This window comes from Tinamus guttatus, unplaced genomic scaffold, assembly GCF_059628265.1.
Source record: "Tinamus guttatus ecotype Peru unplaced genomic scaffold, ASM5962826v1 Tinamus_guttatus_pri_ptg000459l, whole genome shotgun sequence".
Classification (NCBI taxonomy): Eukaryota; Metazoa; Chordata; class Aves; order Tinamiformes; family Tinamidae; genus Tinamus; species Tinamus guttatus.
The window spans coordinates 2,164,520-2,236,150 of record NW_028288993.1 but is presented as its reverse complement, the minus strand read 5'-3'; the positions used below and the strand labels follow the sequence as shown (position 1 = coordinate 2,236,150).

At 46.6% G+C, this 71,631-nt stretch overlaps 1 protein-coding gene across 1 annotated transcript; it reads right to left on the bottom strand.

Moving 5' to 3' along the window:
* Positions 1-28,366: 28,366 nt before the first annotated feature.
* Positions 28,367-63,110, bottom strand: TBX5 (T-box transcription factor 5). Its single transcript, XM_010218070.2, has 8 exons — positions 62,943-63,110; positions 61,286-61,380; positions 58,444-58,563; positions 57,557-57,704; positions 54,934-55,086; positions 46,767-46,858; positions 36,812-37,038; positions 28,367-29,031 (listed from the first exon to the last, which is right to left on the bottom strand). Exons 1-8 carry the CDS (start codon positions 63,087-63,089, stop codon positions 28,448-28,450), a joined length of 1,566 nt encoding a protein of 521 aa, XP_010216372.1. The 5' UTR covers positions 63,090-63,110; the 3' UTR covers positions 28,367-28,447.
* Between the last annotated feature and the right edge of the window lie 8,521 nt (positions 63,111-71,631).

Below are 71,631 nucleotides of genomic sequence, written 5' to 3'. Positions count from 1 at the left end.
TGCTGGACATTTTACATGAACCAGAAGATGTGTTATCTGATGAAAATTGGTTAATTTAAAACCCCAGCTGACAAGCAGAGAACTGTACATCTCCTGGAGAATTTAGCAGTGCAGATGATTTTACTTAGCTAGAAAGACTGAGCAATCAGATTCCCTTTCCTCTCCCCAAAACTCACTTCAGAAAACAGCTCAGAGAAACTCTCGGGAAGGGGTGGTGTCAGTGTTATCAACACCCTGAGAAACTAAAAGGCCTTTCCTTTTTTAATCAGAAGACGTTGCAGAATTGTACGAACTCTTCCAATTTCACTCCAAAGGTCCATTTTGGGGGAGGTCACAAAGCCAGGAAGCAGATCAGATCTGGGTCTCGGAAATTCCTTGAGCACGCAGAACACGTTTCCTCCTATCTGTAGGCTAAACTCCAGAGCAAATCTCCTGCTTATGCTGCTCCAGTGATGGAGGTCCTCCTGGGAGCAGTCTCCAGGAGGACACGTAGGTGGGAAGGGAACAGATGCCTTAGGCTATGGATAAGAGAGCATAGGTGAAATCCAAAGCTTCTCTGGATGCTCTTCTTCCAGTGAGTGCTTGTTAGCAGGGGTTTGCTCAGAGGTAATTGGCTTGCAAGGTAGCCTGGGCTTGGAAAGAGACTCAAGCTCTCCTTTACCCTCCAGTAGGGACCCAACCAACCATGCATTTCCCGGCATAATTCTCTAATAGACTCAGATTTTCACCGGGGCCTGCAAATAACAAGCCCAAGGCTACACTTGCTTTTACATGGAAGTCTTTCTAGGCTGACTCACAAAGGGGTAGGTTCAAAACACAGGTAAGAACAGAATTGCTCCTCTAGCTTTTGCAGACTGTCTGAGAAGCAAAAGTCACAGTAAACCCTTCCATTTCCCTGACTTTTTTCCTTAAAGACAAGAGACCAAAGCAGTTGGCAAAGATGGATAAACCTTTCCCAACTACACTGGAGATGGGAAACTCCCTATAAGCCAAGCCCTGCTGAAGCACATGCCATTGGGAGCTGAGAATTGAAAAATCTTGAACTACATTTCACATGCATTCCTTGCACTTTGGTCTGAAAAAAGAGACACTCACTGCTGTAGACACAATACATAGTTGTAATTATGCAGACTTTATCTGCATTGGCAATCTTATCCAAACTCAAGGGTTTGATTATAATTAAAGGCTATTATGATTTGTGGATGTATTTCTAAGCAGCTCATAATTAAGTGGTAGAATTTATTGCCATAGGATGTTGTAGAAGCCAAAAGCATAAATGGCTTCAAATAGCAAATAAAGACATTGAAAAGTCCATCAAGGGTTATTACACACAAGGATGTGGGTATGACCCACAACTCAGGAGGTCTTCAGCAGCATATTGGAAGTTGGAAGGGCCTTAGGAAGTATCACCACAGGTTTGCCATGGTCTTCTGCACTAGACATTTGCTACTGGCACTATGAGAGACAGGATATTGGGCTAGATGCATCTCTGATCTGAGCCAGCACATCTACTCCGACGTCCGCATAGCAAGATCTCTAACAGATCTCCTTGTTCCAAAAGGCACAGGGCCAGGACAAATCTAGATTGTGATTCAAGCTTACAAGATACAGACTTGACTTGAAAGCTGTGTCTTCTCCGTCGGCTAGACTGAGTCAGAACCTCAGGTCAGGAGATTGGCACATCTTCATTGCTTCATCTTCTGAAGTCCTCCAGAATGGGAGTTTCTATTTTAAAATTTCTCTACAACTGGGAAGAAAACCTTGAAAAACAAGTGTTGCAATGTTCCCTACAGTTTTCCAATTGCCTAAGTTGGCAATGCTTAAAAAGTAAAGGATCAGGGGAGCACATGAACATCAGCGCTATCCACAGGACATGCAGCAACTCCCCCAGTTGCGCCGATTTCAGGGGTCAGCACAGCCAGAGTTCAAGACATGATCCTCAGCCTGGGGAAACCATCTCCCCAGTTGTGAGATGTCCCCTCTATTTGGAGGCCTGCTGAAACAGTTCCCAACTGAGGGAAATCTAGATGGACCTTTGATCTAACACCTCAGGGTGTTGCTCCAGGTCTGGATAAAACTAAACAAACAGTGTCGGGCAATAACAATCTGATAGAGTTGCTCAAGGACTTAGTATGGCACTAGAGAAAAACAGCTTTTTAATTTCAAGCAACGTAACTGAAGAATCATCAGACCAAAACCATTGCAGGATTAAATTGGCAGAGCCATGTGCAAAGCAAGAGAACTAAGCTTTTTTTTTTTTTTTTTTCCCCTGGCAGATGTCTCTGGAATATAAGTTTCAAATCTTGCTCCACTGCTAGCTTGATGGTGACACTCTGAGGTACATTAGGAAGGACAGAACCTTGGACCTGGTTGCCTATGGATCAGTGACCCACCAAGAAAGCTTCAAGACAAGTTGCATTTGGGTTGCTTTCACGAGAACTTAGAATGCTAAGTAGGTCCTGGGATCCCATGCCCTGCCCTTGCAGGACTCTAATGGTGAGAGCCACTCGAAGGGTAAATGCCTAAACATTATTCAGGAGGGAAAAGAGGGTATTTCGTCAAATCAAAGAGATTCGTGTTCAAAGAGGTCAGATCCTTATAGGGCAACAGGCAACTTTTTGATGGGATAAGTATTCCCCCGAAGGGGACACGTCCCTGTGTCCACTTAGACATGTCCTGGAAACAGCCACAGCATGAGATAGTGCTGGGGATAGCAGGGGGGTAAAGATTTGCCTCTCGCCCAGGCTATGCAGGCAAGCAGAACAATAGCTGTCTATCAAAGGTGTTCTAAAAACCCTGTAAGCCTCCTACAACAACCTGAAATTGCCTCTGCTAGGAATTTCATCAAATGGCTGCATGGAAAATGAGGCTGATTTCTCAGCATGCCCTTGCTGAAGTCTCCTCTGATTGGACTAGAGACCAAGCAATGTGAAACTAAGAATATTTACAGGTGTTTTGCAGCACTGTAAATGACAGTGTAAAGTAAAATCAAAGAAAAATCTGGTCTTAAAAATACAGACCTACGCATTTTAGCAGTGGGGCATTTTGCAAGGACAGAGAGGTGTCATGATCAAAATTAGCTCTTCAGCTTTTCCCAAAATGAAGCTCAAAGGAAACATCATTGGGAAGTCTCAACGTTCAGTCTGTGAAGATTCTCAACCCACTGATTTTTCGGCCAGCTGAGGTCTAGAGAGGACGTCCCTACAGTGCCTCGGGCTGGTTAAAGAAAGACTTAATGAATAACACACACCAGGCTGGTGCAGATGCAGGGATGGGATATCCCAGCATCTTGCTATAAGCCTGCGCATTTGTATGTAACATTAAGCAATGCTAAAGGAGAGGGGACAGCACTTGGGATGCCACAGCACAGAGTGACAGGGACAGTTTGTTGAATCAGAGGGTAGGATTTAGGCCATGGCCGATGGAGCCACCTGACCAGAGCAAGGGTAGGAATCAGTCATGCCTCCGTACTAGCAAACTGGCCCAGATTTGCCCCTTGAGCAGTGGGCAGAAAACCCACCCTGATATATGAAAAGTCTTACCCAGACCACCTAACATCGCTGTGCAGAGCCCCAAGGACACAACTGCCGCAACACATCAAAGCAGGAACCCTTTTTTCCCCCCATTTTGGCCAGGGAGATCTTTGAGAAGCCGGTTTCTGTCAGCAGCTGCAAGACAGAAGCACAGACTGGTGAACACACATTTTGGCAAGTAATGAATGTGGCATATAGTTGGAAAATAAGTTACTCTAAAAGGAGAAATATTTTAGGCTCATGAGAAGGCGGGATTCTTTTCAACTTTCTAGACAGATTATATTGGCCAGTTCACGTACCATTTATCACCTTGCCTAGCAATTTACAACCTGCAGGTTTGCTCTTTTTCCTGCTCTTTTTAGCTTTACAAAACATGCTTGACTTTGCACGTCTCGCTCGTATGAAGCTATTTAGCTGGCATGAGTTGAGCTGCTCTCTGCCTGTGTGGGGTTGCTTGGGTCCAAGCAGCAGCACAATTTTATTGAATCAAATCTGCTTAAGTAAATGATTTAGCTAATGTTTCTTCTTGCTGTCCATTGCAAGGGATCTAAGCGCCTTCTATATTCATAGTCTCAGAGCAGTCCTTGGATACAAGGTCTCTGCTCTGAGAAGGAACAGGGAGCTGATTTTTCTTATATGATTGGTTTCCTCCTCTATTTCCGATTTGACTTTACGTGGAGCATGTTCAGGTTATAGGAGGTGGCTTGCTTAGCTGCAAAGAAACTTCTTCAAAGGAACAGCCTTTCCTATAACCAGCCAAGCCACAAATTTACATGCTCACCTCCCCATAATCGATTGTACATCCAGATCCCTTCAGCAAAGAATGCAGACCTGTCAAATCTCAGGCCCGGAGCAGGAGACGCGCAATCTGCCCTGACCCCCTGCTCCCTGCCAGCACAGCCGAGCTCTCCTGCATCCCTGGCCTCTCTCCTGCTCCATGACCCCCCGTGCCAGACACGGCTCCGCATCCGTCTGGCCCCGCAGCAGTGCCACGCGGCGGGGGGCGGCCGCGGAGCCGCCACGCTGTGCAGCCGCTCGGAGCCTCCTTCCTCCTACCGTGGGACACCTCGGGCCCAAATGCTTTTCGCTGTCCCCTAGCCTTGCTCCAGTGCCCTTTCCCTCCTCACATGACCCGCGTGAACCTCTCTTTGCCGCATGGCCAAGCACGGTGTTGTCTCACCCGTCAACACTGAAGAAATCTGAGAAGGCTGAGAATGCACCGTCCCCAGCCCAGGCGTGCTTTTATCCTGGCTCGTGCAAAGTATCCCAGAAGAATGCAGCTGTCTCGGCCCAGGATCATTCCTGTAAAGCAGGAGAGACTCTTCCCCCTGCTTTTTTCCTGATTTATTTATTCATTGCATAACAGCTTGTCCACAAGCATCCCAGCTTGGTTAAATCTTTGACATGTAAAACATCTCCAGAAATTCTTGCTGCCATCCAACAAGAAAAATAGGTAGGACTTCACCTTTTTTTTTTTTTTTTTTTTAAGGCTCCTCACTTTTCTTCTGTGCTTTCTTCTTTCCAGAGTGACTTCGTCTCTGGCTTTCCCAAAGCAACGCACTCATTTATCAGGCTTGCAAGTTCTTACGCATTGGCAGACTCCGTGGCTTTCCGTTTGGCTCAGGGCTTTCAGCCGCCATATGGAATGAGTTGCACGTTTTCACTCCTTATCGGAGTCTAAGATGGAAATATTTCCTTGATTCTTCTTGGGGTATTTCTGCAATTGCACACATGCTGGGAGTATTTAACCCTGACATTGCTGATGAGTAGCTGTTACTATTAAAATGCCATCAAAGATTGAACTGAAAATTTTTTACAGCAAACTACGCCAGCGGTTTGATTCTGTTCCTGGTTACAAATAGTTCCTTTAATAGCTTTGGAGTTACATGCATATAACAGAGAAGAATCTGGCTAGCTGTCTATTTGTCTGTCTGCTTGTCTCTCTAAAGAGACAACTTTTCCTCCCTCTCCGCATACCAATCCAGTTTTGCTGTGGTGCTGTTGTAGCTGTGATGGTCTAAGGAGGTAAGAAAAGCCATTCCCTCTCCATCCTGCCTTTATTATACTAGATGACAGCTGAAGACAGACGATTTTTCAGGCACTGATCTTCCATGTACGACTATACCACTGCTATGCATCTTTGTTGGCGAATTTTTTCCTCTCTCTTATATGCAAAGACATGCATCATACTCAGAGCTTGTTCCAGCCCCCTTTTTTTGCACAGGCTACCAGTTAGAGCTGTCATGGCAAATGGAGTGTGACCCCATCAAAGCCAAGGGAAGCTCGACGAATTAGTGGCAATAGAAGTGAAAGCAGAGCAGCCCTCCAAGGCCACCTTTAGCCTGGGAAGCTCGGGAGATTGGAAGACTCTCTTGAATTACTGCTCTGGCTTTCTCAGCCAGGTCACACCAACACAGGCAGGAGGCCACCAGGGGACATTTCCTCTGAGAGATGCTGAAGTTGATGTATGTTGTCCATAGCCCCTGGTATGTGCTGCTAGGGAGCCTATCCTTCAAAACACAGAAGGTACAAAGAGTCTGGTTGTCCTAGCAAGGCTACAAGCTGTTGGGTGACATCGCTGTGGATGGATGGATGTGTGTGCAAAGTGGCTAAAGCACCCGCTAAACAAATAGAGGAAGCTGAGAGTGAAGGATGAAACCCCTAGATCCAACCGCAGCAGAATTTAAACTCTAAATATGACGTAAGATCTGGATCTTTGTTGGGTTTGGACTTCTTCAGGGCCTCTATCAAGGCGGTGAAGACCTTCCATAATTTTCCACCATGGGAGGTACAGTGTGCTTCAATTCAATCTGCATACTGGTTGACAGCTTGCTTGGGAAAAAAAAAAAAAAAAAAAAAAAAAAACACACAGTTGGACTCTGTAAAAATAGACATTTCACACACTTGTCAGTTCTATTTTTCTCATTGTATGTAGTTTCTGGAAATGTTCAGGGCAGTTCTCTATTATCCTAAAACTTAGTCCACAGTAGTGAAGCGGGAAGGCCTTCAGTGGGAAGGGAATTGAGCACAACTTTAAATCCGAGGAAGGCTGCCAGAAGGTTGTAAAGCAATATTATTATAAATGGAATTCAAGATCTGGTGTCCATATATCTGAGATTGGACCTTGGCCCTCCATTTGGTTATTCTTAGTCAAGTTTGATGTTTTCATCCTTATTAACTTTCCCTGGTTGTGCAGATGACCTTAGAGTGTTTCACTGTTAGCACCAGGTTTTCCCAACGAGCTCAGCATTAGTCCTATATTGATATCCATGTTGGTTCCACTGGTTTCAGCACTACCTCCACCAATTCAGGTATTAGTTCCAACTGTCAGGTCTTCACCTTCCATGAATGTACATCATCATCCATCTCCAGAGCTGTTTTAAGAAATATAGTTTCCAGTGAAATCATTGCCAATACTAGTCTAAATATCTTTCTCCATTTCTTCTGTTCCTATGGTTGATTCAACAGGAAAAGAAATGCATAAGTGTTTGTTTTTCAAGGCTTCTCTCTTCACAGTTCAATAAATAAATAAATGTGTCTAAAAGATCACAAAGGGAAAGGAAATCCAATTCCAGTATCCAGGTTCCAACATAATTGGTTGGCAAGACCTGAAGTTACACTGAGGCTGCAGCCATGCAGTATGGGGCAGCGGAGACACAATATTTATTTATTTATCCTTCTTTACTTGGCTCCAGAGGCCAGGAAAGCTAGACAAAACCACATCTTCTGCATACTATTCTGCCTATGAGGTTAGAAGATGGTAGACTTTCCCACAGCCAGATGGAGACCTTACAAGGTTCCTTACAGAGGACAGATGAGGTAGAGGCAGGACAAACTCATCAAAGGACCAAAAAGCAAGAATCCATTTGTAGTAGCCAACAGAGCACACACACTCCCAAGGCGGATGTAGCCGCTCACCTTCCCCACTTGGTTCAAAGGGGCAGCCAGCCATGGTTGGAAATGGCCAAATCTGGGTCGGCCAAAGAATTTTCCTCCTGCTTCCTTATAACTAAGGAACCTGCAAGATCAAAGGTCTCTTTGGACACTTGGGAAAAGTCATAGGAAAAAAAAAATAGCAAACTGTTGGCCGATTTTTGGCCTCCGCTGTTGGAGGCCAAATATTTTAAAGTCTCATTCAGCTTCCCATGCATTAGTCTCCTCCCATCCCCACCCGTTCAATACAGAAAGGCAGTTGACCCAAGGGATAATTTGGGTTGAGTTCCTAGCAAGCAAATGACATTTCCCTGTTGTGGTAAGCCTGGAAAGACACGGTGTTAGCTGTGTCCAAGACAATTTTTTCCAATGTTCAAAGGAAACCCTAGATATGTTTTCGAAATTGCTTTCCAGCCCTTTCAGCGAACAGGAGACTTTGAAAACATATTCTAAAATCCTTCTTCTCATCTTTCTGCATCTGTTCTTTTTCTTCTCCATCTGGACAACAGTGCAGGTACGCAGACTAGACCCTGGCCTTTGGCCCATATGATCTTTCCAAGTAATTTTTGGACACAGAATGAAAAATCAGTCCAAAGCTCACTCTGCAAAGAGCTTTTATTTCCACTTGAGTCCACTTCAAGGGCTGCAACAGCCTTAGTTTTGTTATTTTTGTTCCCCTATCCAAAATAATAGCTGACTGATCCAAAGTTTGGGTTTAGAGAATTATTGGATGATGACTGAAAAGTGAATAGCAGAAGCCACATCTCTTTGCTTGTATCTCTAGAGCTGCCTCTGGACCACTAATGGTACATGAGATTAAGTCCTCACTGTCATTCTCTAATTCAAGATCAAACTCCTGGACGGACTTCACACAGTTTCCTTAAGCATAATTAAGAGCTGGCACAGGCAAGCGATGCCAATATTTATCCAGCAGGAAAAGCAGAGCTCTGGAAGTGACACTGGAGCGGGCACCTGGAGACATGACGTGATTGCTGGGTGCAAGATCACATGTTAGTGGAGTGAAGAAATGAAGCTCAAGCTGACTCAGCCAACATACAACTAAGTTCTTGCTAGTTCAGTTGATGGAGGAGGGAGCTGTTTTTGGTAAGGAGATGAGAAGATGTAACTAATAAGGAATAGTGCCAGATACTACAGGAGAGAAAAGGAAAAAGGAATCATGTCTATCTATGATTTAAATAATAAATCAGTCCAGAAGGCAAGTCCCTTCCAGCTGTCCCCAAATACTGGGGTTGACAGAGCAGGTGTTTTGGCTTCTCCCAAAGCACTTTTGAAACGTATGGACAGAACAAGCATAATGAAGCATGGGAAAGCAACAGAGCCAAGACTCCCCAGCAGGGCAGATCTGCAACGAGTTTGGGAAGACCAGACTTGTCTTTAGCTTCACCCTCCTCTGCAGGTGCTGTTGCCGACTAGTGACATGGTGACACAGTGACACCCTTGGGGAGGGGAACACAGTGTCATGCAGATGGCTGGGAGCACAGCCCTGCTGGCCCAGTACATCCCAGAAACACATGGAAGAGGAGGAGAGGGAGAAGAGGAGAGCACAGCCATGCACAGATTAGAAGCTTCAATCCTGGTTTTCCAAAATAAATGTTTAGCCTTTCCGACTTGACATCCTACTTTCCCAAGCAGTCAGGACCTCATTCCTTCTGCACCATAAAACATCCTTCCCATACACAGCCAGGATGCTCTGGGCTCCCTTTCCAGGGCCAGATGGGAGGAAGTCATTACAGCTGGATTCAAGGTGGCCAATGCCTTTTCCAGTTGTGATAGATTCTATGATCTCCCTGTGTAGAACGCTCAGTTGCTGCCATGACCCAAAATTAGACAAAAATTTCCTCTCTAAAGAAATTTTCAACCACTTTATTTTTTATTTCTCCCACTTTGGGCTGGGGCAGACAGAGGGAGGCTGGGATTTTAGTAACGATTAGAAAACCTGAATCCAAAACAAATTCTGACCAAATACCTGTTGCCCATTTGTCGCTTGCCCAACGGTGAATTTTCAGTCTCGTAGACCCTCATCTGTCCTACAGTATATAACCTGTTTTACAAAGGAGCTGATTACACATGACTAGTTGACATCTAGGCTGTAAACTATCAATTAATCCAAGTGAACAAGAGTGGGAGCCAGGCCCAGGAAATGTTTCCTATAGCTTAAATAGGCAGTCATTGCCCTTTCCCTCATGAATTGGCTTTTGCGTTCACTTTTAAATGCAACAAAAGCCCCAAAGCGTTTCACTGTCACAACTATGTGGAGCAACACTTCCTTTCTCCCAGCTCACTTGGGTGAGTAAAAAAGTTTCCATACATTTTCTCGGGTCTCTTCTTTAAAAACAAAGTAAAGCTATTCCTGGAAAGCAATGCTTTTCTTTCATGCCAAAATGTTTGCTTTGGAGGATGCAGGAATATATTCATCGCTGGAGTGGAAAATAGGGATCAGGTATTCAGCAGCTGTTGACTTCCTGGATCCTCCTCTATGAAAGAGTTCAGCAGGTGCATATCTAAGCTTACTACAGGAAAATAAGAAGGCACGATTAAGCATGTGTTAGATAGGTACACATAGGGGAAGATGGTGACCTGTGCTCAGAGATGGTTTGCAATGGTTGACAGATTGTCCAAGCAAACTCAGTGATTTCACCTTTGCTTGTTGAGGGGCCACAAGCTGGATGACCCCCTTCAGGTCAATGGATTTAAATAAATGCTTGAATGAAGTATTCAGGTGTTTTACTGGCTCACGACTTGGTGAAATGTAAGTGCTTCCTGATATTTGTCCTTGGGCAAGGTCCTTGGCTTTACACAAGCCATCTCTCTCCCACATATCTTGCCAAATACAGGCAGCTGCAGAGTCTGGCACTCTCCCTTGGTCCTGGTTGCCCAAGCCCACGTCTGCTGAAATGTTCTCCACTCCATCACCTTGCCTGCTTGCCAGTCTCTGTAGATGTTGGTTTGAAAAGGATTTGCCATCCGTGGAGGCGAACAGAAGGAAAAAGGCATGGAAGAACAAGAGGAGACCAAGCTAGAAGCAGATCCACCTAGCTATATGCAACATAAAGGTCCTCTCTTCCAAACAGGAGAAGGTTGAGACAACGGCTTACTTTTTTGTTTATTGTCACACTCAGGTAATCTGTGGAATTGTTTGCCACAAGAACACAAGTTCATCAGGAATTTTTAAATAATCTGTTGTTTTCCTAGTATGGGCAAGCCCACAGCTGCCTTATATACCTAAAGGGGTACATAATGGCATAATAGTCCCATTTATTTGTGCTTTAAGAAAGTTTGGACCAAGGGGCTCCAGCCAAAAAGCAACTGTGCTAATAGCACGTGTCATTTGCCTCACTGATGCCTTGATGCTAGCATATTTGGTTGAAGTAGCAGTGTTTTGGTTTTGACCAGAAGTTTGAGCTACAGCCCATCAAAGCGAATGGAAAACTTGTCCTTGATTCATGGTGCTGCATGGGGTTCCTGGGTGTTGAATCCCAGCATCAGCCCCAGGGAAACCCTGAAGCCAAGCGGTTTCCTTTTGTAGCACTATATCTCGCTTTCTATTTCTAGTGCACTTTAAAGTACAGGAGGTTGTGTGCTTCTTATCACTCCCAAACAGTGCTGTAACACCAGGAGAAAGCAACCGATAGTCCACACCAGAGCAGCAATATTATACGTGAGGAAACAGGCCTAACAAGTATTTTTGTTGTTGTTGGGATTATTATAGTTGCTGCTTTCTTTGTCTTTGCTTTAAAAGAATTCAGGCACCACCAACAGCAAATATCAGCCTGGAGTAATCTAATTACCACCAAATTCAACAAGGCTAGAAGCTGCTTTTCTATTGATTCTGCCACTATTTCTCACTATCTGTCTTTCAGGCTAGACATAGGAGGGATTTGAAACAGAAATTGGTCTCTCTGCCGATGTGGTGCCTTCATCCAAAGCCAGTGGGATACCTTGTGTCCCACACACCAGAGACATCCCTGCAACCACGCTCTTCATCCACACTTTTGCTGCAGCACCGAATTGCAGTGTCTGCAGGAGCCAAAGGGCATGTCTGTCTCTTAAAGAAAAGCCTGGATGGTGAGCATATATTCAGGGTCTAAATTTGAGATGGCTAAAGTTACATGACAAGAACTTCCAGCCTTAACTGGGATGCTGGGGGCTGCCAAGAGACTAGAAGTGCCAGTACAGTCAGTGCTAGGTGAAGGTTCTCAAAGAGTGGTGGCTCAGTATCTTTACGGTAGACACCTCAAAGGAGCATCATCATGCTAGACACCAATACAGTTCACAAGATTGTCCCATTCAGAAAAGCTTGAGGTCCTGCTCCATGCAGGTATGTTCTTCCCTGGTCTTGGTTCAGGCCACAGCTTCATGCACAACACCCCACATAGGGCCTTTGTGGCCCTCTTGGCAATTGCCTCCATCATTTTACTGTCCCATCAGGGAATGACTCTGCCTGGAATTCCCTTTTTGCTAATGACCAGACTGTGATCCCACTGGCTTTGCACCCCTTCCCCAGTATCCCCAACACTGACACAAGTAATTTATCTTGCTCAGTTCCCTCCTCATCTGGAAAATTCTTTTTAGGTATCCCAAGGACTAGAATCATCCTGATTGTCCCTGTGCATGAGCCAGCAACATCCTTCCTTATGACAAGTGAACATAGTCACTATTTTAGATGATACTAACCAGCTACTCTTATAAGGTGATGATCTCATCTTCAAGCTTCCAGATGATTCCTGGGTAAAGGGAACTCCAAAGCCTCACATTCTTTTTCTGGATTTGTTTTTTCCCCCCAGCTTTGTAGCCTGAGGCAGAGCTGAAGGCATTTATGGTTGTGTGATATATGAAAAGGCTTTATATGTCCCCCTTTTTGCCTTCTTTGGTTCAAGTAGTCTGGCTTCTTGATGTGACCTAGAAAGTGTTTTGATGCCTCATCATATAGCCTCCAATATTTTTGTGCCAAGAAGAGGGGTTACTGCCCAAGAATGAAAGAGATCCTGTTAGCTAGGCTCTGGAGAGCAGAGCAGAAAAATGTGATTTAGTAATATGCCTTGAACAACAGTAGAAGCAGTTTATAAAGCTGCCTGTCTTACAACCAATTGAGAGTATCACATCCAAACACAAAATTCCAAACACAGCAACCAAAGCAGAGAACAAGGAGGATAGCCCAGTCAGGCTTTCCCCTAGAGAATTCAGGGTGTCATAAAAGACAAGGAAACTCAAAGACTACATCACAGAAAACCCTACTGATGTATTTGAAAGGTACAGTACATACACAAGTCATTATTCCAGAAATTTGGTCACTGTAAGCTCCAGCAATTCTCAAACTCCTCCGTTTTAACCACATCAGAAAGACTTGACTTGAGATCTTTGCTCACACTGAAAGCCAAAACAATTCATCTTCCCTTACCCCATTTATTCTTTTTGCTATCTTTCACATCTCCTCTGCTCATTTATCCAGTCATAAAAGAGAGGTTCCAGTGACACTTCAAAAAGGAGCCATGGATTTATTGGAGCAATGGCTTTCCACCTGTGACCATTGCTCCCTGCAGCACTTGGTGGCCTGTGTTAATGCAGAAAGCCTGGTGCCAATGGGCTGAAAGTTCACCCCTGAACCGGGAAACTTTCCAGAAGCACCAAAATAGGGTAGAAAGAGGAAGCAAGTCATGGTAGGGAAAGATAATGAAGAATAAAATGTCCGTCATGAGACCTAGAGAACCAGAGATGGGGTGACATTACAGCTCAGCTGTACTTTCCTTTCATTTCGATTGAATTTTTTGCCATTAAATTTACTCCAAGGGGATCCAGTCTGGATAAGCACCTGGAGTGACCTACAAAGCCATGGTAGGCCAAAGGAGAGAGGAATTTAACTCACAGGAGCCCCTTCAATGGTCCCCCTAGGGACGACACACCCATGTGGTACCAAAATTTGCTGCCAAATCAGCAGTCCCAATTCTCAGCTTGTTTTGTGGTTCCCAATACCCACTGTCCAGAGGTCTACTCACTGCTTGTTGTGCCTGGTTGTGACACCAGCCATCTGCTTCCAGCCTCATCAGAAGGAAAGAGTTCCCTCTCCTTGCAGGAGGAAGCACAAGCCCAAAGCTGCATCATGGGAGCCCCTGAAATAATCTTCTCCCAGCTGAAGCAGCCTCCTCTCCCCATCAATCCTTCCCTAGAAGACAATGCTCAAAATTGCTCTCACCTGCCAGGAAAGAGGAGCAGGAATTACTAGTGTTCGTTGAGCAAAGAGACAGGTAGACGGATAGATGTATAGACAGACCATGTGGATGGATATGCATACATTGAAATGGATGTATAGTTCACTTTTTTTTTTTTTTTTTTTTTTTTTTTGAAGCAAGTTTTTGTCCCACAGCCGATTCGACCTCATATTCTGTTTCTTCCTCACTAAGCTAATAATCTCAGTTGTGGAACCTTATCAAGTGACGTTTGACAGTCTGGTAACTCTATTGCATCCAGCAGTTTTTAGCCCTGCACCGTAGCAGCAATATCTCCAAAGAACTCCTACTAAAGCCAGGACCACTCCTCATAAATCACCCACACTAGGTGGGCTGTCTCTTAATCAATCTTTCCCAGGTGTTCTCTCACTCAGCCTTACCATGGTCATCATTCCTGGCAACTATTCTTTTAAATCAACTGCAAGACCATACTCAAAATCTTTGGCTTTTGTGTTTTCCTCCTAGTAGCATTTGTTTTTGTTTTTGTTTTTGTTTTTCATCTAAGTCTCTCATGAAAAATACACTCTTTTCTATTGAAACAACTATTACTTTTCATTTTTTTAAAAAATAGTAAAAAACCAGTGACCATATTTTTAATTCCTATTTTTGGTAATAGCTCAAGCTTAGCACCACGCTGACAGAGCAGCATGCCTGCTATCGTGGAGCTGGCTGCCATCCAGGCAGCTGAGGGTACAGGCAGAGAAGGTCATGTCTGCTTGCAAAAGACGACACAGGCATCCCCCAAAACTCCTATGATGTTCTCCAAGTGAATGCACGAGGAGATGTCCAAGATTCCCATCCTTAAGAGAGCTTGAAGTCTTTTACAGGCAGGAGCTAAGAAATAGTGCAGGCTGCTCCTTCTCCATCCTCCTCAGCCTCTTCCTCTCTCCCTTGCAGTGGTAGGACCTGCTGCAGGATACACATCTCCAGGAGTCCATTCCTCTTTTCCCAGGTCTCCATACATGAGGCTGCTGCTTTGGACCTTGACAGGGGCCTCCACCAGACCTCAGCACCATATTTTCAAGTGAGAAAGAGCCCATGCTGCCGAGCCAGGGGATGTCACCTCTATGGGGGACGTCACCTCTCTGGGGGACAGCGCAGCCCCAGGACAAAGCTGTGCTCGGGACAGGAAGCAGATGGAGGAGATGTCCTGCTGCTGGTGTCATTGTACATCTCCAGCCATTCGTGTCTCATTGAACCTGCCTCCCTGCAGCCAGAACAGGGCTTCCCAGGGGCACAGAGCCACTCTTGCACACAGGCCACTTCAAAGTGGTATTTGAAGTGCTTGACTGTAGCCTGGGAAGCTAAGTGCCTTCTCCAGGGCAGCACATGGTTCCCGCACAGAGCCAGGAACTGCAGCTACTGCTGGCCCCCTGCTTCTGATTTGCGCACCAGCAGCATCCCAAATGCTTCCTGGGAACCATACGCTTCCCTCTGGCTGCTTTCTGGGGTTGGTGAAATGAAGCAATCATTGTAGAGTGGGGAAAAAATAATGATAGCTATCTCTCTGCTAACTGCTCTGAAGATCTTTAATCGGGTCCAAAAAAAAGCCTATTTTTTCTTTTCCTTTCTCTCCTTTGCTTGAAAGTGCTGTTCTGAACCTTGGGTTGCCTCAACTCTCTAAACCTACCTGGGATGTCTTAAAACAAATTATTTCTAATGGAAAATACAAACAAACAAAAAAGGTTTCTTACCAGCATTACTATGTAGCCACAGGCACTCCAGAAATTTAGCCTGTAGTGCCTGAAGAGTGTTAGACACTTCAGATGATAGCACAGGAAAGTCATGGTCCCCTCCATTTTTACATCTATTGCCTAGTTCTGGAAACTATCTTGTGAGTAGCCACTTCCACTTTAATAGGATGAATCACTGTTAAAGTCATTATGTGCTTATAAATGTTTACACAAGTGAGCCTTAAATGGAGATAGACTGCAGGGAAAAAAAGAAAAAGAAAAAAAAAAAAAGAGGAGTGAAGCTAGAAGTCAGAGCTGAGCACGAGACCCACCTCTGGAGAGTTTCATATTTGCTGTTTCCTGATCTGGAATCAGACTCTGATCTTGATTTGGAGTTCCTCAGAACAAAGTCCCTTTGCTAATAAATGGCACTAGGGATAGCAGGGAGACAAGAGGCAGGTAACTCAAGGGAACTGATGTCTGCAGTACCAGTAACCACAAGGCTAATCACGTGCTGGGAATGGCTCAAAGAAAGGAACAAATCTATGATGAGAAACCTCTGTTCATCCAAAAGAGGACATGACCGAGAAGAAGCAAAGACCAGCAGAGACAGAGCAACCCAGCAGTGGCTTTCCTTTGAAGAGCACCTAAAGGACACGTAGAGACACATATTTTTCTCCAGTGAATTATTTTTGTCCTTTGCCACCTACCTTTTAGAAAAACTTCCCGCTACCTTCTAAAAAAAAAAAAGAAAAGAAAAGTCTCTCAGCTATGGCTCTCTTTCTTGGTTTCTCTCTCATTCAAGGTATTGCATTGTATTTTTTGCATATATAGGGCCAATTCTAACCTTGGACGAAAGTTTAGGAAACTTTCAGACACTGCTGCTTGCAACCACGGGTGTGTTATTTTTAAATAACATATGCACTCAGGATATGCTACTGGGCAGATAGGCAGGGTATATTTAAGGGCATGGTGTAAAAAAAAAAAAAAGAAAAAAGAAAAAGCTCCTCAGGGTCAGTGGTTAGACTCTCACCAACATGAGCAGCTTTCAGATCGAGTTCTCTATGAGATAAACTTTAGGCCCCTACCAGACTTCTCTGGCATCAGATCTGGGAGGTTTGCCGGTGCCTTTGAGACTTTGAATCAGGGCCAAATGATTGTAGCCTCTGGTCTAGGGAAAAAGGAAACAGAAAGGAACTAGAGGCTTAAAGGATTAGAAGGAAGAGCTAAAAATAAAGTACCAGTAATGCCAGACCCCAAACTTCTACTGCTTTGCTTGTAAATGGAATTATTTTTCCTGTTTTTCTGAAGGGGAATCAGGCTTTGGTGCAACTCGGAAGAGCAGGACAATGTGGTGGAAAACATTCTCTGATGCCACCTTCCAAGAGCAGAGCTGTTGCTGTTCTTTCTTCAGGGGACTGTTCACCCAGCTGAGCATGAGAAGTGCCTCTTCCCATGACTGCTTCTCAAATAATGGAGATGATTCCAATGAAAAAATATGGCCGATCAATTCTCCCCTCCCAAAAAGAAAGCTAAAAGAAAAATAAATGAGGCATTTTTTATTTGTGCAGCTGACAATAGGGACTTTTGAGAACACAGACTTCCTAACTTCCCCCTGGGTTGCTGTGGATATCCTCCCTTTTCCATAAGGTCTACTTCTGAATCGTTTAGATCGAGGTGACGCCCAAGACATGAAGGTGGAAAAGAGGGATCAGGAGCAGTAAATGCGAGAGACGAGGCTAGCTGGAAAGCAAAAGGGATGGTAGAATAAGGCAGGTGGAGCCCTATGGATGATGTAGTCCTTGAGAGAGGAGTGGCAGTCACATGAGCACCCAGGGCTGGAGGGTTATTGTCACCTACAAGTGAAGAAACAGGCATGATTTCAGCTGCAGAGGTTTGAGTGGGCTCCAGAGAGCAGCTCTTGGGTGAGCATCAGCATAGATGTAGGACACGAGCAGATGCCTGCAGAGCTTCTGTAGTCTGCTTGCTGCCAACATCAATCTAGTGCTGCATGGGGCACAGTCCACTGCCAGGATGACCAAAATCCTGCCCAAACCCTAGAATCAAAGGGCCAGTCCTGAAATGAGTTGATCCTTTCTCAGGGTCTGGGTGACCTTTTGTGGTCCTCCAGATTGCATCTCCCTCCCTTCCACTGGGTCCTTCTCCAGGACAGTTCTGATGCAGAAAAATCAGGAGGAGGAACAGATGCCAGTGGGCCAATATTGAGCCAATTCAGGCTCAGAGAGGGATTCTGGGGGGGACAGGAAAGTGCAGAGAGCCATTTCCAACCTTTTCTCCTGAGCAGACCTGAACACACGATTCGTTCTTCAGAGGGAGCCCAATGCTTGGACCTTAAAACAGTGCACATAGATAGCTTACATATTTATTTGAGGCAGAAATTGGCTAGGAAATGGCCATAAAGCACACATTTTGAATAAAAGCAAGGAGATTTATGGCTCTTTTGCGAATCTGAGTCATATCTTTCTGCATCCCCCAGGCAGGAATACCCTAATCACTAACATACCCCAAACATGTACGCACAGTGGGCCGAGAATTGCTTCCTTCTGGCCACAGCTCCAGCTAAAGACGTGATAGGGATTGAGCTACTTTATCTGACAGTTGGTAAATGAATTGCCAATTCATTCTGAGCTCGAAGGGGGATTTTTTCCCCTTTAAAAAAAGGGTCCTTTTATATGCGTCTTTGATCAGTCAGGGCCTTGACAAATTATTTTCCGAGGAATTTCTTTAGCCTTAATGCCACAAGGAGGGGAAGAAGGAAAAAAAGGGGGTGAGCGGGGCTTGCTCTCAAATAAAAGCTTTTATGTTTCAGAAATTACAGCAGTGTAAGGGGCTTTCCTTCATTTCCCCTCCTCTCCTTTGCTTCAAGGAATGGAAGCAGGTAGCTTGAAGATACCCCAAACCAGAAGGGAATAGGAGGATGGGAGAGAAACACCACCAGGTCTCCCAGCTCTGTTCCTCCCTGGTGCAGGAGAACATCATGAACTCTAGCAAAGACCAAATGGAAAGGTCATTGGCATCAGTGATATTAATGAAGAGGCTCTTAGGTGCTGGCACAAGTGATGTGATCATGAGGGATGCATCAGCAAGATGCGTCTTGAGAGAGGACGTGCAAACCACTGTGCCCAGTACTCTGGAATAATCTAGATAACCAGGAAATATCTCCCTGCCTGCCATTGCATTCAGTCCCCAAACTACAAGGGCACAACTGTGTTTGCTTTTAAGAAGAATTTCAGGCCTGGGAGGTGGCAGTTAGTTTCCCTCTGGTTTTGCTGCCCCCCTTTTTTTTTTTTTCCTTAATTCCTATTGTTTTAATGATTCATGTTCCTCTTCTCCAGAAAAGTATTAAATCCTTGATTGAATCCCAAGTGACGTGGGCAATGAGTTGCACAAGCCAGTTCTGGGCAATGGCTGCACTTTTTGTTATTAATAAATGTACAAATAACTTATCCCCATCTATCCCACTAATTCATCCTCTGGGAGGGTAGACTCCCAATAGCAATGGATCCCGGGGATACTTTTCTGCTATAAAACCAGTCTGATAAGGTTTAGTAAAGAGACGCATAACCTACGTACAAGACTATTCCCATCTAAATCACAAGAACATTAATCTCTGCTTGATGAAGCCCTTTAGTTAGAGGCTATTGGGGCCTTCAAAATTATTGAAGTTTAATTTCCTAAAAAGATGAGCCTAATCAAACCATAGCACCTGTCTTTTGGGAGCTTTTAAACTTAGTCATTCAACAAAAGGACAGAAATGAAATATTCAGGTTGAGTCTTATTGAGAGCCTGAGAAGGAAGACAATAAGGTTGAAGAGACCTTGTTATAAAGTATCTGTTAGGTTTTTATCCCAGGCTCCAAAAGCCTCCTGATTTAGCTTCATGTTAAGCACCAAATTGTATTAGATATATGTAGTTTCAATTCTCAGCAAGATTTAACCCTTCAGATAAGAGGGCCACCTCTCCTAGATTTGGAGGTCAGGAAAAGTGATAGGACTATGAACTGGACCCAGCTAATGAACCTGAGGTGTCTTGTCCTATCCATCAACAGCTGATCCAGTTGTTGCACTAGTCCTTAAATGTGCCCCAGTCAGGTGAGAAGGAAATGACATATTTAGCTTCCTTAGGTGTCATTTACAGCTGCATAAATACTTATAGAATATGGGCAAATCAGCACAAAAACATAATACCACAGAGATCAGCAATACCCTGCAACTGTGATAACTCTGCTCAGCCCAGAGAGCTCACCTCCCTTGTGCAAGAGCCTTCAAATGCTGTTATAGACTAAGGTATGCTGTCTGCAAGACAGGAAAATATATATATATATATATATGCTATGGAGCAACAGGGAGCGATGCGATCATTCTTTTTTCCTAATCTTTTTGTGTTCCTAATCCTTTGCTGTTTCATTTTTCTCTTAAAAAATGATTGGTGAAGAGCACCATTTCAGAAAGGTGAAGCAGCATAGAGCAAGAAATTAGTTTTCGCTCACAAGCATGTGCACACGCACACACACAAACAAAAAAGGCAGAGCAGATCAGGCTGAGCTGTATGACTTCTCATAACACTTGCCAAATACTTTCACCAAGCCAGAACTACCCTCACCGTTCAACCCAGCAGTAACATTTATGTCCAAACTTAATCAGCTTTGCCATTTCCTATTTGATTGGGTGCTTTACTCAGGAACAGACTTTATTGTTTCGGGTGATTTGTTTAAAAATGGGGCAGAAGTACAGTATTTCTTTGTAGGTTAAGTAAATGAGCTCACTCAAGCCTAAACTGGGTTTTGGTGCTGGTTAAAGAAAAGAAAATAAACAACGTAGAAACAAAGAAAATTAAAAATGGTTAACCACATTGGTCCAATAGTGGTATTTAATTTCCTTTATGAAGTGCTTTTAGGGACATCGGAAGTCATTCAGCACCACAAAGTCCCTTGAACTGTGGCCTGTGACCCTGGCTCTACCATGCTGCCTCCTTCCCCCTTGCTACACAATCTACTTGGGAGACACTTGGAAATGGATCAAAATAGAGTTTTATTTGCTGCCCACATAGGCAAGTGTAGTGGCCACCGCCAAGTTGAGTTTGTCATCACCACCTTGACTGGCATAGACCCAACAGCAATATTGGTGCCTGTCACTCAGCGAGGCTATTAAAGTCACCACATACAGGCACGCGCATCCATAATTCACTGACCAGCTCCAGAGCACTTACGGAATTGGACCATCCATGGTCCATTGACCCACTGCCTTAAATTAAAGGCTTACCAAGCCTGGAATTTGCTCTGCTCCCATGCTTGGGCATGCTGAGTGCTGCTCCAGGACAGCATAGCCAATTCTACTTGAACAGCAGCAAATACATCATGCTAGCCCGGCTTCTCAACCAGACTGGCTTTTGCCAGGTATGTGACCCAAAGAAACAGCCCTGTGTTTAGCAGGCTGTAGTGCTTCTAATTAAAAGTCCTGATGAAAAGGGTGCATGCAGACCCCCTAAGCTTCACAGTAACCTTTAGGTGACAAGCGTTGGGCAACCCCAGGCCATGTTTCTGGTGGACCTCAGGACTCATGATTCATTATGGGGAGACTGAGTCATAACACAGAGGAATCTGCTCTTTAGGCAGAGGAACTACAGACAAGAGCAGGCAGAAAACTTGGCTTTAGCAAAACAGTCTTACATAGTATTCTTATGGCATGAAGTAAATGAGTGGACCATTTAGCCTATGCACTGAGTGGACCATTTAGTCCACAATTTAGGCCATTTAGTGGTCTTTTGGATCAGTGGGTGGAGAGGGTAGTGATCAGAGGGATCTCAACCAGCTGGAGAAGGGGAATAACAGGCACCTCAGGAAGCTCAAAGAAAACAGCATGCAGATATTAGTGAACCACAGGTTGAACAAGAACTAGCAACCCATTCTTGCAGCACGGAAAATAACTTCACCCTATTTTGCATGACCAGAAGTGTAGCCAGCAGCTCCAGGGACTCTTCCCCTCTATTTGGCACCTGTGAGGCCCTATCTGGAATCTTGTCTATAGTCTCACCAATAAGAAAGGACACAAGAGTCCCAGACACTGCTCATGAGAAAAGAGGAAAGAGTGCTCCATCATGACCACCTTACTACCACTTGATGAGAGCATTCTTTTTGATGAAAATGTTCCATCAAAAACCCAAAGGGCAACAACAACAACAACAACAACAAAAAACTTATCAGACGAGGTCTGAGAAAGAAGTGAAGTAAAATACTGATGACTTCTGGTATCCTGGAGCTAGCACCGAGGAGATCACACCAGCACACAGCACAGCAGCATTATGATCCGAGTGAGACCCCTGTGAGCAATTGCATTCTCTGTGTGCCAGATCACACAGTGTGGAAGAAGAGAGACAATGTGTTGTCATCATAATAAAAAAATATATACTTGGGGGCCCGATACAAAAAGAGATCGTAAAGCCATCATTTATGAATATAAGCACTACTGGAATCCCCAATCCCATGCTACTAAAGAACTTGCAGGGTGCTGTTGCATATTCCCATCCCCTACTCTCTCCAACTTTATGGCTGCACTATCAATCCATAATCCAGGCAATTTTTTTTTTTGATTGAAAACATCTGGTTCCAGCTGAAGTGGAAGCCAAACCCTGGTGACTTTTAGCCCATTAGATACAATACCCCTGAGTAAGGGCACAGGTTGCAGAGACACCCCAGCTTCCAGCTCCACTTCACAGCCTCCTTTCTGACTCACCTCCAGCTCACACTTAACTGTGCTCCCCAACAAACAGCAGCTTCCATGAGAGTGGGCACCCCCTTGCAGAACATAGCACCTCACTGCAAGATCTCAAGGTGCTGGCGATGTCCTTGATGACACTGTGGTGAGAGGGCTCATGCAGGTGGGGACAGCACCAGTGGAAAGCCTGAGCTATCACCTCCAGCTCTAGCTGGTTCCAGAGCTAGAAACCAAAACTCAGAGACCTCCCCCTCCTACAAGGAAGCACTACCCAACTGCTCCTAGGATGCTTTAATAATAAGCAACAGCCCTGAGCTGGGGTAGGAGCCATCTCACCTAAATATATTTATTTATTTATCTCCTAGGGGAAGCACAGATGGTTGACTTGGAGCTCTCTGCAGTGCTATAGTTAAGTCCTCCCAGGTGCAGGGTGAAGCCAACAAAGCCCAAAACAAAGCATAGCCAGGATTGGCTTCTGATGCTGGACAATGTGTTTCAATGCTTTTCAAAGAAAAAAAGGAAATGAAATGAAAGGCATTGGACCAGGCAGGTTCTCAGGCTTCCAAGGGCAATACATCGGTATTGCACTTTGAAATGACTTCAGATTGAAAAACTACCTCTGAAATTTCAAAAGACTAAAATTCTCTAAATCTAAACAAAATGTTTCTCTTTTTTTGGAGGAGGGAGAATTTTTTCAAGCCATTTTTTGGGCATGTTGCACTCATTTTGAATTTAGATATTTGATTACTCTGAAAAATGCAGCGCGGCACAGACATTGGGTTTGCTAGAGAGAACCCTAAATACCACCTTTTTTTTTTTTTCTTTTTTTCTTTTTGCCTTGTGATGGATTCTAATCCCAGAGTCAGACAAATCACTTGGCCTCACTCATTAAAATTCCCTGTTTATTATATACCCCAGTGACTAGGAAAACCCAACAATAAAAAAATGCAGAAAAAAAAATCCCTCAGAATCCCTTTAGATTCTCACATAATCACAGGACTCCAGGAAACTTTAAAAAGAAAGAAAAAAAAGAAAAAAAAAGAAACACACACATGCACACCCACACTTTGCAAATCACCTGAGACCCATCATAAAATTGTCAGAGTTGGCAGCACTGTAAAATCTATGATATTGCGGGCTGGATTTATGGCCAAGAATTCCAGGGGTTTGGGTTATTTTTTCAGGCAGCCCTCGCAGCACAAAGGCAGTTTTCTGCTTTCAGGCTCCTGCGTCCCGGGGAGCTCGGGGAAGGATGTCTCTGTTGCCCGTAGCAGCGTGCCCATCTCGCTGGGATGGGGCATCCGCAGCCTGGGGCGACTTATCTGCATCCCACCAAAGTGCCCTTGGCTCTAGGGCACTGCCTGTTGCTGAAGGATTTTGAGCTGGTGGTGGCCACAGATGCCGGAGGGAAAAGCCCCATCCCAAAATACCCAGCAGAGGAGACACGACACAGGCTGGTAGGACGCACAAAGAGGCTCTGTCTGCCCGCACAGGGCATCCGTAAGCGCCCCAAGTACCAACTCTGGTAGTTGTAGGGAGCGTTTTAGCCCAGGAAGGCAGCTGAAAAAATAGCACTTACAACCGCAGCCTGGGAATTCGTGTTCGCTCTTTAAAAGATGTTTTTAGCGGAGGTTGGGTTGTTTGTTCTTTTTTTTTTCTCTCTCTCTCTTTCTCTGGTTGAAGAAATTGCACAGCCTGAACTTATTTATTATGGTTCATGCAAAAAGACCTGTTTTTCTGCTGCCTGGGGATGTTTCTTGGCTACTTGCCATGCTGCTGGCGTACCACCTTGCTCCAAGACCATTGCCGAAAGGAGATGTCTGCAGAGGGGGAGGCCACCTGCCTGGGAGGAGGAGGAGGAGGATGGGCCACCACTGACCTCCTCAAACCACTGCCCCAGCCCTTCTGCCCCTGCTTGCTTTGCAGGGCTTCTCCCTCAGGGCTCCTTCCTTGCCCAGCACCAAGGTGAACCCTTCAGATCAAGGTGAACCCTTCAGATCATGTCCCCAAATTCTAAGCTCAGCCGGTACTTGGCATCAAGGGAGAGCAGATGCCTCGAGTAATTAAATGTTGCGATCCTGAGACCACCAACAGCATCTCCAGTGTTGTCTACAGTGCTGGGAAGGCACCACCAGCTCTCACTTTGAAGAGAGTTTCATGATGCATGGAACATATAGGAAAGAAGGAAAGAAGAAAAGACTTAAAGAAGGAAAGGTTGGTGGTGGCCGTGGCTGTTTCTTTGTGTCATGCGAGACTGGTCTTCCTCGTGTTTCAAGCCCTCTAATGTCTGAATTGCCAGGTTAGCTCTGACCAAGGAGAATTTTGAAACCTCTTTTGTCTCCTTTCAATGAAAGTAACTCCCATGTAGTGTTTCCCTCTTTTATTATTGTTATTATTATCCTCATCATTCTCTGTTGCATAATTAGTCTTTAAGAAGAGAAATGAAGGCAAATAGCTCCAGGTCTTGTAATGTACCTTTGCAGCAAAAGGGAGAAAACACCCTTTTTGACAGCTCCCAGCGCTATCTGAGGCCAAGTAGTGAGCTGGAGAGAAATACAAGCTTTTCCTCAAGGAGCAGGCACACATAACACGTCTACTTCCCAGCCAAGACTCAACATGTGTCTTCAAAGAAGTCCCCTCACCTTTTATATCCACATCCTATCTCACTCATTATCCTACTAATTCAAATGGAAGAGCAGGCCGTGATCATCCAGTAGAACAGCTGGGCTCAACTGAGGCCAAAACCCAGAAATGTCATCTTGAAGCTGTAGCCAGTAACAGACTCTGCGAAGAGCTGGAGACGGCTCTCCTGTGTCCTCCCACCTATCGTTACCTCTATCCAAAATCTGCCAGTCAGTATGGTAGGGCTTTCTAAGCCAGAGATTGTGTCTGAGGTCTCATGTTGAATTGCCACCACCAGGTCTACCCTCCTCCCATTTATGCTTCTGGCTCCTTACTCCTCATCCCAGCGTGTCTCCAAGGGCTGTAGCCATGGAGAGTTCCCCAAGTTGAGCAGGAAAGAGCCCAGAGACCAGCATCCATTGTGGCATTGCAAGAACCCACCAAAGGGCCTCATCATTTTCCTGAAGAGCCTAATAAATAATGCAAGGAACACAAAGGAAGTTAGTCAAGTTGAAAGCTTGAGGCTTTTCCTTCTGAAGCTTGAGAAATAATTTACCATGTGGGTTTAGTTTCCTTAATACTCTTAAAGATGCATGGCACACATTTCTGGTAAGACCTCTTTACTTATGGAGTAACCACTGGCCATTTAATTACATGTAAATTACCATATAGTGATAAGATGATTACATGATCAGCAGTGGGATAAATGAAGCCTGGAAAGTACAATGTAATTGACAACCAAATACAGTGTTATTTTTTATTCCTTAATTCAAAATGCAATTTACTCAGTCATTAATCTTGGATAACTGCATATTCTGGAGGAACAGCATGCGATTACTGAGCAATGCACCATTTGAGTAATTCCCTGGGGGTAGTCCCATGAAAAGGAATGGCCTTGCATATGATTTGAAATCCCAACCATGTCCACAAAAGGGTTACATGATTCCTATACCTCCTGCCTGCTAAGATAGCTGATAAGCAGAAAGAGCTCCCAACAAGGTCACTATAGCGCCACGTCCCAACGGACTGGGCAGGTCCCACCTAGCCCAACACCAGCGATGGTCCTCAGCACTGACAAGCAGGCAGCAGTAAAAGCATGAACGAATTCGACACTGATGCATCTAGGCCTGGATGACCCCAGTAGACACCATGCTTCCAGGTCCTGTCTGCCATAGGGTGCTGGGGTGGGAGCAGCCTTTGCTAAGGGGTCTACTCATCCTACTTGCCATGTGGTCACCTTCAGGTAGCCCTACATCCCAAGAGCACAAGAGGAAATCTGAGCATGCTGATCATACGTTCACAGGGCAGCTCTGCAGCGGGCTGGGTTGCTGTCCATGGGACGGGATGGGATGGATGTTCTTCCTTGGATAGTCCCACTGCTTGCCTCATCTTCTCCTGTAGATAGTCACACAGCCAAGTGGAGGCATCTGCCACCACTGGGCATGCCTCCCTAGTGCAGCCCATTTGCAGTCAATCTATTTAATTTTCTGGCACTGAGTTTCCATCGTTTCAAGTCTGTAGGTGCTCTGCTGAGACTGGGGCATACCCCACACTGTCCACGTGCCAAGAGTGCCTCCACCCAGCATCACCCCAGGACCTCATTTGGGCCAGCTCCTCATGCACGAGGGCTTCCTGCTGTCACCCTAGCACGTATCTGCATACCCAAGGGAGCTCCTAAGCCTTCCTCAATGGGAAAGATGGCAAAATTATACTATCTGGAATGAGCCCAAGAGCAGATCTCCCTCCACATCCTGATTCGGATGGGAAGGACTTGGTGGAACTGGGCTTACAGCATCTCCTCACTACCTGGGACCATGGGCCAGAAGCTTCTTTGAGCAGGGGCAGTTCTGGAGCCCAGAAATAAGCATCCCAGCAGAGCCAAGCTCAGCCCACTACTTCCAAGCAGCTTTCCCCATTGTCACTGGATGCCGGACATCCAGTGGCAACAAATAAAAACCCAACTTACGAGCACTAAGCAGAAAGAACTACTGAAAAAAAAAAAAAAAAAAGAAAGAAACCAAAAAAAAAAAAGTGGGCAGGTCCCTTGCACTTCAGAGCATGTGGTATTTATTAGAAATAAATTGGCACACAAGAATAGTAGCTAGGTAGGGATTTTTTTTCTTAGCTACATGGCTTTGGAGCTCTGTCTGTAACCCCTCCTGCACACATAACAGCACCCCCCTCACATTGCACTCATGGTCTCGTTTGCTGACACACAGGTAAACCTTTTTGTTAGTTAGAATTACTTTTAATTAAAAATATATGTAAATTATATAGAGAAAGTGTGCACAGTCTAGAGAGGAAGAAAAAAAAAAGAAGAAAAGAATGCAAAATTCAGTATCGATAAAATTTAAATCCCTCCAAATCAGCTGCTTTGATGGCTTTATAACATGTTATTACTTATTGGACCTCCCATGTATAAATAAATAGTACCAGTAATTTTTACATCTGAAGATTCCTGCAGTAGATATTTTTACTTACTTTACACACTTTTGCTTCTCTTCTTGCTGTCCCCACACCCATTCCCCCATGACAGTTTTCTGCTCCGTTTAAACACCTTTGCTTAGCAGCTCACTACCCATGAGATACCCATGAGAGCATCCCTTTTTCTGAGAGGAGTTTAAAAAATAAAGGCTGATAAAACAAAAGCGGAGGGTCTCAAACAAGCAGCACCGTCATTTTTAAGGCCGTCGCTTTTCCCTTTGCTGCCGGCATCTCCTCTCCCCTCCCTCTCTCCCGCTCCAGAGCTGGCTCGCAGCCCCACTGTCCCCGTACCAGCACGGAGGCGGCAGGAGACGCACATGGATTCAGCTCTGAATGATCCCCCAAACCCATTCCATAGGCAGCAGATGGAAGAGAGAGACGGACAGACAGGAGGGAAAGATGGACACGAGAAGCACAGCATGAAAATGGGAAAGGAGACGAGTTTATCGGGCTTGTGGCTTCTGAGATGCATTTTGGGGCGCAGGAGACGTAGCGCACTGTGGCAAGTGATTGCACTCGTGGTACAAGGGCTGTTCGAGGTAGGTACCTAAGTTTTCTCATTTGTGGGTTCATAATACCTCCTTCTGTCAAAAAGGAACAACAATAATACTAATAAAAATATATATATAAAAAAAACCACCACTCCAAAATCCACCCTTTCAAGCCTCATTGAAAAGGGCTGGTGTCTTTCTTTTTTTTTTTTTTTTTTTGAGAAAATTGAAAGAATATATATATATATTATTATTTATTATATAACATTGTCAACATCAACACCACAAAAAAAAAGTAACATCCTAGCTGTTTTCGTTCAAGCACTCCGACTCTGTCGAGAAAGGCAACAGGAGGTTCGTGTCCCTCTGGAAACGGAAAGAGCGGGAGGGAAACAAGGACCCAGGGGGCTCGTGGCAGCAACACGGATTCTGTGGGGAGCATGTCGGGGGAGAAGTGTGTCCTTCTGCTGATTTTCTTTTGGGACTCAAGAAAAGGGGATAGGGGGACAAGTCCCAGTGAGGCTGATGAGCCTTTTCACCCGCGGTTTCAGACAGCCAACAAGATGTGTCTGTCTTTCTCGAGTGCTACTGGTGAACATTCAGTTAAGGAGTCCTGCAAAACTCTCTATGTTTTTATTACCAACTGTGTATTTTTTCCTTTTTTTTTCTTTTCTTTTCTTTTTTTTTTCCTCCTTCTCTGCTTGTCACGGCCGATCCGCTGGCGCTTCCCCGTTAGCTGTTCTCGCTCCACTCTGGCACCATGCCCACGCCGTGCACTGAGTGGTACTGGTGGGGTGAGAGGGTTCGAGGCACTCCGTGCGAATAGAGGAACTCAGCGGGCTGCAAGCTGCTGGCGGGGGACTGGATGCCGCCCTGAGGTCCACACTGCCGCACAATAGGCTGGTGAGAAACCGAGCTTTGGTGCTGGAACATGCTGTGGGTGTCTCCTATCTGGGGGGACGTGTGGTTGGCCACACTGCCCAGACGGGGCATCAGCGGCCCGGAGGTGAAGTGGGCAGAGAAATGCTGGTAGGGTAACCTGTCCATGGGTTGCATGGCAGATACTGTGCAACTGCTGTAGGAGGGCACGCTGGGCCACGTGTTACAGCTGATGTCTTCCAGGCTGGGCACGGGGTCCGTGGGGGGCGCCGAGCTGGCGTACATGCACGCTTGCCTCTGGGCCGACTCAGTCCTGTACGACGTGTTCAGTCCCTGCTGCTGGGGGTAGCTGGAGCGGTAGAAAGGATCCTCTTCTGCCGGAGAGGTCTCCATGTAGGGCTTCTTGTAGGGATGCTCAGTGCTTGAACATTCCTCATCTGCCAGAGCGAGAGAGAGAAAGAGAGAGAGAGGGAAAAACCCTGGTAGCAAATCACACCATGGGCTAAATCTCCCGCTCCACCATCTGTCAGTGTCATCCTCCTTTTAGCGCAGCGGAGTCAATGCCAAGACTCCTCTTTCTCCTACCAGCATAAATCCAGAGCCCTTTCTTATCATCGCTCTGGATCGACCGTGCTAAAAAAATGAAAGGGGATTTGAGCCCTGTCTGCTGAACTGGGGTAACAGGGAGGGGATTAGTAAGGAGCTCAGGGGGGAAGGCGAGGCTAAAAGCTGTTGAAGGGATCCTGAGACTTGGTTCTCTTGGTGAACCCCCAAGCAAGACACCGTGTCCCTCGTCTCCTTTCAGCCACCAGTGCTTCCATCAGAAGAGCATCTCCTGCTGCAGATAGTCTGCGTCTAGCCGAGCTCTCCTCCCATAACTGAGCTAATTAAAGGCCTTTATGATGAGATACTTCCACAATAAATGGCACAAGATGGAGATCGCAATTTAAATCACCCTAGGACAGCATCAGTGATGGCGGAGTTGATATATTCAGATTCAGAGTGGAGATATTCAGATTTCAAGGGGTTTACGGCCCCAATCTTTAGCTGGGCACATTAATTCACTCAAGGCTTTGGGCTGCATGCTGAAGCCAAGAGTAACGAAAAAGAAAAGCGAAGTTCACAGCTAGGAACAGGCAGGCTCAGCCTGAAGAGCTTCGCTCTCCCCAGTATCCCAAGCTGAGGCCAACATGAGGAGGAGATAAACAATTTAGGTGAACTCTCCAGAGTGAAGCAAAATGAATATGCACTTATTTATTCATTCACAGGGTCATCAAATGAAATCCAGCTCTGCTGGAATGGATGGCAGGGTTCCCAGGGACTAGCACTTCACCGAGAGATTTTAAGGACAGCGAGGCAAGGGAAGGGGAACTTGTTCTGGCCCAGATTAGCTTTGCTGCTGCTTCAAGAGCAGAAATTTGGGTTCAGACAGAAAAAACATCTCACCTAAAGCCCAAGAAAGCTCAACACCCTTTCAACAACAGTAAAATCTGGAAGAACGTTGTAGGGAATATCCCTTTTCGGTTGCTTTAGCTAGTACATTCTGAGTCACAACATTTTTCATCTCCAAAATATAAAGAAAAAGAAACCATTCCACTAACAGACCTAAAACCACCTGCCACATAAGTTTCCAAGAAACACAGGTGTTTTTCCTATGCAGATCCAACTCTGAGTGGCAGCTTTCAGAAGGAGCCAATGGGCACCATGGCCACGTCTCATTGCCTGTAAACACGGGTGCTGCAGAGACTTTCCCCTTGGTGCCCTCTGACTTTATCTGCAATAACAGCTGCCAGTAATTTCAGCTGGAGAAGCGCAGTCCCATTAAACACTTTCTTCCTGACAAACATGAAACCTGGCTCCCCACAATGCAGAACCCTACAGCTAATCAATGGTTATCTTGCACTCTGGCTTTCTTTAGTTTAAAGTGAGTATGACAACTAAGCAATGCAATCACATCTTAAAAATAGCTGAAATGATACATAACTAGACATAAAAATGTATTACACCTCCCAAGCCCAGTGGGGTCCATGTTATATAGGAGCAGTGGAAAGGATGTAGTTTCCTGAAAGGCAGAGAGCTGGAAGCACTGGTTTAAGTTCCTTCCTGAACATGGATCTGTAACATGAGGTACATCTGGAATAAGAGCCCAGGCTCTAGCTTTTATAGACAGCTTAAAAGTTTTGGATCCCTCACCCACCACTGAGTTAGAAGAACACTAGGGTGGAAAAACAATGTCTTGTAAAATGAAGCATTGTTCTGCTAATAAAGTTTTCAGCATTAGACCGCATTACTCTGCTGGCATTAGAAGTCATTGGCTTGGGGTTTGACTGTTTATTTTATTTTTATTTTTTTAAATATACAAAACAGTCAAACTGGGTTTTTCCATTGTGCAGAAAATGTGCCTGACTTACAACCTGAGGTTGTGGATTTTTCCATTTAGTCCGGACGTCTTGCTCCCTGCGGCAGCCCGGCCAGGCAGAGCTGCAGTGACTTACAGATCCTCTTCCAGAATTCATCACAGGTGAGGAAAGAAAAACAAAAACAACTAGCATTTTGGGGAACCTTAGAGGTGCCTTTTCTTCCGTATACTCCAGTGCTTGCTCTACCAGCATCTCTAGGTCCAGGCTCTATCTGGCATTGCTCTACTGAAAAGGAAAAAAAAAAAGCCCCTTAAGAACACATTTTCTATTTTGTGTCCAGTTAGGGCCATCTCCACCTGCCCTGAAGCCTGGAAAGTGCATCCCAATGCCTTGATTCTCTTCCTAAAAGTCTTCTCAGCTCCTTAGTATAGCAGAGGATAGACTGCTCTGGGTTTGTTTCTTGACGCATGTTCCCTGACAAGCATTTCACTGTCTTTTTTCTTGGCACTTAGCCCTAGGATGATGGACACCTCCAAGAGATGCTGGCAGCCTGGGGAGATGCTCACCCATTCTCTACTTTTGTTGCTGCTGTTGGAAGCAAAGAGTGGTGATCAGCTCTTGTGACCAGCCACTCGATACTGTGCAAACCTCAGAAAGTAAAAAGTTCTGCCAAGCAGAAGGAAGCAGCCAGCACTTGGGAGAAGCTCCTCCAAAGTATGTCCAAGGAAAACGGAGCCTGCAGAATGGGGTGGAAACTGGCTCCCTCACAAGGAATTTGATGATCTATCTAATGAAGGAGCTTGAGAGAGAACATAAGCTGTTCCAAGATTTCCGGTATTTACTACTTCCAGCTGCGTTGTAAATACCACACAAATGGCTTTTTAAATGGAATTTTCCCGATTCCAAGATCAGGTCCATCCAGAGTGAAATGCAGACATGTAAAACCTCTGGACAGCAAGGTACGCTGAGCCCACTTCTCCCCTAGTATAAATTGGAGAAGCTTTTCCCAGTTTGCAACAACTACCTCCCTGGGACCCAAGACAATGAGGAAGGAGACCCGACTGTTTTGCTTTTTTAAAACTTGCCCACACTTCAAAGGCCTAACAGTGTGTTCATCTTGACACTGGGAAGAAGACACAATGGATCATTATCCACATGGCTGCTTTACCCATATAACAGAATCTCACACTATTCTAGCACGAACCCAAGTAGCCATTCGCCATGTGCAGAGCTGGCAAGGGTTGTCAGAGAAGAAAAGAAAAGGGTCAATCTGATGAAAACACGCTCCCCAAAAGAGTAAACAAGACCTGCTTCCTCAAACAGGAAATCTAAGATGCGCTGGGGCTGTGCCAGCTCGTTAGCAGGCATGAGGTTTGCAATATGTGATGGGCTGCATCACAGGGAAAGGTGACAGAAATGGTTGCGAGGCAGAAACACTCAACACCAAAGGCTGAAGTATCTTGCCAGTACTGCCTGCAGAGGAGTAGGAGGCACCTCCTGATGGGAGAGTAGGATGCCTGGACAAAGCGGCTGAAACTGCAGCTCCACAAACAGTGGAGCTCTGCAACAGAGCTGGGTGAGCACCAGGTGCCCGGGTATCTCCCCACCTTGCAGGAAGCCTCTGCTTCACCACAGCATCTACCTTGCCCCAGACTCCAACCTTCCTCGGCTGCATCTACCTCCAGCTGCAGCATAGCCCAAGCTTTGGACACCTTGCTGAGTCTCCTAAGGGTGGCAGGTCTCAACCTGCATGTCCTCCAAAGAGACCTCATAGAGAGGGTATCTGACTTGGCAGCCCTGGTCCTTCAGCTTCTTCAAGTCAAAGAAAAGCTAGGTGGGACAAGGAGAAATCAGCTCAGAAAAGACAGAAGTCTGTCCACCCCAGCAGTGCTTGTTCTTGAAGAGCAAGGGGAAAGGCACTGTTTTATCACCGCTAATGTCAGGAAAGCAGGAAAGATATGAAAGATGTATTCATCCCCATGGACAGGGTCATGTGCAAGCTAAGTGGCTCAGGGATACGGTCCTCACTGGTTGGAGCCGGTGGATGCTGCCACATTCCCTGTTCTCCCTCAGAGTGCCAACATGACAACTTTTATAACATCCCGAGGGAGAGGCTGTTCTAGTCGCCTCCTGTTCAGCATTACAAGCATCCCAGAAATCTGCCAAGTGGTTGAGATTGTGTAAGGCTGGGAGGGAGCAGAGGTTTAGAGGGATGACTTTTTACTTCACGGGAAGCCTGAGAGAAAGGATAACATCAGGGAAAACAAGTCCTGTTGCTGTAACTGGAAGTAGGGCTAAAATGAAAGACAAAAAGCAAGATGTCTGCTGGAAGGTCCTTTGGGGCTTCTCAGAGTACAGAGGTGAGAGACAGAGAGGTGGAAAACAAAAAGAATAAAGCAAAACTAAATGCTAAGCTTGAAAATCCTTATCAAGAATGGAGGCCACTAGGTAGGATACAGTTTTGGAGTTAATCCATCCTCTCAAGACCAATCTCTACGAAATGACATAAGCAATCTCTACACGGAGCTCCGATACGGTATTGGACAACTCATACCTTGAAGACCTTCTCCAGCCTTGGGCACATTCAGAGGGTGCCAGGAGCTGCAGTCCCCAGTATACCACACCATGATTATTCACAAAGCTGCATCTCCACACTCCTGCCCGGGCACCAGGAATTGCCAGATTTGGGATTCTGGGATACGTCCTTCCTTCTTTACCTAGAAGAGGACCAGCTGCTCGCTCAACCACAGAGGAGCCTTCACAGATAACACTCCCTCACAGCCCTGCTGCTCACCCATAATGTAATGCCCATATCAGATCTCTAGAGCAAATCCATCTTGCCTTGACAGCTAAGAACAACAGTCACCCACAAAGCTATATCTTTGTCTTGAGACACCAAAAAAATAGAGGAGGTTGAATAAGGTGCCTTTCAGTCGCTAGAATACAGACCTCTCCTTAACCAAGCTTAACCAAGACTTTCCCTCCTGATTAAAAGCAATGGAGGGAAATACTACAAGATGCCACAGCTGGAAGAAACAGTATCCAAGAGTCTATCACAGAAATCAGGAAAGGCATTTGTTACAGCAAGTAAAGACAACAGCTGGTCTGGAACCCAGCTGAATTGCCCTCTGCCCCAGCAAGCACTTGTCCATACCCACAGCCTTGCAGAAAGGAAATAATCCGCTTGAGGCAAATCCTAAACTGGCTGAAGGGGAGTCAATATGTTCAGGAAGCGAGTGATCCAAGGAAATCAATCAAATTTCCAAGCCAGGAAAAAAGTCAGATATGTATCAGGAGTGAACACACTGTTATTTTCTCTTTTTTTTGTTAGATTGTGAGGCTTGTTAGAAATTACACAGAGAAAGGTTAAAGTAGGAAAGTGGGAAATGTGTAAGGAAATCTCAATATTTCATTAAATTAAAAAAAAAAGTCTGGAAAAGAAGAAGAGGAAAAAGAAGAATGTTATGGATAAGATTATTTTCCCTAGTCCAATAAAGATCCTTGTTCGGTGCTAAAAGAAAGTGCCATGCTCAGTCTGAACTTGAGATGAAACCTTGGATTATGTTCCAATTTATCTGAACCGAACTGCTCATCTCTAGTTACTTTTTTTTTTTTAATTAATTTCACTTTGCAAAGAGCTTCTTGGCAGCTTACGTGGGCTCTCTGTTTTCCATTAACTTTGTGTTTCTTTTCTTTAAGCCCTGGTGGCTGTTTTCGATTTGCTGGATGCACGGGGAGGGGGAGAAGCGCAACACGGAGAGCAGCGACTCGGGCTCCCGAGACGCGCGGCTTCGCGGAAGAAGTCGGCGCTATCGGACAGGACGCTGCTTCTCTTTGATTAAAGCATTTGGCGGCTTTGATAAAAGGCCCTTAACTGCTTGTGCCACTCAAGCCATCGTGGAGATAACACGGGGCCATCGGCAGTGCAGACAAGGGCTCTCCTTGCCCGTCGCCCGCACTTTTGCAAGGGCCAGGCAGGCCAAAAGGGGCTGGGGAGCTTATTCCAGGGCAGATAGTCGTCTCTTCTGTGACAATAAGAGGAAGTGAGATAATTGGGGGATTGAGGGAAACCACCCATGGAGACACCACTTAGCGGGAATCCCAAAACTGGAAGGAAACCTCTGCTGATTCCTTATCGCTTTACAATGTGGAGGCGAATGATGAATTGCCCTGCGGTGCAGGGACATGCAGCAGCCCCACATTGGCCACGGGGTTTATTGCCATTCAGGCTGCCTTGTTTTGTTGAGTTCTTGCAAAGGGGAAGACGAGCGGTGAAAGCTCAGCTGGGACAAAGGAGCGTCGGGGCCAGATCTCGGGCAGAGGGACGCTAAGGGTGACCTGCTGTCCTATCACTAACAGTGAGAATTTGTGGGAGTCCATCTATGTCCTGCAAAGCTCACACCCACATTCACACTCTGCTGGGTGGATAGGGAGTAGCACAACCCACCTCCAATCTTGCAGGACACTCTGGGAGGCCACTGCTGCTCCCAATTCCCAACCTTGGAGCTAACTCAAGTCTACCATCACAGTTTCCAAGCACAGTTTTGGTACACCCTATATGAGTGCAAGGGATCCAGCCAACTGCAGGGGTTAGAAAATGATGCCTCTGTTTTCCATGGTTTGATTCAGTTTCACATCAGGAAAATATTAAAAATTCTCCATTTTTTATGACTCTATATGTATATATACATGCATGCATGCAGGATGAAACCATGTTCAGAGGATTCACCAAGGATGTGAGAAACCCGTGTTTCCATGAGCCCTCCCTGCCTCATCTGCATGGGGCTGCCAGCGCTCCCCACCATTCACTGCCTTCTATCATGTGCCTGTGCTGCAATTTGCAGCACCCCAGGGTTACATTACTAAAAATAATGCCACTGATAGGGCTAGGTGGGGAAGCAAGAAGGAATGTGCTGTTAGGAGAAATTGCTGAGGCTTTGGCATGTCTTGGTTCATCCCAACGCCATGGTGCAGGCCGATCCTTGTTAATCACTTCCCATGCAAAATATAGTCTAAATCCCAAGAAAAAGGAACTGCAGTGGGCTGTGCAAGCTCTCCTTCTTATCCCATAGGGTTGCACTCTGCCCTGCAAATTCCCTATTTTCTTCTGTGCGTCTGGGATGGGGGTGATCCAAGGCTTTTCCTATTTCAGTCCTATAAATGTCTGTGCATCTGGACATTCCCACTGCTTTGAGAGAAAAAGAGAGCGACTGCAAGCTGTTCCGTCTTTCCTGAGGGCAATTATCCCATCGATACTGTGGGACTTGTCATGCCAGGAGCTACTGGTCAGTTCGAGCGAAGCACTCAAAGTTGGAGCCCTCAAGCTGTGTCAAGGCAGGTTGCTCGCACCAGAGGAGAACGAACACAGCTAGATTTGCAGTCCTGTGCCCCGTTCATTAGACCAAGCCTTTAAACGGAATTGCTTTCTCTATTTGGACAAATACTTCCCATCTGCAAGACTCACAGTCCAAAACCACACAAAATCTAAGCTATCAAGGTATCTATACTTGCAGATTAACCCTGTCTGAGTGACTATGGAGATGGATAAGTCATCTTCATCTCTGGCACCAGTCATCTTCCTGAACGTGGATTCAACTTGGGTAAAAGGCACCGCCACCCCTCCAAGCCCAGGAAATGATAAGCGGTTTCAAGCTAACACCAATGATACAAGTTTTCCACCCAGCTCCTCCTGGGAGAAGCTGCCTCCTCCCAGTGCACAGCCCTCATCTTAAATGGTGCCACCATAAAGAGTGCTGGGACAGTCCAGCCTATGGGCAAGAGGAAACTAGGCACAACCGTGACAACCCTGTTGGGAAGGGGAAAGCCATCAAGCGGAGCAGGGATTCGCCAGCCTGACCTTTCCTCTTGGTGCAGTGGTAGATCTGGCTGTGCTCCTGGGAGATGGGGTATGGGTTGGCAGGCGGCAGCAGGTCCTGGGAGGTGCTCGACACCCCGTTCTCGCATTGATACTGGGAGCCCAAGTTGGAGGAGGCGGAGAGGACCCTGGTCTCGCCGCTGAACGGGCTGTGATTCGAGGACACTTTCTGTCTCACTGTGCTCCTGGGAACGACTGGGTACTCTTTACTGAAAGAAAAACAAGGCATAAAAGCAATTAATTAATAAATAGATGGGTGGATTAATAAATGAAAGCAGCACATTAGTGTCATGGTGTTTGTTTAGACTTCCAGGGAAATAGAGCCATGTGCCCAGGAGACTGCAGCCCTGTCACACTCCATCCATACAATGCTCTCTCCTATCCTGCTTTCCTTTAAGTATCTTTCTCTCTACATTTCTCCCTCTTCCACCATGACAGCTATTTTATACACATATATAGACATATATAGTTACGGAGAAGTATGAAACATCTTTTCCTTGCATTTCATGCTAGTTCTCATAAGTTACAGATATATGGTATATGCTTATGTGTGTAAAAAATAATAAAGACAAATAATTTCAAATTTCTACCAAGTTGCTTAGAGGGAACCAGGTTAACTTGGATATGGATTAAATATTTAGGTTTACTTTTTCCCTTTGCAGGAGTTGTTCCCGTTCCTTTTCCCCAGCCTCTGCCAGTCTGGCTGTTCTTGCATGGGAATCACTGAACTGGAGAACAAGCAATATCCCAAAGTGCCCAGAGAAGAGAAATAAATAAATCGCCAAACCAGATCCATGATCCTGGACCAGATCGCATGACTCAGAGGAGCTGGACCAGAAGGGTGAGCACTGGTGGAAAGTCTAGGTTGCTCCTTTTTCCTGAAATCTGGTTTAAAGCAGTGCTTTGCCAATTTTGGCTAGAGATCTCCTCTCCTACAAGACCTGACGTTCTAAAATGCATTAAGAGTAGGTAGCACCGCAGCATCACAGGGAAATGCCATGGGTACCAGGCTCAGAGCAGCCAAGAACCAGAGTCCAGATTACAGCACGAGCATTCTTCTTTGAGGTTAAAACCATTGGACCAAGCTGCCTTTCAGGTATCTTACTCACCCCGTCAAAGCTTGTGTTCTGGAACAGATCCTTAAATCTACCTTGAGCTGACTTGCCTGGTCCTATACACATGGAGGAGGAATCTCTGAATCCTGTCTGATTAGGCTCCTTAGAGAAGACCTATCGCTGTAGCAACTCAGAAGTTATTTACAAAATGTAACAATACCAATTATAGAAACCTACTCACAGCAAGGAGCTTTCATCCAAACCAACACTGTGATGGCTGCCAGAAACATTAGCAACTGAGTTGTTTTGGAGGGGAAACTCACCCAGGAGCTCAAAACCAAATAAATGTGGCTCTCATTGAGCCACACAAGCTTTCCAAACCCCAGGCATGGGGGTATGGTCAAACGGTCTATTCCAAAGATGGGGCTTCTTGCCCTGTAAGCCCAACTGCTCCTCCTCACAGGGACAGACAGGAGCTCCACCTGCTTGAGACAGTGACCACACAGCTTTTTCTCTAGAACCAAACTCTACATTGTGCATGAACAACAAAAGAACAGATGGGGATGGAAGCAGAGACTTGTCCCTCCCAATACACAATGCACCAACAAATGTCAGAGCATGAGGTGGGCTCCAAAGAGGACCTAACAGTCTGTGGACACCCAAAAAATAGAGTTTGCCCCAGGAATACCTGTTGAATGGCAATTTCTGTGACTTCGAAGATAAAGAGCCACAACCTTCAAACCTCCTTGAAGATCTTCAAGCTTCATAGGTGGTAGGAGATCTCCCAATCCTGCCAGACCATATTTTTGTCCTGCCTTCTCCTCTGCTCTACATGGAGCCTCGTGAAAATGGGAATCCCACCCCCACATTCCCACCACACTCCCAAGGAGATGAGCTGCAGAGAGCTGACAAAGGAACCTTTCCTTCTGTATTTCTACCTTTCTCTTCCTTATGGTTACTGATTCTAGCAAAGATATTTCTTTGTTATTTTCTAAAGCAACACTCATCTTGAAACATTTCTGTATTTGCCTGAGCGCACATAATATGCAGTATGCACAGCTACCATTTTAGATAGTCCTTTGGTCTTTGGGGAGGGGGGAAAAACATTAAAATCTGACTTAGACGGGCAATATAGGCAATTGTCTGCACAGCAAGGAAGAGGCTGTTGTTGATGGGCCAGAATGCAAGTTTCAGTTTTAGATGGGGTGTTAATGGACCACATTTTTTGCATTAAAAATCATAAAATTAGAAAAAAAAATAAAAAATAAAAAAGTTGGTTAGAGAAAGAATTTACAAGGCAGGAAGCTGTCACTGGTCTATTTAAAGTCTGCTGGAGGGCTCATGATGAATATTCCATTTCCGTAGTTTGTGTATTACAATAGCAGAAAGGGCTGCCGAGGAAGAGCGGAGCAGCATCGTGCAAGGTGCTGGACAGTCCCTGCAGAAGCAGATGCTGAAGGGCCACCCAAAAAGGATCTTTGCTTCCTACCTGAAAGGTGGGCAGCTAAGATCCATATAGACAAAGGGACTTGTTCCATGTCACATGGGAAGCTTGTGACAAGCTTGTAAGTGAACAGTAGATCCAGGCAGGCTCCCTCACCATTTGGACAACCTACCTCTGAATTTGACCAGAGGCAATGAGGGAAAGGCTGTAGGGAGGCAGAAACCCTGCAGGACCCTCTCCGTGAGCCACCTGCATGAGAGACACGTGAGAGACCAGCTGGAGGGAAATCACCTGCCACAGCTCCAGGAATGATCCCTTGGAGAGAGGAGCCTGATGCCCCTGTGTCCTCCAGTGCAAAGACCAGACTCTGTCAGCAAGGGACCAGGAATGCAAGGCTGTGCTGCAAGCCACCTTACATTGGAGAGACCCCACGTTCTCACCAAGAACCAAGAGTCCTGGCACCAGAGAAGAGCCACAAGTTGTATCTATCCTGTTTGGGAGCAGGGAAAAAATATTTGGGGAAAGAAATCTGGGATGATCTGGAAGATGATGACACATTCACGACACACTCTCCCTTCCCAGACAAGTGACGCAGTCACATGACAAACTATGGAGCTTTATACAATCATTTTTCATGGCTCTATAAAGACCATTTATGCCACAAATTCATATCTACCAAGGGATTCAAAGAGAAGAATTCAAGAAGGTTTTGTAATCTCAAAGCTTAAAAGATCATTGGTCTTGCAAAACAATAAGAGTCCATGGAAAATAATAAATCTAGGTCTTCACAGAGTAGCATCTAGTCCACTTTCTTGCTAATCACTACATTATAAGCAGTAATTTTCAGCTTTTTTTTAATACGATAATGCAATAACCTTGTTTAAAATCTCTTCAAAGGTCCATAGATTATAAACAGTCTTTGAATTGAAATATTCACTCACTACTGGCCCTAGGCAAATGGTTTTAGAAGGTGCTTCTGATACTCTTGCAACAAAACAGTATACATCAAGGCTCTTCTGAAGTATTTTTGCCATGAGCTATAGTAATTCAGAAGAGCTAATAAATGTCAAACCCCAAGGATCAAATTGGTGTCCTTCTGAGGTCAAGATGAGGCATGATATGGAAGAGGATTTCTCCATCGCTAGCTGCTGCCATGATTTCATAGCATCCTTCAAAGCACTTAAGCTGGACATCTAAGTCTTGCTCATGATGGTAATTATTTTAAAATCTGAACTAAGGTATATCAGTCAGGATGGGAAAAGTGGCCAAATACAGCAATTTCCCTATGCTGTCATGAGATTTAAACTGCTCCCTGGTCAGTCACCACATATAAACAGGATATATGCTTGCTATCCTTTCATCCCTGTCCCCTCCATCTGCTCAGCACCCAAGGGTTCTCTGGTGCAGCATCAGACCCTAATTCCAGATGTGCAAACATGGCTCAAAGGCAACTGATTTTATATTTCCCAGGCCACCAATTGTTGTCCTTCCTGCTGAGACTAGGGAGTGAGAAAGAAATGGAAGTCGGCCACAAAAGATATAGAAAGAGGAAGAGAAAAAAAAAAAGTGACTGGAATAAATATACCATCTCCCAGGAAAAAAATAAACCAGAAAACAATTGTCAATTGTCAATGTGCATTCATTTCAGCTTATTTCCAGCAGATTGTAATAAAAAAGAACAACTCTCTAGAGACTGTCTGGAGAGACTGAACTGGATAATCTACAGTGTGAGAGGACTCGCTGGGAGAGAAACTACTGAGTACTTCATTCAGTCTTACCTCAAATCAAATATAAGTTCTCTCTGCATGGGGACTGCAGACCAACCCCACAGAAAATAATACCCTAGACTGAATGTCTAGGAAAAGAAGTCAAAACATCCACTGAGAAATACAGAAGACAGTTCACAGCAGTGCACTGCTCCAGTCTATCAAGTGTCCCAACCTTCTTGCCAGCATGTGAAGGGATCCAAAAATGCTGGGCTCCCATAACTCATTGTAATGCACAGTTCACGGGAATCTAAGAACCAGCGGTGAAAATGCAAAAGAGTCTGTCATTATCAGGCAAGCAAAGCACTAGATCCCAACAGACATGCAGCGCTGCCTGTGTTTGGAGAAAGAGAAACATGAGAGGAGACTGAAAATGAATGTGGTCCAACAGAGGCAACATCCATCTGCACTGATGCTGGGCTGAGCTTCTGCAGATCAGTTCCTGCTGGACAGATCCTCCAGCAGGAAGGACAGTGGAGGAAATTGCAGCTGATCTAAGTTCCTTGAGCTGCCTCTCTCTTGTAAAGAGCTGTAGAGACTCTCCAGTGAAATCCAGAGTCTTATTTTGGATTTCATCTGAATCCCATTAAAATCTATAGAGCGCAGTTCAAGACTACAGTTTCCACTGGGACTTTGACCAGGAAACTTTCCTCAGGGATCAGTTTGCTGGAGGAAAGCATCATCACTCCAGCAGATGTTGCAACTCGAAGTTCCACTCTGAAAATGTTTCAGACAGCTTGTAGCTCTTGGGAAATTTCAATGACAGAACATGGGAAATTAAAATGGATAAAAAGATAGAATGAGAAGATGCAATGAGGGCAAGCTCATCTGCGGTGGACTGAAACCTGCTTGAGTTAAGCAAGAATAGGTCTATCTACTCAACAGTAGGTCGGCATGCCAGAGTAGATGACTTGGGGGAGTCCAATCCATTTTACTGGCACCCAAACAAACACCATCATCCCATTATGCCAGTTCTGAATCATAGTACTAACTTCATATCCTTTGAGTATGGCCCAGATTCTGCTCTTAGTTACATTGGCAAAAATTTGGAATAATTCCATTGGAGCCAGGAAGATTACTGTGGATCAATGCCAAAGACAGCAAATATGGCTCATGATCTTTGACAGAGAAAGCATATACATAATGTCAAACCTACACAGCTGCTCTTTTTCTGTTGAGTGCATCATTCTGCATCTCCATGACACTTTGAAAAGGCCCAAAATATCCATTAAAGGAGCTAAGAGCCACCCTTTCTTGTAATTGTCTTCCCACTCAAGAGCTTTCCCAATAAGGAGCTTCAAGGACTAATTGCATTAGTCTGGGTGAACAGTAACTAGGGCCTGGCCTTTCAGAAGCTCTTCAGCACCCATAATAAGAGCTGAAGACAATGGGACTTACAGATGATCAGCAAAAAATTAGTAAAAGCGTTAACAGAATTTCTCTTTCATAGCTCTCTAGACCCAGACCCACAAACACTTCTCCCCTGCTGTCTTTTGGCAGTTGCAATTAAAAAAAAAAAAAAAAAAAATGTGACTTGCACGCAACTCCCCCAAATCACTCAGTAGCTATGGTTTATTAATACAACTCCATTGACTGTCGTGCATGGCGAATTCTAAGGGCAAAGTCGACACTGGCATCTGCAATGCAGACCTCATCGCCTCTCCCCATAAACTTCACCCTCTGGATTTCTCCTGAGTATTCTGCTCTTGCTCTCCACACCAAATCCCCCTTGGCACAGACCAAAGTCCTAAGCAGAGACAAAAGGAATTCTTACAAGACAGTAGGGCAAGAGATCTGAGATTTGCCTAAAATTTCCATCATCGCAGCTACATAATTTTTACCTGATTTATGTTTTTCAATTTCAGCTAGACCACAGGATACAGATGCAGTATAGCTCACATCCCTATGCACATTTTCCTCTAAAATGATTTCCCCCTTTCCCCAACCCAACCCCCCGTCTTTTTTTTAGATCAGGGAAATAACAAACTTGATCTCATACTTGGAAACCTGAAAACTTAAGAAAGTGTGTTGTCCACAAGCACACATTCTGTCAAAAAAAAAAAAAAAAAAAAAAAAAAAAAAAACTTAAGGGTACCTTAAAAACTTAAGGTACCTTGGGAAGAAATGGAGATCAAACATGTATCAGAAATTTGTGTTCACTGACATTTGAATCTTTCTGGACTTTGTGTCTCTTCTTTTTGAATGAAATCATCTATTACTGAAAGGCTTAATAACACTCCTGCATGAAAATTTCTACCTGGACGGATCAATTAGCCTTTCTTCCAAGAAACCGAAGAAAAAAAAAAAAAAAAAAAAAAGCCAAATCAACTTATGGAGTTATGGAGACATGCAAAGGAGCAAAGGACATGCTTGAAAACACATCCATCCTGCAAAGCTCGTGCCTGCAGAGGACATTTGAGTAATGTGTTGCTCTTGCTTGGCTGCAGTGCACCAAGTCATGCAAAGGCGGAGGGAAACGTTCTCAACAAGGCCCTTGAGACCTAGCTCTTAGCTCACCACTGGCTCAGAAAGTTGTCTTTCCCTCTGTCCCCACCATTTGCCAAAGGGTAGGTGTTCAACAAACGAGTCATCAAGCCAAGACTCCACCTAAGTCACCTAAGCCCACTTCTGCTGCACCTCACTGCAGGACCTGGCCTGAGTCAAGGGAAATCATTTTGGACCCAGCAGACCGGTTTCCCTCCTGTGTGGGAATTCTCTGGCAGACTAAAGGTCCAAAGAGACCATCAGAGCAAGCCAAGTGAGAATCATTTTGCCTTGCATGGGATTTAGCTAATTTTAGGTGTTTAAAAGCCACTCATCTGTTTAAGCAAATCATTTAGACATCTTCTGTGGGTGAGACAGACACATAAGGGATTACTCTCCTCTCCTGAATACAGGTATGATGAACTGCTTTCCCAAAAAAGAGCTCAGTTTGCAGGCATTACTTCTAGATGGCATCTTCAGCTACTGCATCCACTCCCAGGCTCTGGTGAACACAGGAACCTGCAGGATTAGTGCTGTGAATGTGTCTTCACCTACGGACACACCTCTGCAGCTGCTCCAAGGTCCAGGTGTTGGGGCTGGTTTACATTTTGACCATGCGTGGAGGCAGCTTTCATGAAAACAAGGAAACCACCAAGCAGCTCTTGCACCCACCAGAGTCAGTCCCACCTCCCAGCTGGGGTTGGCGTCTCCCAGGTTTGCTGTCAAGTCTGAAATATGCCTCCAATAATCCTACACAGGGAATTAGGAAACATTCCAGCTCCGAATAAAGAAAGGTGCTTAGGCTTTCCTCGGCATTCGGAAAATTCATTCTTTCTACGGCTGCATTCCCTAATGAGATGATCAGTGACCTGATGAATGTTAGGTCACCAGTTTCCGGTACAAAATGCTGTGCACTGTTTTTTTAGAAGCGTATTTTTTCCAGCTACCTTTTTTTTTCTACAGAGAAGCAAGCGCACTAAAAATATATCCAGTCAGGTTCTCTGAGGGCATAAATAGATATCATTCCACTGAAATCAGGCTAGAAATACCAATATATGTCAGCTAGGGAATGAGTCCATCGTTAGGAGAACAACTTCACTATATAGGCACACATACACACATTTATACAGAGAAATTATATAAATATGTACTAAAATATAATTATATGAAACATATATAAAGCCACAAAGGTAGGTCATAATTCCCTGATATATATATAAAATAAAGAACCATTCAGGATTGAGTATATATAAATTATTTTATATGTTTTTATATTTTTAATATATAGTATATATTCATATATATCTACATAAAACCCACAAAGGTGGGAACATATCTTGCTAATATTTCCAGCCTTGAATGGGTCTTTATTTTAATAGAACAACTATATCCTGCTCTCCTTTAAAAATGGCATCTTTGTAAAAGTACAGAGTTATTTCTATACTATCTGTACAGAGGATAAGTTATTTGGGACGTGAGCATCAGAAACTATCCTCCAAAGTCCCTCTGTGTCTTTTAACCCTTTCAACCACTTCAATCCTGAGCACGCACGTATTTTTATATTCCAAGTGTTTCTGCTCTCTGTATCATCAACTATGACCGCAGGCTTGCATAAAAATGCCAAGCAATTTTTAGCACAAGTTCAGCATGGCTAGGTGCCATGCTCTTCGTATGGCATGAAACGCTTCTAATAGTCTTCACTGTTTTACCTCTTCCCTCCCCCTCCAAAACCCCTGTGATGAATGTAAGCCTTCACATCTCTCCATTGACCATGATGAAAGGGTAGTTTAACAGCAAAAATGTGTGGGGACATCATTACGCAAGTGCCAGTAGAGGCTGAGGGGCTGGCATAGAGGGGAGAGAAAAAAAGGAAAAAAAAAAAAAAAAAAGAAGTTATTTCAAGTGGTAGCACACCCAATAAATAAATAAATAAATAAATATTGGCTTGTTATGCCAAGATCTGTGCAGTCACTGGAAACTGCAGGCAGGCAGGGAACACAGGGCACATTCAGAAGACCACAGAGATGATTTAGAATGAGAAGAGTAAGTGTTATATATATCTCTATTTATTGGCTTTTCTGGGCATGAGCCTGAACACTTTTGTACATAGGGGAACGTTTGCCCATCTGAGTAAGCTTATGGATATAAGCATTTGCAGGATTACAGGCATTATTTGTTGCCTGCCAGTGCAATTTGCCTGGCTATGGAAAGCCATATTCAGGTCACCAAATAAGGCAACTAGAAGAGACTTTCTGTACTGACATCTGAATTCAAGCCTGCAATGACCACCTACAGCGTGGAGCTGTGAGATGCTGGCTCCTCGGTCAGAGAGGAGCCTTAAAACAGAAGGTCAAAATACAGATCCCTACAGTTCTCCATCGAGAGCAAGCTCCCCTGGTCTCGGAGAATACGGGATCTGAGGGACACCTGCCTTACTGTATAGGAAATGCTCTATTGAGCACCTACATCTCTCTTAGCTATAATCATTGGTATGGCATTTTTCCTGAAAAAAATCTGCACTGGGAAATAACCTGATGCATGGATGTAGTTCCAAGTTAAATAAAAGGCATGAAGTTAATTACTGGCAAGACCCGATATTTATAAAAGGACTTTAAACGGGATTTAGGCTGAAGTTGCAGCTTAAATCCGAGAAGTCCTATTCAGCCACCTGGCCCTGAAGATCCCAACATATTCTAATAGCTTCCTTCGTTGACCTGAAACCACTCTGTGCACATCCAGAAATGACCAGGTAGGCACCCCACTTCTGCCAAAGACCCTCCAAGAGCCACAAACAACATAACATAGCGCTATGGTCTCCAGAGGGATTGGAGCATCCTTAGCAAGCCTCCTCTCAAGAACAAGGCAATATGAGCTTAACCCGTTTGTCTTTAGAGCACTGCCACATGAGGAACTTATAAAGTTCCTGAGGCCAAAAGGACAACCCACAAGTAAGATCCTGCCTCTGTATCCCATCACCTAAGGCAGTCACCTTGAAGTAGAAAGCCCTGGATTTTGACCCCTCAATCTTGATGATATTTCAGCAGTTCAACTTAAAATGCACAAACAGATGCCAGAGATGGGACCCCTGCTAGGTTCTTGCTTAGCTCAAGCCTCAAGTGGCATACAAAGCAAAACAAGGCTGGTTCTGATGGTCCGGAATGGGTTCCCAAAACAGGGGCACGTGTTACCTCTGCATCCTGGACATCCTGTGGAGCTCCATGTCGTCACTGCCACGGAAACCTTTCGCAAAGGGGTTGTTCTCAATCTTTAACTGGGTGATCTGAAAGGGAGGAAATGGAACGGATTCGTCAAAAGTCCATGGCAAGGCCTGAGAGAGTAAGGATACTGTTTATTAAACCCAAGCCAACAGTTGTGGGCTCTGGGGAACAACCTTCAGAAACACAAGTCATCCATATACTATCCCAGCTGAGCTTTCCTCTAGCTCTTTCCACTGGGAAGAAATAAATCTCTTATTAAACACATTTCACTTCTCTCAGATTTGTTCCATTACTAACAGGAGTGACAGTACAAAAATAAATAAATAATCAAATAACAAAAGCCACCACCAACAGGCATTTCTCCTCAGTGCACAACTGTAACCAAAACCTTGTAGCTCAGGCTCTGGATCCTTTCACTCGGAGTGGTAAAGCCCTTTCTGTATTTCAGGACATCTATGTTTACTCCAGGTGCCTTGCATGCCACACACTTCCCCAGTGAACTCCATACCTGCAAGCACTGCATCTCTATTAACTACATATAGCGAATTTCCAGGGAAATTCCAGGTCTAATCATCATGTCCCGGAGGAATTTTTCTCTCACCGTTAACTCCAGAAGGAACTAAGGAGTACTAGCTTTCTTACTTTTCTTACCTTAGTATCTGAAGCTTGTTGGGAGGAACATTCCCCCAGACACCCAACTTTGGTGCTCTTACAACATTTTTAAGTAAACAACTAAAGCAGCTAGTGTTAAGAAACCACCTAAAGAAATACTCAAAGATGTGCAGTCTTTTCCTCCATCCATCTCTCCTTAAAGACTCAGGTGAGAAGGGTTTTTCAAGCCAGGGTTTGATGTTTAAGCAAATGTCATATGGGGGCTCCTGCCTATGGACAAAGACGATTACTAAGTATACCACTCCAGATATCAACATTGTAAAAACTCACTCTGCTGTTTCCAAATTTGCTGCTAATTCTTTGATGGCTTTATATGGCAGGACTTAGATCAGGTGTGATCTATCTACATTGCCGTGAGTGCCAGTCTCAAACCAGTTGCTCCTCCAAGCAAAGACAACACAAGCTCTCTGTTGGCTCATTCAACAGAAACACAGCTCTGAATCCACTCTGATATGAAACAAATCTGTCTGTGTGCGCAGATCTGGAGTTAACAAACAGGGAACCACAACCTTGGTGCAAGAGAAGAGAACAGGTCTTTGTAGAAGGTCCCTTACCACCCTTCAGCTTCCTTTGAAAACTCAGTAAGATGAAGGAAGCTGTTCCCTTTTATCCTGTTCTCTATAACTGCCTATTGGTCAGAGTACTCAGCCAGGAGAGCCACTTCCACTCCACTTGTGCCCTCAGAGCACTTCACACTCTCATTGCATTTTACGGGCAATCACTGTCCTTCTTTCCTACTGAATTTGGGCCAATGGGAAGGAAGAGCTCAAGACTAATGGCAGGAGAGCAGAGCGAGGCTCATGTGCGTTAAGCTAAGCACACACAACTGAACCCACCTCTTTGCCAAAAGTCAAAGGGAAAATTCTGGCTCTGTTAGTGTCAACAACAAAACGCTCCAGGTTATCTATTTTGCTATTTCTTGTCTTATGACTTTATAATTATTTTCTCTACAAAGGCCACTGGTTTATTTGCTATTTGGCCTAATTTAGTCCCAAATCTCACACAGAGACCCAATCACCCAGACCCTTGCCCCTACAGGCATTCCCATTAAACCATAGCCTAATTTAGTAAACACAGCACTGTTTTGTTTTTTGTGGGTTTTTTGGCTTTGTTTTTTTTTTTTTTTGCTCACACATTTCAGATTTCAAAGAGAAGCATGAACAATCAATCTATTTGGTCCTATTTGCCATTTGAGCTGCTCTCTTGCAGTAAAACAGGGGTACGTTTTATAATTAAAAACCCCAAATAATTAGACAACCAGCTGTGTATTTTGCAAAGAGTAAAACCTGCCTATCGGTTTCCACCAGAGAGGTTGTGGCACCTATACAATGAATAATGGGCATTATTCAGTGCTTTGAATGTTTGTGCTATTTAACTTGCATTTGAAACACACTAAATGTATGAGCTGTCCTCCTTTGCCTAACCCAATGGCAATATTTGCTTGCATAAGCGAAGTCCTTCACTGAGTGAGTATTGGCACCAAACTACAACCGTACAAGGCCTGGATTCATCCCAGCCTAACCGTAGACATGTTAATCAAGGCGCCTGCGTTAGGAACTTTGTCTCCCGGCGTTCCCATTAGAAGCAAGGTGGGGAGATGGGAAGTGCCAGAGGGCACCGGGGCTCTGAGCTGGTAAAATCGCCTTCAGAGGTCCCCACCACCCTTGGTTCACCAAAGAGGGAGCCACCAACAACTAGTTCCCTCATTTAAGAACCCCTGCTAAATGGCTTATTTGAGGCAGGATGAATCAAGCCTTTAATCACCTACAAAGAACCAGACAAAATATCATTTGGGACCTTCAGCTTGCAAACACTTGGCTTTACGAGCAGAGAAATCTCTTAACTTTCACTGGGAACACTCTCATAGACAGCATTATGAACTTACTTCTTGGTAGCAGAAAGCCCTAAGTGAAGTGCAACCAACTCCAACGGCCTTAAAATTAGGGATATGCTAGATTGAAGGTGTCTGGAAACCAATGACTACACTAGGTCTTAAAGTAGGTCTTTGGCGTATTTTACATGGATTGCACCAGAAGCTTTTGGATCAAAGTTTCCCTACATGAGTCTCTTGTGCCGCTTATGGTATCAGCCCTAGTACAGAGCCCAGAGAGTCCAAACTCAGTTTAACAGAAGTACACAGCACAAAAAAAGAGTAAGGAGAGAAAACTGGTGAATCTCTGATTTAAAAAACAGCCAAGGGAAAATATTTTGTTTGGGTTTTAATTTGTTTGTTTGTTTTTGTTTTTTTGTCTGACTTGTAAACTATTTCAGAGGTGGAAAAGCACACAAATGGGTGGAAATTACCTTCTTCTGAATCACCTTTGCCATAGTGAAACTCAGTTTAATTGACTTTAACTCATTTGGGGAGAGTGGGGGGAGAAAGGGGGCAGAAAAATCTATCAGAAAGTCAAATGACAATTACATCATTAAAAATAAAAAATAATAATAAAAAAGAGAGAGAAGAAAAAAAAAAGTCCTGTGAAGTCATTAAGACGGAGTGCCTAGGGCTATATTATATAGCAAAGCTTCAATAAAACTGTAGGAATTTGTGTATTTCTTTGTAACTAGAAGAAACTGATGGCAAAGTTAGCTTCTGCGCACTGATTTTTAAGACCAATGCAGGCCCTTCTAAGATAGGAGTTTTCTGGAATGAAGCCTTACAGACTTACACTTTTCACTTCTTGTTTGACCTATGGGTTCCTCTTCACTTTAATGGGAAGCGACAGTTCCCAACGAGAACTCAGCGCAGCTCCTCAGCACTCCTTTCTCTGGGCTAACTGACCACAAAGCAGCTCAGCTGAGACATTTCCAAAGGCATCTTTAAATCCAGCATGATAAAATGTAGTTTTTCATCTAGTTTATTCAAGGAAATATAACTTCTTTACTCTCCTTACACAGCCATATAGTTTTATACGTGTGTAAGTGTGTCTCTAAGCTATGTATATCATTATGCCCAGAGTCAAAATTACTGCTTAGTATTGTATTTATCAAACACTTGCTATAATAAGATTTCTTAAAAATTGTTTATAACTTTGCTAAACTTTGTTAGGGATGAAATGTTCCATGCCAGATGTCTGTCCTAGGCTCACTTATTATTTATTTATTTTACTATCAGTCAAGCTGGTCCCACGTTTTTAAAGCACTACAGCTAAGGGAAAATACACTGCTCTGACCCTCTCCAAAACTCTTAAGAGACCTTTTGTACAACTGCTCCAAAGGCCAGGCATTTTGGAAACAGATCTTCATTTTTCACAAGGAGGGGACCTTTGCTTCTGGGATCTTGCTGGTGACAATCTGGCCCATCCTGAAAAATTAACAGTCTGAAGAAGGAAAAGCAGAAAAAAAAAAATAAATAAAAATAAATGTGATTAAGGCCACCCTATTTAGCAACGTAGAGGTGATTCCCATCTGGGTGACTCCATCTGGGACTCAGCTGAAAGTAGTTGAAAATACAGAGCCTTTTTCTTCTAGCACTCACACACCCCAGGTGGAAACTGAGGAAGCCAAACCAGAGCAGTGGGAAGCTGAGCACTAGAGGAGGACAAGGTGCCCACTAAGGCCATGCCAAACAGAACAGCCGAATGAGGAGCCGGGATTCCGAGCTGGAGGGAAAGGCCAGGGAAGGGGGGCAGCTGGCAGGATGGGAGAAGACACTGAACCTGGAAGCCAGTGGAGGAAATGGGAGGGACTGGAAGCCAGTGGCTGCACATAGTTACTGGTGTGAGACAGAGGGGCTCATTGAGGAGGCTCTTGGCTCAACTGGGAGACCAGGACGCAGGGCAAGAAGAAACAGACCTTACACAGAGTTGAGGGCAGGGGCCAGGTGGAGAAGGTGGATCAGGAAATGGAAGGAACAAGGCTAGAGAAAGGCATTGAGGAGATGTGGAATGCAGAGCCCGAGGAGGTGCTGAGGTCTAGAGAGAGCATGGGCATTCCACAGATGGGCTGAGCAGCCCATCCCGGGGCTCCCAGGGGGGACAGGGACAAGGCTGAGGAGAAGAGGGGAGAGGGGACTGGCCCAGAGATGACACTCGGCCTTTGAAGGAAGACCTTTCCCACCAAAATCTGGACAGGGGCTTTGACAGCAAAGATCTATGGAGCCCCTGGCAGCAGCTAAGACTCAACAACTCTGAGCAACGCCTCCAGCAGACTATATATATATGTATACTCAGAAAGCCCACCAAGCATGTCTATGTACACTGCTACCTGTCTGTGTCTGTCTACGTACACTGCCATAGGTCAGCCAGGCCCTTCTCTCATTGCTACTGTGCACATAACACTTCTGGGTGCATATAGCATTCTGGTTAGGACTAATGTTTCCATCAAAAGAATTTAGGTTACCAAGAATGTTAAATAACTTAGAAAAAAAAATCAGCATAAAACCGTATATCCTGAGGGGGGAAAACCAATATAAAGCCCAAGTCCAGCTAACGGGGAAAGTAGGTTGTAAAAATTAATGAGAATAATTGTTGTGAATTCTTGCTTTTGAAAAAACCCTCATGAGGGCAGAACCTTAATTATTTCTGTCTATTAGGGTTCATTTCCTGGTCCTAAGTGGAGAGCTAGGACCTAATAAATACGAGCAAGTAACACAATAATTTAAGCTATAGCAAAATGGTACTTAACTGCAGGGGAAGTAATATTTGGGAATCAACCTGATTGCAAGCACCCATTGTGTAAATGGCAAGGAAATGAAATGTGCATGTGACCTATTTTAACACCTCAATATTTCTGGGGTGTTTTTTCAGGGGGGGTAGGCGGTCAACCGAGCTGCTGACAACCACACTGAAAACTCCACAAAAACTTGCCTCGTGGCTTAGCCCTCCTTTAGGGGAGCAGTGCTGGGAAGGGGAAGATCCCAGAGTGCTTAAATATCTTTTCAGGCTGCCTAAAATACCTGGGGAAATAAGCATAAACCCTATATTGGGATTGCAGCTGTGCTATTGAAATAAAGTGACTGATCTGAATTCAGGCAGGTCTTTCTATAAGCTGCACAAGCATAGACTCAGATGCAGTTATAGCAAGTCATACAATTAATACCTTAACTTAATTCACTTGCAGCATAGTTCTTGAGACCTGAAGCACACGCACATAGGTAGTCATTTGTGCGTGTATAAAATATGTAGGTGTATAAAAACTGTGTGTGGCGGTGTGGATACGAAGGCTGTGCTATAGGTGATAGGAAGTGAGAGAGGTAAAAGAAATAGGCAGTAAATGGGAACATATAGGTAGCGCATGGGCACAGAGATATAGGGTGGACGAACTGACGAACCTCGGGGAGCTCAATACAGACAGACAGATTTATGGCAACTGGAAACATATTCCGCGTCGCGCCATGAAAATATGATTTGCACAAACAACCTCTCAGCTGTGCAAGCTGCACAGGGTGTCTGCCCGTGGAAAGGACCACACTGGTGGCTTCACTCAGCAGAGCGATGCTGCCCCTGCTCCCCACGCAGCGCCTGGACCGGCATCAGCTACGCGAGCCTCAGCCCCACTGGTTATTCCTCAACTGCACTGGGGCAAGCTGCAAATTTTATTTCCTTCCCTGGAGGGAGATGCCATTGAGAGTAGCTCATTCCCTGGCTTATTTTTACAGCTCTATCTGTCTCAATCGGGTCTTTATCTTGGGGCTACAGCCACTCGTTATTTGTTCCCCAAATGAGCCAGTGCAGCAAAAGAAAAAGCAGTGCGCACCGGGGGGGAGGGATGCGAGTGCATGTACAGCGTGTAAGGGTGTGTGTGAAATATGTGGTGGTGTCCGCGTGCATGTGTCTGTCGGGATACAAGCCCCGCGCGGCTGTAGGGATCTGCGCGTTTGTCAGTGCGGGCGCCTTGACAGAGACGGATACGCAGATGTCAGGCCTTATCAACCAGATGTTGTTGATTTACAATCAAATATTCCTGCTCCTCCTAATATGGCAGTTTTCCCAAACTACTGTGCTAACATGGCTTTGCTTTCCTTTGTTTTATTTGTGGGGTTTCTTTTCTTTGCAAAATAGCCCGATTTTCTCTTCAAAGGAAAGCAGTTAAACTCAGGTCTGTTTTCTCCTAGGGAAATACGTTTAAAGCAAGCACCGTGTCCTGTTTTATTAGCTCTCAGTTCTATTAATATTATATTCTTTCTCCGAATCCATCAAGCAGAAGTTAAACTTGATTTTATAGCATCCACAGTGGAGTTATAATTTAAGGCATAATTTGGCGTGGGCTCAATTTGGATTCAGTTTGCTTGTCCTGGTCGTGCCAACAGCTCCTATTTTACAGGGCAGGGAAGTATTTTCTTTTCTCCTTAGTTACAGTGAAACACTCCTTCTTCCCCAGCCTACCTCTGCTGCTGGGGTCTCTCCTGCCAACTGATGGACGAGGGAAACGGAATCGTTTCATGAAGTTTTAGGAGCTTCCCAGTTTCCCAGTCATTATATCTCCAAGAAAGTATCCAGGACCCAGTCAGAGCGCTAAATGACATTTCTGCATTTGAAACCAAGCACCTGATTTTGCTCTTTGAAGCCCAAAGCAGCCATCCTACCTACTCGTGAGTACCAGCAGAAGCCCTGATTTCTAAAGGAATAGGGAAGGGATTTATCTCCTTGCCAAGGTCTGGAAATTCATGTTAGGGAGAGGGGTGGGTGATAAATGCCAACGCTAAAGGCAGTGGCGTGGGGACCATCAGGACGGGCAGCCAAAGCAGAGCCAGGGATGGGGACACAGTGCAAGACGGGACAGGAGTCCCACACCACTGATTTCCCCCCATGGACAGCCCACCCTTGCCCGCATGCCCTGTGGCACAGTTGGGGGCACTGCAAAAAAAAAAAGAAAAAAAAAAAGAGGAAAAATGTGCTTTTCGGGGTGTTTTCTTTTGTTTTGCGCTGTTTTGCTTGGGCAGGCTGTGATATGATTTCAGCGGCAGAGCCCTCCCTTCCTTCCAGCCTCTCACTGCCAACCCTGCAGCTCCCAGCCACTTTCCACGCACATTCCCTGCACGACTAGTCAGAAAGGAGCCATTCCCCAAACAAAAGGACTCTGCGAAGCCAGACTGGGTTATCAGGGACTCGACGGCCGAGGGGAGCGCTGGGGCTCCCTTCTCCAAGGGCAGATTAGGAGCCTTTGACCGATGGGGGGAAGGAAGATAAAGGCAACTTCCTTGGTTGGTCGTCTCATCTCTGAGCAAACCATCCTGTTGAACTCGCTCCCCCTTGGCTCACACAGAGTCTTTAGCCGCCTTGTCGGAGTCACCAGGAATAACAGAGGGGATGGGATGAAACCCCAGAGATGTAAAGGCCGTGGGACATGAAAAGAGGAGAAAAGTGGGGGGAAAAGGGAGGGGGGAAAGGAGGGGGGGAAAACGGAGGGGAAAAGGGGGAGAAAAGGGGAAGAAAAGGGAAGCCAACACCTGAAAAGAAGTTGTGCAAGGAGATGGGGAGAAGAAACATGACTTATCCGTGCAAAAGGTGGCCCAGCCCCTTACCTTGTGGTTTTGGTAGGAGGTGACGGCAATGAAGGCGGTCTCTGGGAAGACGTGGGTGCAAAAGGCTGTGTTCTTGGACCCAAAGCCATTGTTCTCATCCGCCTTGACGATGTGGAGCCGGGGCTGGTATTTGTGCATGGAGTTCAGGATGATCTGGGGTTGGGGAGAAGGAAAGGACACGCCGTGGGGTTGGAGGGATCACAGTGCGATGCCCCCTGCCTCTCCACCCCAGCCCCACATCCCATCCAAGCTAAGAGGTGCTGGGAGGAAGAGGAAGAGCCCAGTGGTTCTGCCACAGAAAACACTATCTCCTCTTCAGGGCTCGCCCAGCAGGGTGGTTTTGGATGGGGGGGCATGTCCCAAGAGAAGCAGACTGCCCTGCCAAGGAGACCCTCGGTCCTAGGTCCGAGCAGAGCTTGGGGACCTGCTAGCAGCTCTCCCAGCTTTGCCACTGCCAGGCCAAGGTGGCAACTTATTTGGCCTTGAGGACACCTTGGGGCTGCCCCCTCTGTATCAGCAACCCATGGAGGGAACCTACCACCTCCCCAGACCCCAAGGCCTCCCGGCTCCCCGAGAATCTTTCTCAGACCCCCGAAATATTTTTTTTTCCCCAGAGAGGGTGGCTGGCAGGGAAGGGAGGAAACATAGCCGGCCATCCTCACAAGGGACAGCTGGAGAAGCGCTCCTTTTCGAGATAAATCGCCCTCCTCCTCTGTCCCCAAGTCGGGTTAATCTGCGGGGAAGGTTGTGGTGATGGTGGCCGGAGCTGGGGGTGGGTCGCTGCGCGCTGATAATGACTGCGAGACCTTGGCGACAGCGAGACGCAGCCTGTCCCGCCAGCCCTGCGCCATCCCGGGCCCGGGAAGCCGGCGGGGCTCGCAGGGCTCGGCCATCCCGGGGGTTTAGGCAAATTGCTTTGACAAGCCCGTAAGTCGTAGACATCAACGGTGAACGATCTAATGGGTTTTAATTTCATTACGGCGACTCTAATTGAGAGACTGCTGGGGCAGTTCCTCCTCTGAAGTCCCTCCTTGTCTCCCAGCGCCTTAGGTTTGTTTAAAGAGCCTTTTCCCGAGAGCCGCCTGCTCCCAGCGGGGGCCCGGCTGGCCCCTTCCCCCAGGCCGGCTCCTCGCAGGCTCCCAGCTCTGCCCCTTCACCCCCCCCAAAAAAGAAAGAAAAAAAAAAAAAGGGGGGGGGGGGGGCGGGCTGTGCTTCGGGATGAGAAAGTTGCCCCGGCCGCGTTTGTGGCGGAGGCTCCGCTTTCCCCTCCCCTCCCATTTCCTGGTGGACTGGGGAATGTCCCAGTCCCTGGAAAGCGGCATTTGCAAAGCGCTCTTCCCAAGCCCCCAGCAAGCCCGAAACGGCGGGGGCTCGGGAAGAAGAAAAAAAAAAAAAAAAAAAAAAAAGGGATGCTCGGGAGGCGGGAGGGCTCCCGCGAGCCCCCCGCAGGGCAAGCGCCGCCGCCGCCCTGCTGGCCCCAGCGCCCCACCCGAGCCCCCAGAGCTTGGGAGCGACCGCAGGGGCAGGGAGTGAATATTGCGAGATATATCATTAAAAAAAGGGGGGGGGGGACTTGGAAAAAAATATATATATACTGAAGTGTTGAAATGAAACTGGAGGAAAACATGCTCTTGGAAAGGGGAGGGTCTGGATCCGCATAGCTGCTTAAGTAATTATATATATTTTATAGATTATATTATACCTACACGCACGTATATATTTGCTCAGAGAAATACGTATCTTTGGAGCCCTTCGAAGGAGGGCTGTTTCTGGCTGCAGATTTCACACAAGCTTTCGCGGCCCCATGGGTCTTGCAAAGGTCTTTTATGTCCAAGAAGCTCTAGCGGGATTTCACTATTTTATTGTCTTTTAATTATTGGTGCATTTCTTTTGGAGCAAGGCATCCACGTGGGCTTTAGGTCCCATTTCCTCGAATAATTATGCCTGATTGCTTTTACCTGTTAGTCAAATTCACTGAGGCGGCGAGCAGGTTTTAAAGCGGCAAAACTCCCCAGGAGGTTTAAACCAGGTAGCTAAAGAGTCAGTTAAGCCTGGTAGGTTCCGGGCGCTTCCAGACTCCGAGCTTTGCGTTCTCTAATCAATTCCCAGGCATTGCTCTGAAATAGCCCATTTTAAAGGTTTGTTCTTCCTTTTTTGAGGGGAGGAAGAAGGGTGTTCACTGAGGTTCACCCCACCCTCGAAAGGTGGGAATTAGCGGCCCGTCGCCGCAGTGGATTTTGGCAAATGGGTGTCATTGCCGCGACCTTGCAAGTGTGGCACTTCGGGGCAAAACCTGGGGGCGACAAGGCCACGCGTGAGTGCGAGACGAGCCCCGCACGGCTGGGAGAGGCCGCGCACACGCCCTGGCCGGGCAGGCAACGGGACCCTGGGCTCTGCGCTGCCCTCCGCGGGCGCGGGGCGCGGTGCTGCGGGGCTCCACAGGTTGGGTTTGCCCCATTTCTTGGGGTTCACCCCACAAAAAACAAACGCATCTCTGAGTTTAGAGACTCCCTGCTCCTTCCCACCCAGTGTTGGGTGCAGGGCCAGCTCCCTGTGGCCGCTCGCTTTTCGGGGCCACCAGTTCCCCGCGCCGAGAATCACATGTTCCCGCTCGGGTACTTACATGTCCGAAGGGATCCAGGTGGTTGTTGGTGAGCTTAAGTTTTTGGAAGGAAACCAGCTGCCTCATCCAGTGGGCGCCGGTGGCGGGGGAGTCAGGGTGGACGTACAGGCGACCTGGCATGGCCGGTTCTGCCTTCCCTGTCACCGACCTGCACGAAGGACACGGGGGTGCTGAGCTGGCCGTGGGGGACCCCTCTGGTCTCTCTACATCCCCCCCACCCCGGGCACCCCTTCCCCAGCCCAGTCCTTCCCCGGCCTCCACCTCGCCGCCCATCCCCCTGGCCTCGGGTGCACCCCCCTGAGCCAAGCCTATAAACCGAGTACCGCTATATGCACAAGGCAGGGCGATGTTGGCTGGTCGCATTGTGTTTGGGGGAAAAGCGACATTTATAGACACACAGCCGCTGCTTGGGGAGTTAATCGAAATCTTTGGCACATTTCCCGTCGGAGAGGGCTCCCTCCGTTTCCCTGTTTAACCCCATCCTTCCCCCTTCCTAAATCTTGAGGATCCAGGCAGGAGTATAGAAAGCACCGTGTAGCAACCCCTAAACATTTCTTTTTCCCTGGAGATATCATTAAACTGTTGAGTCCACAACAGCCAATAATCTCATCGTCAAACAAGATTATGGTCATCGTTAGCTAAACATCATAGATTTTGTTGTCCTTCATTTTTATGTGTTTCCCGTCAGAGCAATCTGCCTGGCGGCCGGGAAGCGTCTTGGGATGCCCAGGTAAAGCCCCTGAAGCTCTGCCTTCGCCTAAGTTCCGAACACGAGGATGAGCCACCCATTCGAGAGCATCTTTTAGCTTTTTTTGCCTGGGTTTGGGTAGCCAAGAAAGCCCGATCCAAAGATTCTCTCCCGCCCCTTTTCCCCCATGCGTGCATACCATTTATTATCTGCAAATTTGTATCTGTGGTCATCCGCTGGTACAATATCCATCAACAGTATGTACTTAGTTTTTGGATTAAGTCCAGTGACCTTCACTTTGTAACTGGGGAACATACGCCTATTAAAAAAAAAAAAAAAAAAAAAAAAAAAAAAAAGTAAATATAAATAGCGAGAAGAGAAAGATTCTGGAGGCGACTTGAGGGGTGGTGTGTTTGCAAGAAAGAGAAGGAGGGGGTTCATTAGGCAGAAGTCCGATGCCACCCGCTCGGATGAGCCTCCAAAAACACCAGGGCAATCGCAGAGCCCAACTTGGCCTTAGCGGTGCAGCTGTGGCTGTTCCCTTGCCGTTGGGTATCGGTCCTCTGCCTTGTGTCCCATCTGAGGCAAGAGAGGCAATTTTCAGGAGAAAAAAAATCATAGCTATGGGGGTGGCGAGTTTATTCTTTTACCTGCTTGTGTGTCTCCTAATAGGTTCGTATTTTTATTCTTATTTATTTCGCCAAAACTTCTATTCTTCCTTGTTTTAACAAGTCTGGTCATGGGAACTTTTCAGAGTAAGTTACATTCCTATGCACATAAACCCTTAGAGCAGGAGAGGATATGTGCCAAAAAGAAGAAAAAAAAAGAGTATTTAAAATACGTATTTTTGAAAAAAAAATCTGCCACGTGCATCATCTATTCCGTGTGTAGAGATAGGAAATCACACACACCCTCAGGTGCTACCTCCAGCAGAATGCGCATACAGAGACATCAGCAAACACACCTGACAAATACTTGGAAACACTCAAATACACACTGAGGACAGGGGCTTTTCGAAATATTTTCCATTACTGCAAGTCAGTGACTTAAAACACTGCTGTTATTTTAGTTCGAGCTTTCCAAATATTTAAAAATAAAGCAGACGAAAATGTAGCCCTTGACTTAAAACACGCATAAACAAAAAGCCCTCACCTCTAAAAATACTGCACTCTTCTGAAAGGATTCGTCTCTTATCTTTGCGATAAGGCCTTTTTTTTTTTTTTTAATTAGAATATAAGAAGCTGGGACGGAGTGAACTAATAACGAACAAAATGGGCGTAACTTTAAGTTTTGAGGGAGAAATCAAATCCCACCTGAACAGTGATCTGTAACTATATCGAAAGCACCTGACCAGCAAGAACACGGATTTCTCCAACAATAAACACAAGGAATTATATAAATAACAACCCCGCATCCAGCCTGGCCAAACGCGGGTGCTCTCCCCCAAAGCCCGTGCCCTGTAAAAGTCGTCTTTGTTGCTGTCCAGATGAGGTTTCTATCCCCCGCAATATCTAGTCGAGTTTGTTGCAAGGTGTTTTACGTCTCCCTTCGAGCTCTGCTTTTCTGCAAATTTTACTTATTCGCAGAAACCGCGTCCCGCATCGGGTGCGGAACCCCCCGGGCCGGGAGGTTTTCGGCAGCACTCGGAATTTCATCAGCTCCCCTTCGTGCGGACAGTTTTCTCTAGTGCCTCTCCCACACTTGTGTTTATAGCGTGGCCCCTTTTCTGCAATACCCTCCTTTTAAAAAATCATCTTTTCAGCAGCCGCCCCGTTCAAAGGGAAGACGAGCCGCGAGACAAATCTATTCGCAAAACTTGCTACAGCCAGCTTTATTTTTTTTTTCCTCCCCTCCCTCGTCAGGCAAATTTGGGAAGACCACAACAAATGCCAGATGACAGAGCAAAATGAAAGTTTGACTCTGCATTGTTTGATGTGCCCTTGCAAGCAAAAGTTCCTATTGCTTCTGTGCGGGGAGATTTCCACCACCCTCCTTCCTCCGAGGAGCCATTGGATAGGGCAGGTATGTTGTTTAGCTTAAAAATCGCAACGAAAAGAGCCTCTCTAGGGTTGAACGGAGTTTACTGAAAGCACCTGAGAGCCTCTTTTGCTGGGGCTCGCTGGCTTAGGTACTTTTCTATTTAAAAGTTCTCCGACACATTAGTATAAAGGATAACGTTAAATCGCCTCAAATGCACTCAGACGAGTATGTCTTCTTACATAAATAGCTATGGATCACGTTTACTAAGCCAGTTATGGAATCGATTACACACAGTCCCAATAAAGTTGGATTTGCAAGGCTGTATATTTTTCTACACACCCACGCAGACAAACACACACATATAGGAAAGCGTATCTGGCCACAGTTAGATACGCATGCTATTTATTTGCGGATACATCTATCTGCGTAGCTAACGAGCTATACTATCAGGATATAAACAGTAGCTTAGGACCACATATATTTTTAATATGACGCGTTCAGGATATATTCGCCTCTATGTGCGCGTAATAAAAAAAAAAAAAGAAACCTCTAGAAAGAGAGGGTAGGATTGTGTAAAAAAAAAAAATGCAGCAGGGCAGAGCTGCTCCTTTAATTAAAGTAAATAATTAAAGTAATAATAACGAAATCACCCCGCAAACGGCTCTAAACAAGGTTAGTGCTTGGCCAAGCGTCTGCAGCAAGCACTTGCTTGGAAAGCTTCCAGTGGCCTGAAATTGGGATTAAGGATCCAACTGTTCTGGTTAAGAAAGAAGCCAGAAGAAACAGTTTCCACTGAGCAGCGCGGAGCCCCCCGTGGAAGGAGCCGTGGCCCGTGGGCGAGCTCACAGACCTGCACCGGGGAGAGAAAATGTGTGGGCACCTCGTGTGCGGCCACGCGCAGAGCCATGTGTGTCCCCAGGCTCGCGGCCGGCTCCAAGCGCACCCAGGCGGGTGGGAAGGCTCCCCACGCGCACCCACGGGAAAGAGGACCCGAGGAGGGACGCACAGCGCCTGGGTCGCCTTAATCCCGGGAGAAGGCTCCGCGCCTCTGCATCTCTTACCTTCCAGCCTTGGTGATGATCATCTCGGTGCCCACCTCGTGAAATTTCAGCCACAGCTCCCGTTCATGCAAAAACACCTTGATCCCCTCCATACCCTGCAAGGGAGGAAGGCGAAGCATCAGCCGAGCCGAGTTCTGCCACAACGGCCCCTTCTCCAGCGGTTCCTGAGGAAAACCCGCTGCTTTCACCGCGAAATTGCAAAGCTAGACAGGGAACGGGAGCTCAGACCTCGGATGCCGAGTCAAGGGGCTCTGGTGCTAGACCTCGAGACTCTTGAAACTCCCTGGGAGGGAAGAGACAGGGGCCACCCGGTGAAGCCTGGGCCAGCTCCAAGCCCCCAGAGTCCCCAGTTCCGGCCGTGCTACTGGGAGAATTGCTTCAGGCCAGATCCTCAGCTGCTTTCAGGAGGCAGCTGCAGGGGATTTACACCCCTACGGTGGGTGATTTACTCCTGCCACCTCTCCTATTTCTCTGGGATATGAGGAAAAAAAAATGGATCCCACGCAGCCGCTTTAATGGAGACGATGGCCGCTGCCAGTTTTATAAACCCCTCAGCCCACACCCCAGAAGCAGCTGATCTCTTAGGGGGATCATGTCGGCGATTATCGCGCGGGGAAAGCCTTGTCGCGAAGCAGCCCTCACAATAGCGCTTTTTTTTTTTTTTTTTTTTTCTCGAAACCTCCGCAAAGAGCACCCGCAAAACCAAGGGGGCCTCCCCTGTCCGCAAAACAAACATCTTCCCCCCCGCAGCCCCCGGCCAAACATCGAGATAGACCCCACGGCCCCAACGCATCGCGGCTCCGTTTCGAAGCCGTCCAAGCCACGCGCGAAAGCTCGACACCCGCCGCGGCCCTGCGCGCACCGACACGGATCCCACGGGGCTCTCCCGAGCTGCGTTTTCCTCCGGAGAATTTACCTGCAAGGAAATCTCTCCGCGCAGGATTCCCCCCGCGGCGGCCCACGCTCCACAGCCGCCGAAAAGCCGCTGACAGGGGCGCTCCGAGCCGCGGAGCCGGGCGGAGGGGCCGCGTTGCCGCCCCGGCCTCCTTTCCTCAGCAGCCGGGGCTGCCGCGTGGGAGCCCACGCGTGTCCCCGAGGGGCACGTATCACTACAGGGAGACAGTACGGCTGGAAACTGGGGGAGACACTCACTCCCCGCATAGGGGGGCTGGGAGGCGGCTGGGCCCCTCGCCTGTGGGAGGTTCCCACGCGTGACAGCGGCAGCCGCTGCGGCCGGGCCGCTTCACGTGTAAATATTGGTGTGTGCGTACATACAGCGGGAGTTCACGTATGGACGTTATAGAGGGCGGATATCATTGTGGAGGTAAATATGTATATGTATGCATCTCTATTCACGCGAATGCGGTTGTGTATTCGAGCATTTTCCATATTTCGAGAGCGGGCCTTTCCACGAACCCTCAGACCCACGCGTGCCGCGTCTCCCAGCGCGGCCAGGGGTGCCCCCTGCCACGGGGAGCACTAAAGCAGGACGGGGCTACCGGGCAGGTAGGATCCTCGGTCCCCTGGGGCCTGAAGTGCTTCAGCCCTGCCCGTAGCAGGGACGGGGCTGAGCAGATACTGGAGGGGGTGGAAATAATCCGGTAAAGGGGAAAAAAAAAAAAAAAAGCGAGGGGGTGAGGAAGAGGAGCGGATTTACCTGCTGGGTGAAGGCTGCCTGTGGAGAGGTAGGGGCCTTGCTGGTGGCCCCCAGCTGCGTGTCCTGCTTAGCTTCAGCCTGCAGCTCCTTGGTTTCCGAGTCGGCCGGCGTGGTGGGGAGCCCGAAGCCTTCCTCGCTATCCGCCATGTTACGAGCTTCCTTCACCGAATCCCCCACTGCAGGCACACATCGGGGAGAGAGCAGAGATAAGAGACACATAAGTCAACGCTGACGTTTAATAATATATATATATATATATATACACATGTGTACGGGGAGAGAAGAAACCTGGATGCGGCCGCACCTCTCCCTGCCCGCAACTCACTTCCAGCTGCCCGGGGAAGGAGCGAGGCCCTTTAACTTTGGGCGAGGGAGAAATAAAGACTTTTATTTATTATCGCGGCCCGCAAGGGATGATAGGATTTGGGGTGGGGGAAGGGAAGGGGGGGGCGGTATTATTAAATGCATCTTTCGCAAAAGGTAAACAGCGGATTTCGGCGGCCCTCCCGGAGCGAGGCCTGGCTGGCAGCACGGGGCGGCGGCGGGGGGGCTGGGGGCAGCCTAGCCGCGTACCGAGCAACTCATCACACACTGACCCTAGAGGGGCAGCGTCGCGGGCGGAGGCCACGGGCTACCCCGGGCTCTGGTCGGGCCGAGGCAGGGCTCGCTGCAGCCGAGGTCCCTATTCCAACATCCCCATTCCTCTGAGGGAGGTGGCAACTTGCATCTCCCGCTCTCAAGCGGGCGAATGCTGGCGACACGTGACGCAGATTATATAACCGCATTTTCAAAGAAAAAAAAATAAACTTCTCTTTCGGCCTCTTGCACCCCCTCGAAGCACGATATTTCTGCGGCAGAAGCTCTTTCTCTGCCCCCCACTCCCCGCAGCCTGTTGGAGGATGCGCGTCCAGCAGCACTGCGTGGACAAGGCGATAAAAAATAAAGTGCAAATAAATCAGTCAGCGGCGATATTGTGCAAGGTAACGTGCAGCACGGAGGAGGAAGAGTGGTGTGCACTGGGGCTGAGCTGGACCGAGCCGTAACAGCGGAGTAAAACTGCGCTGACCGAGAAAACAAGCTTAAAAATCCAGCGCGGGGATTCATCTGATGCAAGTAATAGCAATGAGTATTGAATTTTAATGTAGTTTTACAAACTCTTAGTCTATCAGGAAAAGTAGAAGTTTCCAAACAGCAAAATACGATAAAAGCTTTTGAATTATTTGTTAGGGTTTTTTTTTTGTTGTTGTTCTTAAGCAGTTCGGAGTTTTAGTAGCTTGAAAAAAAAATCTCTCTTGCATGTTTCAAAGAAGGGGATTCCTTTTTGAAGGCCAACCATATGGAGACAATACTATTTTAAGTACTTGAGGATGTTCTGAAATGGGTCTCCCTACAACAACATTTAAAATCCATTCTTAAAAAATAACAATAATAACTTTTTTTTTTAGGGAATTCTCCTTTAAATGTAGAGGAAAACTCAGGAGCGGAAAGAAAAATCATCTTCCCAGCGAGTAGTGGGCAATATACATATGTATGTACCAGAGAAAAAGGGGAAAAATACGAGGAACAGAAGCTCGCAGCTAAGGATCGTGGCCAGGAGGGCCCGGCCGCCCGCTCCGTCCCGGGCCCCCCGCTCCGTCCCCGCGGAAAGGCCGCAGCCCGCGCAGTGTCCACGGGCGCGGGGGGCACCATGAAGTCGCCCCGCCACCTAGACCATTTAAGGATTTCTCTTCCCCTCCTCCTCCTTTTTTTCTTGGGCTGTTGTTTTTATTTACCCCCACCCCCACCCCAAACATACAGAGCTTCGGAAGTGCCGGCTTCCCATTTTTAACCGATTTCCTCCAACTCGGGTCCATTATTCCCCCTGAGCCGGCAAAGTTGGGGGGAGTGCGGGAAAATGAATGTTTATTAAAACAAAGGGCCCCCCAGATATGGCAGCGCAGAGGAGCTTCCAAGAGGCTCCGCAATTCGTCCGGTCCGCACATAATAAAACAGATTTTTAAAAAATGGTGGGGGGGGGCGGGTAAGGCTGAAACGGCAAAAAAATAACCCAACAACTAAGGGCAATTGGCGATCTGCGGCTTCTAATTTTTTCCCCTTTAAAGAGCTCCTGAGAAGAAATGGAGCTTGACAGAACCAGGCCGCGATGGCTGTATGAAAAATGCATCTTGCGCTGCTAAAGTAGCACCAAGTGCGTTTGCAAGGGAGAGAAAAAAGGAAAAAAAAAAAATAAAGCCCTCTCCTTTTGTTCCAGCCTGGGCCGGGCTCCCCGCATGCCCCCGGCCCCAGCACGACCGCAGCGGCGCGGGGAGCGGCGTGGAGCGGCCCCCGCTTCTCCCCCCTGCTCTGGAGGCTTCGCCGTCCCTCGGCAAAGACAAGAGGCGGCTTCACAATGACCCCAGGCAGTCACTTTCTCTCTCCCTCTCTCGCACCCGCACGCACACACAGCACAGACCCCGACGGACATACATGGCAATGGAAGCGCTGTTACCTTGCTCGTTGAATTCCATGCAATCAATGCATCTCCATCTACATGTGTATGTGCCTAGTTTCCCCCTTTGCAATGGCAATTACAATGGGATCAGGCTTCTCGTGTGCATATTTCCTTTTATTTATTTATTTGCGGATCAGCATGTGGAAAAAAAAAAAAAAAAAAAAACAGCCTGGAAGGAAAAAAAAATCCGTCTCCAGCGCAAGGCTGCTTCACTCGCTTCCTCGCTCTCTCTCCTGCTCTCTCCAAACACTTCCAGGTTGTCAGACGCACTAGAAAGGATCCTGAGACCAAGATAAAGCCCCCACCCCCACTCCTTTCTCAGACTGAGCTGGAAGATACACTTTTCCCCACCCCACTCTTTCTACTCCCCACCACTCAAAAAAAAAAAAAAGCGAGAAAGAGAAGGAGTGGAGGAATGAGAGGCAGAAGAAAACAGCACCCCCTTAAAAAAAAAAAAAAAAAAAAAAAAAGTTTGGGGCGGGCTGGCCGCGGCCGCTCCCCCGGCAGGTTTGCAGCGGGCGCTGCGGCGCGGAGCGGAGCGCGCGACCGTGACGTGGGCTCGTCCGGCTCCGCTCGCCAAGTGCCTGGACCCGCTGCCCAACCAGCTGGGATCCTGCTCCGGGAGAGCCGCTTCGCTCGACTCGGCCTCCCTACCTCATCCTCCCCGAAAAAAAAAATCCTTTTTTTTTTTTTTTTTTCCCAGCGTATTTTTCTGGCCGGCAAACAAGAACAAGGCACAAAGACCATCATCAAACTCCCCAGCAGCCCTCCCCTCCCCCCCACCTCTTCCTTACCTCCTTCCTCACTCCCTCCCTCTTGCATCTATCTCTCCCTACTAAAGAGAAAATTCAGCGCCTGGGAATACTGGGAATATTCCCCACACACACATTAAATAAATCACTGGTTTCCCCAAGATCACATCACCCCCGACTCCCCTCCCTCCCCAACCCCGCAGCTGCCCCTGCCCTCAAAGGCGGCCTGGGGGTGTATTTAAAGCAAACTATCTATATTTGCTTTCGGAGGCCTCGGAGGGGGGAAGCGGGGAAGAGACCCCCGACCCAACTGGACTCGACTAAGCAGGATAACCTGGGGAAAAAAAAAAAAAAAAGCCTGGAGATGAAACACGGCGGAATGGGACTGAATCCCGGTGAAGGTGGACCCTGGTGTGAGTGCCTGTTTGTAGCTCTTGTCCCCGCTGCTGTGACGGCTACGGGACGGGAGACCCGTCCCCCTCTGCCCCAGCCCCACTCCCTCCTCTTCCTCACCCCCTCGCTCCGCTTCTCGCCGGCCCCAGGCAGCACCTTCGCCGCTCGCCCCCTTCCCCGGCCACAGCAAAGATATACAAAGCGCCGAGCCCCAGCTATATTCAAATAATCAACCCGTCAGCGAGGAGCGGGCATGTGGGTTTATCTGCATCTTCCTCCTCTCCCTCTCGCTCTCGTTTTTTAATGTATTATTTTGAGGGTAAAGTTGAATAGGTCAGTGCAGGGTAAACAGCCTCCCTGTCGCATTCTGTAGCCTGAAGAGAACCAGATTGGCGAGGCGGATTTTTGATAAGACTTGGAATAAATGGCATGGTTTAGATCTACCCTGCGCAGCCCCCTCCTCTTTCCCCCACGCTCTTCTTGCCCCCCCGCCCTGCCTCGGGCCCTTCTCCCCTTTCCGCCTCTCTCTCGTTTCTTTCGCGTTTCACGGAAGTTTCAGCAAACCCGAGTGTTGCTCAGAGCTGCGGCAGGGCAGAGCCCTGGCGCGATAACGCTGGAGCCCTCTCAAAGTTGGAGGTGAGGAGAAAAAACACTGGGCCGAAATGTCTGCGTGGGTGAGGGTCTATATTTGGGGGGAACTGGGCGGACTGTGTGGGTGTAATTTGGCATCTTCTAATCATGGCGTTCATGCGCACGCCAGTGCAACAGCAGCTTCTCGAGAAGAAAAAGAGACCAGCCAACGGTTGCAAATAATAATAATAAAATAGCTGCACTTAAAACCACAGAGAATAAGCCAGCGAACGCTACTTAAACAAACAGAACAAAGCTCGCCCCATATTTCATTATTTTTTTCCGAGGAAAGTGAGACGTGGAGCCCTTCCAAGCACAAATAAACGAGCAAGAGGAGCGCGCGGTTCTGCCCCGCCGATATCGCGGGCGCTGCCGGCAGCAGCCCGGGCCCCGGTCCGGTGCGAGGGGCGTACGGGGCGGCTGCGAGCTCCTGCCCATCGCGAGTCTGCTGCTTTGAGATGGTCGAGCAGAGCAAAAATATAAAAATAAGTAAGTAAATATATAAACAAATAAGCAGCCGATGGACACAAAAAAAAAAAAAAAAAAAAAAAACAGACGTTGGGAGCTCGCCCTTGCCTCGAATTTTCACCCGGAAAGAGCCCAACCGAAGGAGAAGAAGTGCCGGCTTCTCCGCAGCGCTAAGCCCCTGCCCCAAACCGCACGTGTGCGCGGAGGAAAGACTCGCCACGCTCTTATTCGGCTCGCCCCGGAGGAGATATTTAAAGCACAAATCAAATAACGATAGTTATTATTATTATAGAGGAAAACATAGAGGAAAAAAGATTGCACCTGGCCGACAGCGAGAGACAACATCAGCTTCCCTCCCCTCGCCAGAAAGAAAGGCAAAAGTGAAAATCTCTTAAGTTGCCACCGCGAGCGGTGAGCGCGGCTGCTGCCGCCGCTCCGGAAAGCTTTGAGCTGCACTCACCTCCTCAGTGCCAGGCTAGCGCTCACACACCTTGAAGACAGGCAGAAAACGATGCAAATAAATCGAGTTTATTTCCGTCTGCAGGTTGAGGGGTGAACGAGGAGTTAAAAAAAAAAAAAAAAAAGCCGGGGAAAGGACCCCAAGTCCAGGCTCCCTAGGACTGTATATGTCAAGGCGAGGGAACCTTCCAGCTAGAAACCGATTTGTGGTCTCAGACAAATTAAATATTACTGTTTATTACCAACCATACTCCAATAAAATAAAGAGAGTTCAAGGCGATAGCTGCTATCTCACGAGCTTTGCTCCTATAGGACACAGAGACGTCACCAACCACGCAACTGGCCTATTCTGTCATGGTTGACTGCAGCAGTAATGGAAGGTTAATTTGTATTATTCTCCTCTTTTGGAGCCCTATCAGTGAGATTCCAGCTTTGTTTTTTGTGGGTTTTTTTGTTGTTGTTTTTGTTTTATATATATATATATATATAATATTTATATATATATTAAATATATATATAATTGTACATATTGCAATGTATAATATTAGTAGACTAACTGCACGTGTACTTTTATGCATATGGATATATTTGTGTGCATGTGTGGGTACTTATAGATACCCATATGCATATTTTCACGCAGTGAGATATACAAAGTGTGCATATATATGTGCTCATGAAGGAGTGTATAGTATAGGTGAAATTGTGTCACGCAAGAAGGCACAGAGTCACTGGAAACTCCAGGAAAGTCCCGCTCTTTCCTGGAATTAAAAAAGGGGGTGGGGGTGGGGAGGGGAGGAGGGATTATAAGAGCTCCCAGTTCACTAAGATCAGTCCAATTAATACAACGATATTGGTACTATCGATCTTATTTAAGTATATATATGTGTGTGTATATATGCTATTAGAGTGAACAGGAAACTTGTCAAATGAATGTTCAGGCGCCCCTTGGAAGTAAGCACGCCGGGCTATATATAGCAAATGATAACCTGGTTATTTGCACAGAATCAAGCGTGCTTCGGGAACCAATTATTTGCTCTGATTAAAAAAAAAAAAAAAAGTAGTAAATCGAGGCGATTATTTGCCAAATCCATTTGACAAGGGGAAAAAAAATCCAGTCCCTCCAGCTCTAGCGAGTGCCTGCAGATGAGCCGCTCGGCGCCTTTCCCGGCCTTTCCCCGCGTTTTCCATTTCTCTCCCACCAGCTCCCTGAAGCCGCAGGGACTTTTGCGAGGTGCTCGCGGCGCGGCCGCGTAATGCTCCCACAAAAGATGCTAAAACGTTGTTTCCTCCAACAGCAGGGGAGAGGAGGAGGAAGAGGAGGAGGAGAAAAGGCAGAGAGAAAACCGAGAGCAACACCTAAGGATGAGCGAGAAGTTGCTGCAGGATGCGGACACTACCGAGACGGTGAGTGTTCCCAGCCAGGGACCCTTCAGCCCTATCCGGCTTAGAGGGGCAGCGCAGAAATACACACCCGGGTGTACTGATACATGTTGGGGTGTATTTCCCCGATTTTTTATTTATTTTTATTTTTACTCCAGGCTGCTCCCAGCCCCATTCTCAGCCTGCAGATAAACCTGGTTGAAGTGCTTGGTCTCTCCCCGCATCCGAAAGCCAGGCCCTGCCGAGTAGCCCCAGCCCCGAGGGAAGCGCCGTCGGGGCGGGCAGCAAAGCCCGGCGGCTGCTGCCCGATAGCAGCACCCGAAGCCCTCGAGGGGCTCAGCCCCTTCTCCAAAATATCCGGGATGCGGGGGAAAAAAATCACCGCTAGCGTGAGGATACCCGCTGCACATTGCAATGCCCTTTCCTTCTGCCTGCGGGGAGCCAGGCTGGCATTTATTGCCCATCGGTGCTGGTTAAGCAGAGTAAGCTTAGCCCAAAATAAAAAATAAATATTCTCGCAAGACTGCTCCCCTCATCCGTACCCTGTCACCTCCCCCGGCGCTAGGCAGCAGGGATGGGGGCATCGACTGCACCCCCAGGGCAGCCCCAAAGCAGGCAGCCTGCTCCGGGCGTGGGCTGGGAAGCTCTTGCTTTCCGCCTTTAACTGGAGCCCCAACCGTCCTGCAGCCGTCTAAGGAGCCGGACACTTGTGGTCGTTCGGATTTTGGGCCGCCAAACACAGCCCAGTATGGGTCAAATCCAAGTAACACGAGCTATACTATACATAAGTATAAATATATATATATAAGAATGTATTTAAGTATGCATGCACATATGATTACGGGTGCACATATAAGCACAGTTTACAAATACACACACACTCACGATGCCTTTTTCTCTCTGAAGCTCTTACACTTATTTTATATACGCGAACAGAATACATAACACCGCCGTGAGAGTCCAGGCGTGCAGCTATGTGTGAATATGAATGTCTGTTTATATGTGGGCGTATATCCACGGCCACACATACACATCACAAATAATGTATGTGGGGATAGCTGTAGATAATCAAATCGTTATGCACGCTCGCACACCAGCATTTAGGCAAGTGCATGCCAACTCTGCCCCATCGATTATACGCAGGAGTGAATATTTGCAGTCTCATATATATTTTATATGCGTAGCTGGGGGTGTGCACAAGTGTCAGCGTGATGCTTCTTGGCGGTCGGTCACCTGAGGGTGCACATTCCGCGGCTGTGCGCACCCAAACGCGGGTGCGGAGCACCCCCATCGTGAACCGCCTGCACTCCCGCAGGCACAGCAAAATCTGCAGCCACAAACACCTTGGGCACTTACCTATATGTGTGTGTGTGTCTGGGGCAGGGAGGGTATGTATAGGAAGAGGGGTCCTGAATCCTGGAAGCGCCTCCCAAATTCCTTCCCTGCTCCTCGCGCTTCAGGAGAGCAGGATCAGGCCCCGGAGAGCGCGGAGCTTTGCGAGCCGCCTGGCTGGAGCGCTGCCTGCAAACCTGGGCGGGTGGAGGGAGGCCTCGGTATTCCTCCATCCCAGTTTTATCCCGGAGGAGGCATGGGGAGTGGGGGATGGCAAGGGTGCTGGCGTGGGATGGGGTCGAGATGTCAGCAGTAAGAAATAGTGCCGAGCATGAACTCACTCCCCCGCAGCACACACAAACACACAGACACCCCTTAAAATCACTGCTTGCAGCGTCTTTACGAAGCCAAAATGCGTTTGCATTTCGCCTGCATCCTCCTTCTCCTGGTAGCAGCATTACACGGGGAAACGGGGCAGAGCATCTTCCCGCCTGACAGTTCATCAGAAGGAAATACTTGGACATTTTTGATTCTCTAAATACCAGGTTCTTACAGAATCTGTAGCACTATCCGATTCCACACAGCAGGAGTATTCTAATTATTCTTTTTTTCTTTCTTTTCATTTTTAGACATTTTTCTTCCCGTCTCCTCCTGTCTGAGGAGTCCGCCTTTTATTTCTACCACTCTCTTGTTGACCGCATAGCGCTTCAGTAAAACAAGCACCTGGGAGAAAACAAGTATTTAAAATAAGCATCATCTCTGGAAGTATTTTGGTCTATTCCTT

Coding starts and splice junctions, on each gene's coding strand:
- TBX5 (XM_010218070.2), bottom strand. CDS start 63,089: ATGGCGGATAGCGAGGAAGGCTTCGGGCTCCCCACCACGCCGGCCGAC. Junction 46,859..54,933: donor CCTCCTACCAAAACCACAAG/GTAAGGGGCTGG, acceptor CCTCCCTTTCAG/ATCACCCAGTTAAAGATTGA. Junction 37,039..46,766: donor AGGATGTCCAGGATGCAGAG/GTAACACGTGCC, acceptor TTTTTCTTTCAG/TAAAGAGTACCCAGTCGTTC.